This window comes from Lampetra planeri, chromosome 31 (assembly GCF_965212315.1).
Source record: "Lampetra planeri chromosome 31, kcLamPlan1.2.h2, whole genome shotgun sequence".
In the NCBI taxonomy this organism is placed as follows: domain Eukaryota; kingdom Metazoa; phylum Chordata; class Hyperoartia; order Petromyzontiformes; family Petromyzontidae; genus Lampetra; species Lampetra planeri.
In genome coordinates this window covers 9,501,231-9,562,178 of record NC_136137.1, presented here as the reverse complement: position 1 = coordinate 9,562,178, position 60,948 = coordinate 9,501,231, and the positions used below count along the sequence as shown (strand labels likewise).

General features: G+C 44.7%; 3 protein-coding genes across 12 annotated transcripts in view; all 3 read left to right on the top strand.

The window, feature by feature from the left end:
• Nucleotides 1-4,615: 4,615 nt before the first annotated feature.
• On the top strand, nt 4,616-23,094 carry LOC144729197 (uncharacterized). 2 transcript variants are annotated; one of them, XM_078609249.1, is made up of 9 exons: nt 4,616-4,744; nt 7,731-7,872; nt 9,726-9,858; nt 15,537-15,701; nt 16,587-17,063; nt 17,672-17,758; nt 18,996-19,173; nt 21,132-21,233; nt 21,581-23,094. In XM_078609249.1, the coding sequence occupies exons 2-7, from the start codon at nt 7,819-7,821 to the stop codon at nt 19,154-19,156; spliced, it is 1,077 nt and encodes a 358-aa protein (XP_078465375.1). In that variant the 5' UTR covers nt 4,616-4,744; nt 7,731-7,818; the 3' UTR covers nt 19,157-19,173; nt 21,132-21,233; nt 21,581-23,094. The 2 variants fall into 2 exon arrangements, with proteins under 2 accessions (XP_078465375.1, XP_078465374.1); XM_078609248.1 differs by having other exon boundaries at nt 4,647-4,763.
• A 1,403-nt stretch (nt 23,095-24,497) lies between these two features.
• Nucleotides 24,498-48,495, top strand: DHX8 (DEAH-box helicase 8). The gene is made up of 23 exons (XM_078609247.1): nt 24,498-24,798; nt 26,742-26,827; nt 27,855-27,930; nt 28,031-28,122; nt 28,559-28,659; nt 28,805-29,164; nt 29,805-29,949; nt 30,453-30,659; nt 31,548-31,635; nt 35,025-35,122; nt 35,417-35,564; nt 36,628-36,809; nt 37,388-37,582; nt 38,272-38,457; nt 39,588-39,798; nt 40,596-40,777; nt 41,255-41,395; nt 41,800-41,955; nt 42,948-43,085; nt 43,771-43,899; nt 44,947-45,143; nt 46,396-46,575; nt 47,248-48,495. The coding sequence occupies exons 1-23, from the start codon at nt 24,696-24,698 to the stop codon at nt 47,465-47,467; spliced, it is 3,621 nt and encodes a 1,206-aa protein (XP_078465373.1). The 5' UTR covers nt 24,498-24,695; the 3' UTR covers nt 47,468-48,495.
• Nucleotides 48,496-53,993: 5,498 nt separating this feature from the next.
• Nucleotides 53,994-60,948, top strand: part of LOC144729195 (histone acetyltransferase KAT7-like) — a 14,576-nt gene continuing 7,621 nt past the window's right edge. For 2 of the 9 annotated variants that reach the window (XM_078609239.1, XM_078609237.1), the window contains exons 1-8: nt 54,076-54,219; nt 56,641-56,779; nt 57,593-57,718; nt 58,398-58,628; nt 59,185-59,267; nt 59,724-59,807; nt 60,597-60,692; nt 60,884-60,948. The exon at nt 60,884-60,948 is cut by the window's right edge and continues 46 nt beyond it. In XM_078609239.1, the coding sequence (XP_078465365.1) occupies nt 54,205-54,219; nt 56,641-56,779; nt 57,593-57,718; nt 58,398-58,628; nt 59,185-59,267; nt 59,724-59,807; nt 60,597-60,692; nt 60,884-60,948 (839 nt within the window). In that variant the 5' untranslated portion in view covers nt 54,076-54,204. Of the gene's footprint in view, nt 54,220-56,640; nt 56,780-57,592; nt 57,719-58,397; nt 58,629-59,184; nt 59,268-59,723; nt 59,808-60,596; nt 60,693-60,883 lie in introns of all 9 variants that reach the window. The other 7 variants (XM_078609244.1, XM_078609242.1, XM_078609238.1 and 4 more) reach the window with 6 other exon arrangements.

Here is a 60,948-nt window from a genome sequence, read left to right as displayed (position 1 = left end):
GGCGTGACGCTCAAATTATAACATACGGCCGGCCATAGGCTCGTCTTCATGTTGCATGGATATAAATAGAAAATTAAAGACAAGCCATGCAACAGAAACTAATGGACAATATAGTAGACGACCGATTTCTGCGCTCTTTCAACGTAGAAACGGCGAAAGAGCGCGAAGCCCTCTTGGTGTGGCGAGGGGGCCTCGAAATTGGCACTTAGCTCCTGAACCATAGTGCTGCCGTCATACGTAAGAAAATAATAGTGATCTTAAAACCACACACAGAACTACAGGACTGCACTTGGTGCTGCACAATAAAGGGGCCGTTCATAAATGACGTCACGCACCTAGGGGTGGGGGGTCAGATATTTGTGACGATGTGTGACGAGGGCGGGGGGGGGCAACTTTAAATAAATATAGACAACACGTTCTACTTAATTGAATACTTTTTAATAAATGTTTTCTCCTACAACATCAGAGTGCAGCGCCACATTAAATACGCACTACAATGACAATAGTTTAAAGCGATTTGAAGCATGTTTTTTTTGGGGGGGGGGGGGCAGAGCTTTGTGACGTCATATTTGAGGGGGGGCCTGACTTTTTGTGACGCTGTGTGACGACAGGGGGGGGGTCAATAATCGTCCAAATTCGCATGACGTAATTTATGGACGGCCCCAAAGGTTTCGATACATTAATAAGTCTCCCTCGCAGCATACCTACAATAATCACCCAGGAATGTCCTTAACGCTCGTGACGTCACTCCACATCGACCATCCCCCCCAGCAATAATCATGAGCAGGTGACGTCCTCCAAATGGACCCCCCCCCCCACCACTCAATATGGAGTACTTCCCCCCCTCCCCACCTATAATCATGAGCAAGTGACGTCACTCCACATCGAACAGCCCTTTCATTAATAATCATGAGCAACTGACGTCACTCCACATCGAACAGCCCCCCTCATTAATAATCATGAACAAGTGACGTCCTCGAAATGGACACCCCCCCCCTATTAACAATAATTAGCGGGTGACGTCACTCACAACCTCACTACAAAGGCAGAACCCTCACGTCACGCGATCTCCGTAACGCTGTTGAGATATAGAAGTAGAGGCCGACCGATTTTCGGTTTCGGTGCCGAAAGTTGGCAAATTGACTCTTTCGGCATACTTTCGGTTTTCGCCGAAAGTCAATTTTAAATTTTCGGTTTACTTTCAGTTTCGGCCAAAAGTAAATTTTTTACTTTCGGTCTGGTTTAGTTTTCTCGCCTGAAACTGATATTGACTTTCGGTCGTCATTCGTCAACCGAAGATCTATTTTTAGAATGTAACGCTAGTGCTACGTCTATCACTCTGCCTATCGGCCGGTCAGTCGGCGCTAGGCAATCCTATGCGATAGGCTGCAAACACACACACACGCGAGCAGCAGCAGCAGCTTGGGGGCGAGGTTACAGCCGCAACCATGGTCTGCTAATGTAGATACGACCGGTCAACAGACGGCAGCCTGTCTGGCTGAATGCGGAAAAACTGTTGTTTCTTAACTACAACATTCGTTTGTTTGGATATAATTACTAAGTAAGTACCACCTACAGATTTTATATTTAGCGACTCCACTGCAGGCTCTGAATGATTAGTTCTAGATTTATTTTTAATTAAAGTAGCATTGCATCATGACATTTAATCAATCTTGTGTTCGGTAACTTCGGTTATCTACCTTTCTGTTTTGGTCTCGGTCGAAAGTGTAGTTAAACTTTCGGTTTCGGCTTTGGTTACGGCCGAAAGTAGTTAAAATTTCGGTTTTGGCTTCGGTTTCGGCCGAAAGTCAATTTTTAACTTTCGGTCTGGTTTCGGTTTTGGCCGAAACGAGAAATTCAGTTTCGGTCGGCCTCTATATACAAGTAAAAAGGACGTCACGATGAACAAGGGATTATAACCTTAAAATTAAATAGGTCTGTGTCACCGCGCCCTTACAAATTGCACACGCATCAATGCAATGAATATCACGTCGCAGTCTGCTTTTCGCTTGCAAGTTTCAGATTGACTGCAATACACCCGTCCTTGGACGGGCAAAAGGCTAGTTGGTACAGATTTGTGGTCAGTCACAAGTCCAGCCACAGAAAATGGTCCAATTTGGTATAGACTCTTTTCCTCATTATTTATTTGAAAAATGGAGTCCATAAGCCAGACCACAATTTGGTACAACTTAAGGTAGGATTTTTTTTGGTTTAAGGTGTCTCACCAACACCACTTTGCTGGCAGAAGGGTCTCCACTACAGAGAGCTCTAGAGAGCACCTGTACAGGCTACTTTTGGTCTACTCTTCCATGCTGGCCAGACGTGTTTGGAAAAAGTGGGAATACCTACACATTACCCCACTACACGTGACCTGCTGATCTACTGTACTGGGTGAACAGAGGCGCCCTGAGACAGTGGAAGGTATAGTAATACGTTTTTACCCTTTTATCTGGCACCAAAACTGACACCTTTATACAAGGGATCATGTTTGCAATAACCACAACACAAGCAGTCAAAATGCAAACAAAAAAAGACAACTCTGATAATGCTATGCACTGTCCTTGAAATTGATTGGTCCACACCCAAGACGGCTTTTCTTAGAGCATGTTGGACGAGATGACGCCAAAAGGCGTACAACTCAAAAACAGCGCACTATCAGAGTAGTGAGAGCTCGGGGTAAGCATTTACACCATGAGACCTCCTTTGCCAGTAGCAAGATATTTCAAGGACAGTGGATATCATCAGAGTTGTCTCTTTTTGTTTGTATTTTGACTGCTTGTTATGGTTATTGCAAACATGATCCCTTGTATAAAGGTGTCAGTTTTGGTGCCATATAAAAGGGTAAAAACCTATTACTATATCTTGCTACTGGCAAAGGAGGTCTCATGGTGTAAATTAGTGAAAGGTGCCTTACAAATAAATGCTAATTATTATACATAAACTTGCTCCATTGTTTCAATTGCCCCCCCCCCCTCCATGTTTTGCAAGTCCAGTGTGCTAACGATTACATCGTGGCACAAATAATAATGCAGTTTTAATCAGAAATTTACATGGCCAACAACACGGAATATGTGAAAACATTTATAAGTTCCATTAAATAATAACTACGCTTGTTTACCCAGATAAGCTTCACACTCGAGGCTCTTTTTCAGGAGGACTACTAAAATGGGTTTGGGTCCAAGTAGCCAGCCACCCGTAATAAAACCGAGTACTCAAGGCCAGAGAGTTGGTGGTAACTGGTGACCACACACAACCGCCATCACATCACATTGTCTTTTACGTGGTGGGATCAAGCAAATTTAAACGAGCCCTTGCTTCAATATTGCCAATAACAATTCACAAATAGCACGAGGCCTTTCTGTAATGCGACATTGGGAGGGGGAAATGCGGCTAATCGCGGATAACAGGACGAGTAGGGGCACCTTGGTCAAGTGATCCAGGACGTGGGCGCAGTAGAGGCACGTGCCACAGAAGGCGGACTCGTGGACTTGTGTGTCTGTAATGTGCCCGATGATGCTGGATGCAATTACCAGCGAAACGTCGTACTCAAAAATTGTAAATGTTGTGGTTTCACGCTTCAACACACCGGTGGGCTAAAACAGTGAACTATTTGTCTTTTGTCAACGTGACACTTTTTTACTGATTGGCCGTGCCGAGTGGTGGAGGGTTACGACACATTTATAAATAACGCGATCTAAACCTAAAAACGTTATGAATAATATTGAACGCGAAAGCCTACGTGTTAAACTGTGTGGTAGTGTTCGTATATGTGTGCAGCTGTGTTCGTGTATGTGTACATGTGTGTTGGAGGCAGTCGCCCTCCAAAAACAACGGACAGAGAAGCGACCGCTCACAACAACGAGCGGACCGCCGGGCGTATAAAACACAGCAAGTTGGCACTGCTGGTTGCATCTGCCGAGTCATCTCAGTCAACCCATAAGCACCTGGGCCTGTTCCGTGACCTGCCAGCGGGCGTTCGACACTTCACGTGGCATCGGAGTGCACCTGGCCTAGCACAGGCACAAATAAGTGGTTAATATTGGTGGCTGTTCGTATTATTATTGTTGGTGCCCTAAAGGGGGCACGTGTCCAAGACGGCGGGTGGGGGGCGGGGCTAGGAAGAGTCACGTGTTCATGGAAGCGTTACCCTGGGTGGGAGTCACGTGCCCCAGAAGGCGGGGCCCGCACGGAGTCACGTGCTCCAGAAGGCGGGGTGGGGCTTGGAAAGAGTCACGTGCTCCAGTAGGCGGGAACCTAGGGGGGGGGGGCTTGGAGAGAGTCACGTGCTCCAGTAGGCGGGAACCTAGGGGGGGGGGGGCTTGGAGAGAGTCACGTGCTCCAGTAGCCTGGAACCGGGGGGGGCTTGGAAAGCATCACGTGCTCCAGTAGGCGGGAACCGGGGGGGGGGGCTTGAAAAGAGTCACGTGCTCTAGAAGGCGGGAACCCGGGGGGAGGGAGTCACGTGGTCCAGTAGGCGGAAACGGAGGGGGGGTGTTGGAAAGCGTCACGTGTTCTAGAAGGCGGGAACCTGGGGGGGGGAGTCACGTGCTCCAGAAGGCAAGGCCCGTAAGGAAGTCACGTGTTTCCGCTCCGCATTGGGTACCCCCTCCCCCCCCCTGGCGCTTTCGCTGCGGCGGCAGAAGTCTGGGAGAGCGAGGCGTTGTCGCACCTGAGGCGAAGTCTCGGGGTACTGAGAGCGGAGCCGAGTCGCGAACGTGCCCCGCGAAACCCGCGTCCAAGCCCGGTCGGTGCCTCGCCGCGCCGTGAGTTGTGATTTGTTTGGTTTGTGAGCGGGTGCGGATTGCGTTTGTATTTGGTAGAGCGGATAAGCGGACATAGCTATTTGCTCGTTGTCGATTGGTCGGTTTGTGCGGCGCGTGGTTGCGTCAGCCAATGGGGAGCGCGGATTCGCGCCGCTCCACGCGTGCGGACTGACAAATGTAATCGCGTCCGAGGCTTCATTCCCATGTCATGTGTCGCGTGGGGTTAAGTACACCTAGCTTGGCACGTTGACGCTTGTCAGGTGTGGCCTTTGTCACTTCGCCAGGAGCTCACCTATTGTGTGTGCGTTGGCTCAGGTTGTGGGCTCAGGTGTTTGTCACCCGGGGCCGGTGAGAAAACATTCCTCTTACCGAGGGCAGAATAAGACCTTCAAATAATTTTATAAGGCAACCCGCAAATTGACCACGCACGCCTCGCTCACTGCAACAGAGGCCTCCTTTAAGTGGCAAGTGCCAGATCGACAATCCTCCCCTCCAATGTGCCATCTGTGCGGCTAAAGCTGCTTGCAGCACGTCGTTTCAAGTCATTTGTAGTCGCTGAACGAATGTTTTCACGGCTGGTGTCCACTGGAGTCGTCGCTTGTGTGGACTATTCGAGTTCGATGTAGGCCGTCTATAGACTTGCAGGGTCTGTTAAGTTTGTCGAGACTAGAATCACAGCTTGACTATACTTGGGAGGTGCATGCCACGTGTAAACTGATATGGACATCTGTGTGTGGTATTGAATGACAACCGAATGTGGGCGCAACTTTTGAGTTAAATCACTGGGTCTGTGAGGTGTAGAGACCCTTTATTGCGGAACTTTGTTGTAACTGCAACGATCAGACAATCTCTAGAATACATTCTGGTCCATCTTAATCTTGCAAACCTGTTCTCAAAATATAACAGGGTCTTGCTGGCTATCGTACGGTGTTTACTCGGTGTAATTTTGACTTTTATATAATTCGGCAACGCCTAAAAGGTTATGTAACGGTGCATCTCGTATTAGACACACCCCAGTTGCATTATACCTTGCAATAACGTTCAGCTGAACTGGAGATGATTTGTATTGGAGAACAGGATTACCGTAATTCATTTACTTTGCTAACTGAATTTGTTACGTTTTTAGCTTCCGCATTTAGCCTAAATATATACAGTATAGGGAAGTCAAAGGTTACACATACCTAGCGTATCTGCATGCCTTTAAAGTTATTTCCTGATTCATATTATGCATGTGTCGATTTTAAGTCTATTGTCACAGATCCAGATACTATATATGTCATGAATATAAAGTGGAATGTTTCACATTTTGGATATGGCAACTGGATTACCATGTGCCACTTACGACTGGATTTTAGCAAAGATTAAACAAAACGATGTTTCATGGAAAAGTGAAATTTACATAAACTACACACGTGGGCTTAATTTAACACGTGACAGAAATACAGGCGTATTCAAGTTGAAGTATATTTGTTTTAACCAAGCGAGAATTTGATAGAGCAGTACCTGGGTCACCAACATGGTAAAGCAATACATACAATCAAGTACAGCAAGCGAATATAAAATCAAAGCAAAGACATTTCTGGAGAAATCGGAAAAGTTGCATTGGCGACACGTTTTCATAGAATGCTGGCTGTAGGTAAATAAAGATAGCAGATTGAAAATACTGTACAGTTTTTGAACATGATGTACAGTATGGTCATTTGTCATAGCTTCATGCTTGCCAGGAAGACTGTACTGCTGCTTTAAATAAAGAGCCTAAGACAGCTTCAACAGTTCCAGTTCGGCCTGCTGAACCACGCAGCCAGATTTTGCCTTGGGATAGGCGGAAAACGATCACGTTGTCTATATAGCAGTGTCTTAGTAAGTTTTAGAGGGGCTTAGTTTGGCCCGATTTTTTATTTAGTATAGATTTATACTTAACATTTTGATCTGTATTGTATTATGATTGTTATTGGGATCAAACATCGAAATGGAATTTTTTGCACTTTTTGTTCGCAGCAAGGACGGGTTGTGTTTTTTCTGTAGGATTTTATTGTTTACGTAGTGTGATGTTTAGATTTGTGTACAATGAATTTTAGGTGTATCTTGTAATTTTATTGTTTGTTGCGGTTGAACCCAAATCAAGAGCCGAATGGCTCACAGGGTAAATCCTAATAAATGAAACTGAACTGAACTCAAGATTAACTGACTCTTGACTGAAAGCTGGTTATTTCTCACAAGTTGTTATCAGATGGAGTACTATGTTTTAAATACAGATCTTTAGGCATCCCTGTGTATCATGCAATTAAAACCTGCACAAGCTATTGTACTGTACAATTTTTGTATTGCAGTTCTGTAATTTAATTGGGCTCCAAAATGACCAATAGCATTTGTGTACCATAGCTTTAACAATAACTCTGTTGGTCACAAAAATAAAGGAAAATTGGAAAACATTTTGGTGCAATGTGCTCAGAATCCAGACTCTAAATGTTTGATTGGAAGTGTGAATTCACAGGGAACAGTAATCAGAAGTCAAATTGGTTTCATAGGAAATGCAATTTCCCTAAAAGCGTCATCTGCGCTGTGCAAAATGATGAAGCAATGAGCTTGGAGATCCTTATTTTAAATAATGAGCTATTAGATATTGTGTGCCGTATATTATTCCATATATGACACATTTCACGAGTGATTAGATAAATGAACAGTGATCCAATTATCTTAATAGTATATATTTTACCATAGTAGTTGCCATTTAAGTGTTTATCCAGTATTCCTTTTTTAAATTAGAATGCAACATTTAAAGGGGCAGCTGAACGATGAATTTTAACACAAATATTTAGATAATTCCTGTAAAAAAGAAAAGCTGCTTTATGCAAAGTGGTGCACATCAATAACCTGTTCTCCCAGATTATGGGCTGGATTCTGCTTGTGGGTTCCGCTTCAGCACTTCTGTTCTGCCCTATGCTGCATTTGCTGCCGATTTCCCAGCTGTGCTGCATGAGACGAGGGACATCACTCGGTGGAGATTGCTCGTCGGTTCATGGTGTGAGAGAGTTTCGTGTGCCAAGCTGCCAGCATGCCGGTGCCGCCGCCACCACCACCACCCCCTCCTCCCCCAAGTTTGTCAAAGGTGCGTGAATTCCTGTTTCTGTACTCTCGTTCGTCCGCATTGTCTCGGTAGGCAGTGGCATGTTCTACGTTATCGTCTATCAACAATTCGTAACGAAGGTTACGTTCGTTGCGTAAACGTAACCTTGGCAGAAACACAACGGGCGAACCTTCTGTTTGAGAATTATTGGGGACGGAGCTACCCAATATCTATTTGTCGTTAGCTTGTTATAGCAAGCTTCCAAAAATAAGCTTAATTTTAACCCCACTTACTCGCAAATACTTGTTATCAGTGCATCTTGTGCAGTTCCTTGTTTCACAGTAAACTCTGGGACATTAGCGAAGCAGCTCAATTCATGTGATTGTTAATTATTTCCATTCGTTTTTTTATAGTATTATGAACATGCCTAATATCTAACAACATCCTTAAATATGGCAAAAGGAATGTGATTTATTTACATTTAACCTTTATAGTCATTGAGGGTACAACGTGTTTTATCAGAAGAGCTAATGACTGAACTTGCAATTGTTCATAGGTTACATATTGATAATATATACATTTTAAAAGATCCATGTTTCCGCACTCACAATACAACTCAACGAACACGTCCCATCCTTTGACAGTCCATAGAGAATGTTTAAATGTAGAACTCAGCTAAATGCTGGTGTACGAGGTATTTTTACTGTGGATATCACATTCTGAACTGTGGACTCTGTGAGATGTTCAAAGTGCACAGAATACAGCTCTGCAGTTTCTAAACAGAATGTAGTTGTATCTGCCGAAAATAACTCCTCTCAATTGTCAATTTAGTTATATGCACTAGTTTCAAAACCCACTTCAAGGGTACAAAGTGAAGTTCATCGCGTGAATCTTTCCCATGTGTTGAATCCAGGTGAATTGATTATTGGATGCGATTCAACAGAAGCACCATGTGCAGAGTGTACCGCTTACCTCCTCTGTTACCTGCCGGGCTATGGAACTGGCAGTTAATGTTACATACGTAAACTTTAATACCAGTTATTACTTCATCTGCAAATATTCTTTGGGTCTTTCGGTAAAGTCACGTAGATAGGTTCAAATTAATACAAATTATATAAACAAAAAACTACGACGTTTCGATCTCAACACAAGCAGTCGCCTGATGGCGACCGCTTGTATTGCGATCGAAACGTTGTAGTTTTTTTATTACATTTTTGTTAATTTGAACCTATCTACGTGACTTTACCGAAAGACCCAAAGAATATTAATTCCTGCAGTCATGAAAGCTTTAAGTCAAGATTTCATCTGCAAACAAAGAAAAGTTATCTGAAGAAAAATGAAACTCTGTCATAAATTTAAGATGAGACAATTAAGATCGAAGTTTTTCTGAAATTTAGATAGTTAAAACGTGCAATAAAAATATATATTGCTGCTGTATATTTCACACTATCCATTGCTCTGATAAAACACCAGTCCTTGAGCCAGCCAGCCACCTCATCAACAATTCAACTATTTTTACAATTGCAATGGTTTCCTGCCTTGTAAATTTGGGAAATATTCTCTGATTTTGCCAGAGATTCATTTTATGTAATGAAAATTGACAGACATGGTAATGATCGCAAATGCAACGTAAACGCAGTTTGAAAATTATATGTTAATGTAAATTTCTGGCTCATGGCACAGACAAAAAAATGTGCAATCCTAAATAACATAAATGAGAATAAAAACAAGAAAGCAACTACAGAACAAAGAATAATGATTAAATGGAACTATCAACCATGACAATTTGGTGTGCATTGTCACATACCCAGTGTATACAACCAGACGGTTGTTTTGTGGGACTTGGCGTGCTACTACCTACCAACAACGTCATTGCACCCTATGTTGTCCTGCAGGCGAACTCTGACCCACCAAAGCTGTCTCGCGATGAGAACAAAGGACGTGGGGCCTTGCTGTCGGACATCCACAAGGGTGCCCGCTTAAAGAAGGTCGTCACCAACGACCGCAGCACGCCCATAGTGGACAGCAGTACGTGCAGTGCAGCCACACAGGCCAGGGAGCTGTGCGTGTCTGGGAGGCATGGGCAACCACGTAACACTTGTGGGAACAGACACTGCATTTACGTATGGAAGTGTGCTGCGCGAGACATCTCTGTAAATAACAATATCTTGACCTGTTCTATTCTTGCGTGCAGTGGTAATGTGTTCAGGAGCTAAATGTGCATGTCGAGGTCTGCTCGCCACCAGAGGGCTTCAGAAGAGAGTTTGCGTAGTTTTGATATTCCTTCATTAAAAGAGTGCAGACGACGGTGGCTTACTATATAGTCCTTATACTGGTAGGAACGAAGTGGACCAGACCACCAATAGATTAATGTGTCCGTCCGTCCGTCCGCGTTTGTCCGTCCGTCCGTCCGCGTTTGTCCGTCCGTCCGTCCGTCCGCGTTTGTCCGTCCGTCCGTCCGCGTTTGTCCGTCCGTCCGTGTATCAACATCGCCCCCTACTGCAAACACTTGGAATGACCCTGTCTGACAAGATGGCCGCCCGCTCCCCCTGCGATATGTGAATTAAACAAGATGGCCGTCGCTTCCGGCGCATCACGGCAAAACTTTAAACTTCGCTTCAAAATTACTTTACTGAAATGCAGCACGTTTATTTAAAAAATTACGTTACTGAAACGCTGCACGCTTTTTAACACAGAGACAAGAAACATTTATTAACACAGAGACGAGATACATTTAATCGCCTTATTTGTGCACGAAAAGCACGGCACGAGGCCTAGTGCGGCAGGCTTCGTGAGGCCTAGTGCGGCAGGCTTATTAACACAGAGATGAAACGCAGCACGTTTATTTAAAAACAATTACTTTACTGAAACGCAGCACGTTTTTTTAACACAGAGACAAGAAACATTTATTAACACAGAGACGAGATACATTTAATCGCCTTATTTGTGCACGAAAAGCACGGCACGAGGCCTAGTGCGGCAGGCTTCGTGAGGCCTAGTGCGGCAGGCTTATTAACACAGAGATGAAACGCAGCACGTTTATTTAAAAACAATTATTTTACTGAAACGCAGCACGTTTTTATAACACAGAGACAAGAAACATTTATTAACAAAGAGACGAGATACATTTAATCGCCTTATTTGTGCACGAAAAGCACGGCACGAGGCCTAGTGCGGCAGGCTTCGTGAGGCCTAGTGCGGCAGGCTTATTAACACAGAGATGAAACGCAGCACGTTTATTTAAAAACAATTATTTTACTGAAACGCAGCACGTTTTTATAACACAGAGACAAGAAACATTTATTAACACAGAGACAAGATACATTTAATCGCCTTATTTAGCAACGAAAAGCACGGCACGAGGCCTAGTGCGGCAGGCTTCGTGAGGCCTAGTGCGGCAGGCTTATTAACACAGAGATGAAACGCAGCACGTTTATTTAAAAACAATTATTTTACTGAAACGCAGCACGTTTTTATAACAGAGACAAGAAACATTTATTAACACAGAGACGAGATACATTTAATCGCCTTATTTGTGCACGAAAAGCACGGCACGAGGCCTAGTGCGGCAGGCTTCGTGAGGCCTAGTGCGGCAGGCTTATTAACACAGAGATGAAACGCAGCACGTTTATTTAAAAACAATTATTTTACTGAAACGCAGCACGTTTTTATAACACAGAGACAAGAAACATTTATTAACACAGACGAGATACATTTAATCGCCTTATTTGTGCACGAAAAGCACGGCACGAGGCCTAGTGCGGCAGGCTTCGTGAGGCCTAGTGCGGCAGGCTTATTAACACAGAGATGAAACGCAGCACGTTTATTGTTGTTGTTGTGCATATTGGCAGTGGTACCTGACTCGGCTGAATCTGCAGCCCGGCAGCGGCAGAGCAGAGGCAGCGAGAGTCCTCGTCGCTGCTGCTATTCACTCGCTTATAGTTCTACCGTGTTCACTACATCTCTGTCGTGTTCACTACATCTGCTGTGTTCACTACATCTCTGCCGTGTTCACTATCATCTCTACATCTCTGTCGTGTTCACTATCATCTCTACATCTCTGCCGTGTTCACCACATCTCTGCCGTGTTCACCACATCTCTGCCGTGTTCACTACATCTGCTGTGTTCACTACATCTCTGCCGTGTTCACTATCATCTCTACATCTCTGTCGTGTTCACTATATCTCTGTCGTGTTCACTATCATCTCTACATCTCTGTCGTGTTCACTACATCTCTGCCGTGTTCACCACATCTCTGCCGTGTTCACCACATCTCTGCCGTGTTCACCACATCTCTGTCGTGTTCACTACATCGTTCACTGGTATGCTTTCCAGTTGCTCTATCTGCTCCAATATACTAGTAAATGCATTCGAGTTTCCCCATCTAAGGTCAATTAATCTCAGATGTGATCGTTTGGAAATGAAAGACTACGAGTCTTTAAATCTCACAGCGTTTCTTGTCAAAACAAACACCTTTAATTAACGTTACACTAGAATACAGTAATTTTTTCTTTAACTCCTCTATACCCGGTCGATATCCCTGTACCGGTACCAAGTATTATTCCTACCAGCCCACCCCGCAGGGTCCTGTTCTATGGGACCCTTTTTGCTTGGGATAAAAATTATGAAAAAGAATAAGCTTGACTCTTTCTGCCAATGATTGTTTGAGTTGCATGGCCACAATCGCACTGTGCCTTGATCTTAACTTGTTGGTCATCCACAATGTAGCACAATTTATCAAGGTATGAGTTTTTAGCACTTTTTTTGTCAGAGGTGGGTATTGTTGTTTGTCCATGCCTGGGCAGACTATGTTTAAGAGGTTACCTTCAAATTGAAGGTTATCTTAAGTCACTGTTGCAACCTATTTAATATCAACCCCCTCGGCAAGTCCATCTGATGAACTATAGAAAAGGCGAACTTTTCTTCTCTTGTCGCAAATCCAGTGGTCTGGAATTCTCTCCCTCCTCCCTTGCTTGTGCACATTTGGTGTCGGTGTGTCTCCCTTTTGTCAGAATCTCGAGACTTCTGTCTGAAATGTATTCTCCCACGCTGCTTATTGTATCTTTTAAGTCCAATTTGTGCACGTTACAAATTGAATGAGTGAATATTTTTACAAATAGGAAATCTCTCCTGGAAATGGACACCTCGGCCTTTATTGCATTTTTGTTTCAAGAATCCAATACACAAGATGCAAACATCAAAGAGATAAACACAGGTCACGAGCACGCAGCAAACCCGGAGCAGTACGCCCTCAAATAAGGGAGTGATTGGAGGCACTTGGGCTTTCTGCCCTTCCACCGTTGGGGCAACAATCGGGAGTGGTGGATTTCCAGGAAAGGAAAGAAGAGGGAAGAAGGGGAGGGTGGGGGGGATAATGTAGGAGAAACCTCAGCATTCTTAAAGTCCATTCATCATTGCCCGTATGACCGATACGCAGGGAACATTAATGTAATTGTCTTTGAGCTCTTTTGGCATCTCATTTAATCACTGAAGCCCTTGTTCTGTTTCAGCCATGTTACCATTGTACAGTGAAAAAACACAATTAAGCATTTTCATCTGGACTATTTTCTACAGTGGGTTTTATATTTATGTTCTTTACACCCAATGATGGACATTTATCATTGCCCGAGGCTCTAAAAAACAATAACATTTCAACAACAAGAAGGTAACACATTTTTTCCATACCTTTTGGCATTCAAAGCAGTAACTGGATATTAAGTCAACATTTATTGTTCATTTCATCTGATGTATATAATCATTTAATGACCTTTGTCAATCCACTGCTGAATGAAGGCTTCCCCATGATGTGCGGGTCATTGGCATTGTTTTATTATAAGTCACACTAGGCAGTTGAGGTTGGTGAAGGTGAGTGCCCAGAATCGGTAAAAATTTCACTCGCCTCTAATTCTAGACATTGCCAGGAATCACACTCAAGTGGTCGGGTTGATGGTGCAGTGCATTCACCACTCTGCCACCGCTCCTGCAATATATACTATATAATACCCAATGTGTTAACAGCCAAACTGTTTAAAATGCCGCACGTTTCAACCCACAACTGCACCACTTCAGCTGATTTTTTTCGAGCTCAAAACGGAACTTGGTGCTTTTCTGATAAGGCAGCAAAATGGAAAACTCTGGCATGTGTGTTAGAGATAACTGCTTTCTCCCTGCCCTGTGCTGTAACATGGGACAGTTATTACAATTTTGTGAAGACTCCAGCCAGTTTTACATCCAATGTAAAATATCTGCCTCGAATTACATAACACAACTTACGTGCATGAGCAAGGTATTATTTAAGTAGCATTTCCAAATTATAATAAAGTCCTTTGTTTATCCAGGAAATCCTGAATTTCAAGATACGTTTTTATCAGGGTCAGTACAATTTTGTGAAGACCCCAGCCAGTTTTACATCCAATGTAAAATATCTGCCTCGAATTACATAACACAACATATGTAGCAAGAGCAAGGTATTATTTAAGTAGCATTTCCAAATTATAATAAAGTCCTTTGTTTATCCAGGAAATCCTGAATTTCAATATACGTTTTTATCAGGGTCAGTACAATTTTGTGAAGACTCCAGCCTGTTTTACATCCAATGTAAAATATCTGCCTCGAATTACATAACACAACATATGTAGCAAGAGCAAGGTATTATTTAAGTAGCATTTCCAAATTATAATAAAGTCCTTTGTTTATCCAGGAAATCCTGAATTTCAATATACGTTTTTATCAGGGTCAGTACAATTTTGTGAAGACTCCAGCCTGTTTTACATCCAATGTAAAATATCTGCCTCGAATTACATAACACAACATATGTAGCAAGAGCAAGGTATTATTTAAGTAGCATTTCCAAATTATAATAAAGTCCTTTGTTTATCCAGGAAATCCTGAATTTCAATATACGTTTTTATCAGGGTCGGTACAATTTTGTAAAGACTCCAGCCTGTTTTACATCCAATGTAAAATATCTGCCTCGAATTACATAACACAACATATGTAGCAAGAGCAAGGTATTATTTAAGTAGCCTTTCCAAATTATAATAAAGTCTTTTGTTTATCCAGGAAATCCTGAATTTCAAGATACGTTTTTTATCAGGGTCATGCACTGGACTGTTTGTCCAATCCCGTGGTATGTGGGAGCATACAGAGAATACCTCAAGAAAAAACACATCCAAAGGACTAACACTGTAGTTTTATTCCACTTGCTGTATTGCCATCTACTGACTAATTCGAAGCCCAACAAGTTTAAAAGTTTCCCAAATGTGAATACCTTTGATCCAACCCTGGATCAAAGGTATTCACAATCATGCCCTTCTGACAACATTGAATTATCTCATGATGTTAAACGTGAAGGTTCTTCTCTATGTCCCAGTAACCCACTTCTCACAGTTAAAGGGAGCATAGAGGCAGTTTCATTTTTCCATGTTTCACATTGTGATAACCGAGACTCAGTGTGGGAAGACATCCATGTATTATAAAATATATGCTCTTTTCTATTTATCTGCATCCATCACCTGACCAGGCCACCAAAATCAATGTTGATTACTTTAAAATATCCGTTGATTCAGCACATGTGCTAACTTGAGCACTGTAAAACCAATTGTGATGCGTCAATGCAACGAGAATTTGCTTCACTTCTGATGTTGCATGACGTCAATCTACTTGGCTAAAGTATTTGATGTCGCCCTTTATTGTTGCATGCCAGAGCCAAAAAGTGGGGGTGGTGGTGGAGGAGGTGGCGGCGGTGGCGGCGGAGGAGGAATGGGAGGGGGAGGAGGCATGGGAGGGGGAGGAGGCCCTCCAGGGCTGGGTGGACTCTTTGCGGGAGGGATGCCTCAACTCAAGTCTGCCGGTGGTCGCGGTGTAGCAGGTGAGTTGGACCAAACTCCGCACAGTCCAAGCAAAACGTTTGAAATACACGGTACCTGTTTTGTTATTCTTAAAAACACTTAAAATTATTCTGAGATAATTCGATGTTTAATGTTGCGACTTGAAAATACGATTTTGTTTATTCCTGGCCATGTTTGTTTGGCAATCATTAAGGATATTGTAGTTTTGATGACCTGTCCTTTTAAACGATTTTGATCCCTTAAATGAGAGCTTGCTAGGTGTAATAGAAGTAATAAATTATCGCATGTCATGTTTTGTTAAGTGTCGCAGTTTTTTGGGGGAGGATATACTTTATAAAATTTCCACCATCAGGTCTGACGAGATGTTTTAAGGATGACAGTTATACATGGCTCTAAGCAATGTCTATAACATGAGTTTCATATCAAGCGAGGCATGTTTTGTTTGATACATTTATACGTGCGTTTGTTTTAAACATTGTACCCAACATACAGAGCCTTGCACAGTGAGCATTAGACTACCTGTATACTGAAGGGATTGCAGTGACTCATGTTGTGTTGCCACACCCATGCGATTGCCAACATTCACTCAGCTTACAGAGAAGGTACAAAATAAACCTTGTCAAACGAGAAAATCCATTTTAAAAGTCACCTATTACCCTTAAAAAGCTTTGATAATGTTTAATTTAAACTAACTGCGTATTTGTTTTATTTGATCAATATTTTTTTACAAATCCCCTGAGTAGGTTACATTCAGAAAATAAATGCACATAATCTTTATTCTAAACACATATATCTTATTTCCTTAATTACTTGGCATGTATCTTTAAGTTACTCGTCTTAATAGATGTGATAAAAGACTGGAAATTAAAAGTTAACCTGGTCATTTGCATGCTCTTTTGACGCAGACTCTGGTGCGGGCCGTGCCCCTGTGATGCCCCCTGGTATGAGGACTCGCCCCAGCGACCAGCCAGACACTTCTGGCCTCTCTTCAGATACCTCGAAACCTGCTGGCATGCGGTTGCCAATGCCACCCATGGCCAATCCGCCTCGTGGCAACCCACCTAGCAGCCCATCGCCACGGCCGGGGATGGGGCCGCCGCGTCTCCCGCTCGGCAAACCTGGAGGAGGCGGCGGAGGATTTCCCCCTCCGCCACCTCCCGTCATGTCCCAGCCTCCTCCCCCACCTCCACCTCACTCCAACAGGCAGAACCCCCCGCCCCCACCACCACCTGCCAGTGGCCGACCGCTGCCTAACCCACCGGATGGCCGACCGCCACCCCCACCAGGCCCCAGCCGACACCAAGGTGCAAGGCCGAGTCCAGCATTGCCACCGCCGCCACCACCCAGCAGAGGAGCGTCGCCATCTGTACCCACCAATGGCGGTGAGCTTTTGCCGTTTTTAGAATTTGTCACCTCTCGTTATATGGAAGTGCAGCAGTGAACACTGGAATCCCAGATAATATCCTGACCATGGAGTGTCTTCAAGAAGCAATTTTCTGTAAGTGTTAGTGCCCAATGTAATCATAGTTTGAGAGCTGTCAATGTGTAGACTATACACTTAAGGGAAATAGGAACTCGCCTGTATATTTGCACATGTTATTGGCCGCAGTTCAAGAACCTCATTTGCTAAAACGGCGTTTCTGTTGTGTTTGAGCACTGTCTTTGTCTCCGTATTGCCTTATGTCAACATACTCAATTTTTAATAGCACTATGGCCATAGTGTATATCATTTCTGACAATTCAAGAAAGACTAAAAGAGAAGCACCACTGGTAATTGATGTCAAGACAATAGGGTGGTTTGTGTGTGTCTCGTTTGTCCATTGTATTGCAGCAAAAAAATGAATAATGTACATCACTTCACAAACACGTGGTACTGACACTGAGATGCAGTAAAAATAATCCATGTTCCTCTGTAAACTGTTATTTTTGATGAATGCTCTGCTCAGCCATGCTTCTGCCCTCAGTTGACAACTGCTTACATCTGTTACAGGACAAAGGGGGGGTCCACCGCCTCCCCATTCGAGGGCACCGCCCCCTCCAGCAAGAGAACAGCCAAGAGACAACTCGAGCAAGTCAGGTGGGATCCCAAGTTGATTATCTTGGTGTCAAACATTAAATAATATACCTCGCTGGCACAAACAGCACGGTTGGTTTTTTAAAGTTGGTTGGGATTGGAGCTTCTTACACTGGGAACAATGGTCTCACACAGCGCAATAGTTGGCAGGATACCCAGTTCCCTCTTTGAGGCAGAACTGAAAATAAGCAAATTAGTGACCACTTTTTAACAGAAGCGAAGCACAAGTATCCACAGCATGCAACTTTGAACCCTGGGTCAAGGAAACAATTGTGTTATTCTACTGTGAGCTTTGTGATAACATGTGGTTAGAGCAGGGGTCGGCAACCAAAATAACAAGAAGAGCCATTTCTTTCCAATTCGGTACAAAATTCAGTATTTCAAGAGCCGCAATGCATCTGAGTACATACTGTACATACGTACATATCGTCAAGAAGCAGCCCGTAAAGAGCCGCATGAGGCTCCGGAGCCGTAGGTTGCCGACCCCTGGGTTAGAGGATTGTGGTGTAAGTTTATGTAATACTTTGTGTTAATTCGTATAGTGGCGTCTCTCGCGTAACACGCCCCCTATAGCACGAATTAGCAGTTACGCGTTTCCACTTTTAGGGACATACTTCACACACTATGCATTTTACAGTTATGGCTCTCAAGAAAGAAACAAACGTAAAATAAAAAATTTGCAGATGAAATTATTATTTTCGTTGATAAAAATTCTAAGTAAAAAGAATATTCCTGATGGCGTTACCGTGTCATCGCAGCGCCCAGTGTCACGGACTGGGCGTAGCCATCGTAGGTCTGCTGCCTCTCTTTGCATCGTCGCGCGTTAAGTGAGGTATACCTGTTTTCATAAAAAAGTACAATTGCATATCATGGTAATATTAAGTTATGCATATGATAAGTAGACTTTGGTATTGAATACATTGTTTATGACTACGTCAGATTGGACATTGTAAAAATTTGCATTCTGAGTTGGCTTTGCGTGTCCAAAGCTGTGTCAGTCACATCGTCATCATCACCACCATCCATGGGTAGATAGCCCAGAGCTGTCCACTGCACATTTCGTCATTTGTTTCCACTTTCCTCTGTCCTGTGCCAGTTCATTCAAGTATTGCCACATCTTTCTGGCACCAATCTCTTATGTCGCCGTCAAGCCATACTCTGTTAGGTATTCTTCCTCTCTCTTTACGGTTGCAGCATCAGTCACCACAGCCCCTGTAAAATGTGCGTGTTGGTGTGTCAGGTGCCTTGCCCCCTCCGCCCCCTCCACTGAGGCCCGACATTCGTGGGCCTCCTCCCTTGCCGCCCTCCCGGACTGGACCGCCGCCGCCCCCCCCCTCCACCTGCTCACATCAGCCATTCGTCAGGGCCTCCTCCCCCTCCACCACCGGCACACAGGAATGAGAGTGTGAACAAGAGAGGTAGGGAAGCAAGCATCTTTGATGAGCAGCTGATGTATGCTCCCACGATGTCATTTTTCACAAAGCGATACAAATATAATTTCGTGATAATTGATATATTGATAATCATGACTCCTATACCTTAATTGTATTTCACATTTTTATCATTTTATTTTGTGTTTTCATTTACTTTAAATAATGACTAAGGATTGTTTAAAAGTAATTCAACTGCATTTCACTTTAAGCTTGTAACGTTAAAATCTGTAATGCTTTCATGCACATGGTATCAGAAAATTATGTTATAAAATTACCATACCATCAATGTCTGCCGGAAACGATTTACAAAGCTATCATTTAATGGATGCTAGTTATTTTAGAACGTTAATAAAATTTGTATTATTGTGATTTCATAAATATTTTGTTAGAAACTCAAATATTAAGACCGCTTTAGCCATGATAATCTCGATATGCCGATTTTTTTTTTAAAACAGGATACAATTATTGTGGGTCTTGTATCAGTGTCTCAATATATTGGCTTGATCTTACCTAAAATCATTAGGTGGTTTGGTGATTCACTCAACGAATACATCCTCAGTTGGGTATTGGGAAACCACACATTGAGTTAGGCTGGTGAACAGTGGATTCAACACGAACAAGAGTCACCCTGAATACAACCGCATCTGTTGGATCTCGGAAGCTATACAGGGTTGACGGCTGGTTACCGCTTGACAACCTCGTTGGGTACTTTTAGGTTTTTTTGGTAAAGTCACGTAGGTAAAAAAATAATAATAAAGTAAAATAATAATAAATGAAAATAGCTCAATTAAATCACGACGTTTCGGAGGCAACACAAGTCTCCGTCTTCAGGTGGGACCGTCGCAGCTAAATTTACTGTATCAAGTGAAGAGAAATCCAAGATCTTAAATACTCCCCTTAACCAGCATTCAAGATCTTGTCTCTTGGATTTCTCTTCACTTGATACAGTAAATTTAGCTGTGATAGTCCCACCTGAAGACGGAGACTTGTGTTGCCTCCGAAACGTCGTGATTTAATTGAGTTATTTTCATTTATTATTATGTTATTTTATTATTCTTTTTTTACCTACGTGACTTTACCGAAAAAACCTAAGAGTATGATTCCTTGCAGTCACGAAAGCTTCAAATCTAGAACCTCGTTGGGCTTCAGAGTACGGCTCGAAGATGATAGTGTCTCGTGTCATCCCCTTGGATGTGTGGATTTTCTCGGGGTATTCAGGATTCCTTTGGCACGATCCTGCATAATCATGAATGGCCCAAACATCCCAATGTCCAGACTCCCCCCTCCTGGTGAAGAACATGTCGCACTTTTGTATACTGCTCCTTTAAGATACGATTGTATTGATAGATAAATCGACATTGTATCTACTTTCAATTGCTGTTTTGTTGAGTCATTGAGAAGTTCTCAGGGAAATAATTGGGTTGATCAGTGTTAATGTGTTCACGCAAAATAACGATGAGTTCAAAGTAACATATTAATGCATTATTGACACCTAAGAAAATTAGCCTACTGGGTATTTCCAAACATCCCAGTAAGGCGAGGTACATTCGTGACTAATCATTTGCATATGTAACTACCTATGGAAGTAGCTCGTTGGCATGAAATACCTGAAAAATAATCCCACTTGCGTGAACATAGTTTTCTAGAATGGTAACAATGACACTATAATAGAACATCGTCATTGTCATGATCATCGTATCATCGGCTACATTATTTTCAACATTTACCAGATTAGGGGATCTAACTTGTCGTGAATTTGTCCTGGTGGTTATATTTTCCTAATAGATGTTCACAAAGCTTTGACATCAATGCACACAGGTATATAATTTTAAGAATTGAAACGTCTGCAGGACAATGCATGTCCGTGTACTTGTGTGTGCGTGAATATGCTTGTGGCAAAACATGGACATTCTTAATGTGCATTTTCCCTGTCTTTGTTGTAGATGACTTTGAGTTGAGGTTTTCTTTCCGTCCTCTCAATGAACTTCCACCTCCAGAGCCTTACCATAACTTTCCGAAGAATTACCCCAGCAAAGCGGTCAAAGGTAGCATGCACACACACATTTCCCATTCATGACACATTCATATAATTTTCTTTTTTTCAACATAGCGTTGTCAACACAGCTGTGTCGACACATGCATGGGCTTTGTTGAGCACAATCAAAATCTGACCTGACCACTATTAAATCCTGGTATTTGTCAGTTTGTTACAGTTATGGTAAGCCATTGGAGAGCTAATGCCATGACCTATGTCAGTCGCTATTACTGTATGATGAAATAGAGTGAATGTTCTTATCACAATAAAATAGTGAATACAGGAATATGAAAACATGCATTATAATGCATGTTTGTTGCTCAGCGTGGTTGACGTTTGTGTTTATTCTCTTTACAGGTGATCGATAAGTGTTGTCTCCTCCACCGACCCCAAAGATGATTTGTTTGCAATGCCTTTTGTATCCTGACCTGCCTGGAATCTGGGAAATAGGGTGTATTTTTAAGGGCTTTTTTTTGGTATTTTCTTGATTGTGTTGTTTGGTTTCCATGCAACACTTTGTAATTTCAGACTGTTTTTATTAAAATGCAGAATGCCTCAGTGCCTTTTGTTTTATTTTACCATGGAGATTAATGCTTGATGTAAATGTAAAAAAGTACCTCGACTGCCTTGTTTTCTTGAATAGCCATGGACAGAAATATAGCAATTGTTTAATACACTTCTGACAGTTGTGCTAATTGACTGTTTCCTTTATGCTATTGTATTAACAAAGTTGTGCTTGTTAATATTAATGGTGAAGCAATACTAACGTTCACTTCTAAAATGCTGTACTTTTGTGCCTACCGCTTTGTGCGTTATGCCGAGTAAGGCAAAATGCACATAATGATGCGACTGTAAAACATTCTCCTGTTACTGCGTTCCTTCGAGGGTACAGGAAAACGTGAATGTGGCTGACAATTTTTCAGTGAATATTTTATCGTTCCATCTTGTGTTTTTTTTTCCTGAGAAAATGAAGCTTGAAAACTCTTACCTACAATTTTAATGTGGCCAGCTGATATGTTTTTTATATGTGTTAGAGTTTACAGATTCTTAGAGTCTGTAATCTGGTATATATGTCAAATTCAGTCAATGTAAAATCATGAATGGTTTTCGAGGCATGCCTAGGGGGAGGTGCTGCCCGACACAGCGAGTCTGCATAACTCCCAAAAAAATGTACGCCTTGATTAAAATTTCTAGACATGCTACCATAAAGCCTCAAGTATACACAGGGCAAATAACTAGTACAATGCTGAATCAGAATATTTGTTTATACTGGAGGAATCTGATGAGCTGTGAAGCTCTTGTACACATGTCACGGTGACATGCTACCAATAGAAAAGAGGACTGCTTAATTATATGCACGATTGACTGCAATGTGAGTGGCGCATGCAGCGCATTCATGAGCATGCGTCTCCTACCCACTGCTGTGTTGTATTGTGGAGCACCGAGCATTCGGGGAAAGATGCTTTTAGTGTTGAGAAGGATGGGTAGGACACCCAGTACTGTTGGCTATGATGGAATACTCGTTGGCCCGTCCACCTAGAGGAGTTGGAAATTGTGGTTCCTACTAGCCTATGTGAATGGAAATATACCATCACGTCCATTGCACACATATCATGTATAATTTTATATTTTAATTTTATGATCGTTTCAGTAGCAACCATGCCTTAATATCTTTCTAGCTTACCTTCCCAACAAGAGCTGTGTGAAATGAAGGGTGAAAAAAACAACTGTTAAACATTTTCTATCTATATTTTATCAACATTTGCATCTAGACTTTGCAACTGTGGGCTTATTAACGTGTACTGTATATTGAATGTTGGGGTGGCATGTATTTGTGCTTGTAAAATAAAATCAAATTTGAACACTGAAAATGTCTCATGTAGTTGTTTGAGTATTTATTTTTTATTACACGCTTTTATTTAACTCACTCCATTGTCGTATCCTCAAATATTGTAACTCAATTTTAACCCACTTGCTAATGTGGTATCGACTGCAAACTTGGTATACTTATGTCATAATGATGACAATACTATATTCTATTATAAAAAAAAAATTAAACCATCTTTTTACACGCTTTCTATTAACTCACTGTTGTATCCTCAAATCTTGTAACTCAGTTTTAACCCACTTCCCAACGTGGTATCGACTGCAAACTTGGTATACTTATGTCATACTGATGACAATACTATATTCTAAAAAAACATTATTTTTTATATGTTGTTTAGGCTTGGGTCTAATTTTCCACGCTCAAATGACGTTGGCTGTAAATCACCATGGCCCCTTACGATATGGCAAGCTTCGGGGGCACTTCCTGGAGTCGTGGAGTTCTCCCACTAACTAGTACGGTACATTTCATTAAAGCGTGTTTAAAAAAAAAAGTTTTTTTTGTCATTATTTATTCATCTTGACGCCAGCTCGTCGAGTTGAGGGGGTCTGCAACCTGCGGCTCTTCAAATATTGAGGGTTTATTTTGTAGTATTTAACACATTCCTGCGGAGGGAGCTGGTAGGAACGTTGGGTTGCTCGGTCAATGGCCAGGGTCAACGGCGGTGTGGTGTATTCCGCAAATATGCCCGACTGAGGGCGGGCACAAGCCGGCGTGAGTAGGTTAAACGTTGAGTTTTATAAGGGCACCACGGGGTGACCAGCCCCTCCCCACCCAGCCCCACCCTCCCTCTCCACCCAGCCCTACCCCTCCGATTTTTGGATGCGCGACAGACGAACGGACACAATAATCCCCTGTGGGCTGGTGGAACCAGGTGGTTCCTAGCAGTATTACCGAATTCTAAATTAATGTCTCTTTCTTGATTTGAAGCTTGGCTCTTTCTTGCTATGTTTTGGTTGCCGTACCCCATTGGTCGAGTTGAACGCGGTAGTGAGAGGGTAGGAGGAGGGCTAGGAGGGGGGTAGGGGGGGGGTAGGAGGGGTAGGAGGAGGGGGGTAGGGTAGGAGGGGGGTAGGGTAGGGGGGGTAGGAGGAGGGGGGTAGGGTAGGAGGGGGGTAGGAGAGGTAGAAGGGGTGGGATAGGAGGGGGGTAGGAGAGGGGGGGGTAGTCGGTGTGGGGATAGCAGGGGGTGGGTAGGAAGGGGGGTAGGGGAGGGGTAGGAGGGGGAGTAGGAGGGATAGGAGAGGGTGGTAGGAGAGGGTATAGCAGGGAGTAGGGGGGGGGGTAGTAGGTGGGGGGGTAGGAGGGGAGGTAAAAGGGGGTTGGATAGGAGAGGGGGAGTAGGGGGGTAAGGGGAATCGCTCCATTCACAATCGCGTTTGCAGCGGCGGTGGCGACATCACAGGGGCCGCCGTAGTTGTTGTGTTTGGGTGACGTCACACGTGGGGGGGGGGGTCACCAAAGCCTTGGCCTACATCGCCGCTGACTCGGGGCCTGCGGAGGCTGCTTCAGCCTGACCCGTCGCCGCTCTTCGCCTCTCTGATTCCCGTCCGCCTTTGTCTCTCCCCTGCAACACGGGCGGGAGAGATGGCGGACCCGGCCGAGATCCGGCGCCTGGAGCAGCTGTCTCTGGTGTCCAAGGTCTGCACGGAGCTGGACAATCACCTGGGAATTAACGACAAGGACCTGGGTAACGTGCGCGGCCTGGGAGGCCCAACACCAACTCCTGTTAACCAACTATCCTACACCAACTACTCTATACTAACCACTCTACACCAACCACTCTACACTAGCACCTCTACACCAACTACCCCGCACCGACTACCCCGCACTAACACTTCTACACTAACACATCTACACCAACTACTCTACACCAACACCTCTACACCAACACCTCTACACCAACACCTCTACACCAACACCTCTACACCAACACCTCCACACCAACACCCCCGCACCGACTACCCCGCACTAACACTTCTACACTAACACATCTACACCAACTACTCTACACCAACACCTCTACACCAACACCTCTACACCAACACCTCTACACCAACACCTCTACACCAACACCTCTACACCAACACCTCTACACCAACACCTCTACACCAACACTTCTACACCAACACCCCCGCACCGACTACCCCGCACTAACACATCTACACTAACACATCTACACTAACACATCTACACTAACACATCTACACTAACACATCTACACTAACACATCTACACTAACACATCTACACTAACACATCTATACTAACCACTCTACACCAACTACTCTACACCAACTACTCTATACTAACACCTTTACACCAACTACTCTACACCGACTACTCTACACCGACCACTCTACACCGACTACCCTATACTATTGCCTCTACATTGGCCCTTATACACCAACTCCAGAATCAGAATGTTTATTTATACTGAAGGCGGAATACGATGAGCTATAAAGCGCTTTTTCACAGACGTCCAGTAGGGTGCGAGTCGGAACGTTACAACAAACAATACACAAACACGATAGGGGTCCTATGTATGGGAAAGGTAAACATCACTTTTAAAATATACAAATAAAAGTAAACTTAATTTTTAATCTTACCAGGTAAAGCCCACTGAGCTATTAGTAAGTCCACCAACTCCCCTATAGAGTACATACTCTACTAAACTAAACTTATTTTTATTTAACCAGGCAAGGCCCACTGAGAGATAGAAATCTTTTTTCCAGAAGTGACGTAGCTATCACAAATGATAGCCTAATGAAGTGGCTTATCAAGTGCAAATGTATTTCAGCCAAATGCTCTAAAGTTGCTGTAACGACACCAACTTATCTCCGATAACTCCTCTACATTCACAACGTTATACTGGTAGGAACCTCCTGGTTACACCAGCCCACAGGGGATTATTGTGTCCGTCGTGCAGGGAGGGGCTGAATGGGGAGGGATGGGCTGAGTGGGGAGGGAGGGGCTGGGTGGGGAGGGAGGGGCTGGGTGGGGAGGGAGGGGCTGGGTGGGGAGGGTGGGGCTGGGTGGGGAGGGGCTGGGTGGGGGGTGGCAGGGGTGGGGCTGGGTGGGGAGGGGCTGGTCACCTCGTGGTGCCCTTATAAAACTCAACGTTTAACCTACTCACGCCGGCTTGTGCCCGCCCTCACAGTCGGGCATATTTGCGGAATACACCACGCCGCCGTTGACCCTGGCCATTGACCGAGCAACCCAACGTTCCTACCAGCTCCCTCCGCAGGAATGTGTTACTCTATGCTAACCACGGGGGTGACGTTTAGGCTGTACTTTGTTTGATGCTGCTGACATGGTCATCTCCGCGTCGAGAAGCAGTGCTTTGAGAGTGCTGGATCCCTTGGAAGGTGTAAATGAGTCGAATGTGACAACGATGTTTTTACCACGTATGTTTTTGTGTGTGTATATATGTATTTTGTGTATTTTGTGTGTGTGATAATGTAACGCAACACGCACAACGGCACGTTCATATGTTGCCGCGTGCATTTAACCATCAGTCAGACGGACGCCTAGATGGCGAATCATTAACGTTCGAGCGACTGTTGGTGGCGAGCGTGCTGCTGGCGATTCGGAGTCGTTTTACTTACATACAACTCTCTGTGTCTGTTCGCAGCTGAATTTGTCATCAGTTTGTCAGAGAAGAACAACACTTTTGAAAAGTTCAAAAAAGTCCTGGAGCAAAATGGAGCGGAGTTTTCGGTGAGTACTCCAAGAACCGAGCTTGAAGCTAATTTTGCAGTATGGTGCGGTAAAGTCACGTAGATAGAAAAATAATATATCACGACGTTTCAATCGCGACACAGGCAATCGTCTTCAGGTGAGAGAGAGAGAAAGCTACTGAAACAAGGTCTTATATAGAGTCCCCTCAGGGTAAGAGGGTGGGGCAAGAGATGGTCTCCCTGAGGCTGTGGAAGTGGCCTATGTATTGTGAGAGATTAGCATGTCAATGATGCATCGGTGGCAGAGCGAGAAGGACATCCAGCCTGTCAATACAAAGACATCCAACCTAGTAATGCAACTCAGAGAGTCAGCTAACATCGGCAGGAAGGATGGAAACATCACAGCAGGTTAAGACGATACCTGGTTAATCACGGCCTTCCAATGATTGCCCAATTTGTACCCATATTCTCGGTTGAAGTTGTGTCTGTGTTTATATATCTGGATGGCTTCATGGACAAATCTTTGATGATAGCCAGTGGGTATGCATAGTACCTTCGTCTTGGAAAAATCTATTTCATGTGAGCCCACAGTAGCTTTCTCTCTCTCACCTGAAGACGATCGCCTGTGTTGCGATCGAAACGTCGTGATCTATTATTTTTCTATCTACGTGACTTTACCGAAAGACCCAAAGAGTATTAATTCCTGCAGTCACGAAAGCTTTAAACCACAAACTCATCTTCTTGGTTCTTTTGGTAAAGTCACGTAGAAGGGAAATAATAAAATAACAAAAATAAAACAATAAAATACAATTCTCACGACGTTTCGGCCACAACGCAAGCAGCCGTCCTCAGGTGAAGAACAGGTCTGTCACCTGAGGACGGCTGCTTGCGTTGTGGCCGAAACGTCGTGAGAATTGTATTTTATTATATTTAATTTTTATTATTTTATTATTTCCCTTCTACGTGACTTTACCGAAAGAACCAAGAAGATGAATCCCTGCAGTCACGAAAGCTTTAAACCACAAACTCATGTTTGACATTAAATTTGCTGCGTTTGTTTTCCACAGGACCCGCTTATTAACAACTTGCTGCGTCTCATCCAGACCATGAAACCTGCTCCCAAGACATCCAGCGATAACTCGGGTATATTTAGGTTTTAACTCGTTTTTCTGTTACAGTATTTCCTCGTTATTACTCTATTGGAAGTAATTTGCTAATGAGCCTTGCATCTCTTGTTCTTTAGCTGAGGCTTCATCGTCGTCAACCAGGACGAAACAGGAGAAGATGAAAGAGCTTTTCCCTGCCCTCTGTAGGGCGGATGATGATGCTGCACGGGTAAGCAGCAGCAGTAGCTGCTTTGTGATGTGTGTACAATAGTTTGTGGATGTACTTATGTCTGTTGAACTTCTTTCGCACCGTACATAGCCAACCGTGATAATCGGAGGTGCGGGGGAAGGAAAATAAACTAAACGTGTGTCTAGATGCGATTGCATCTCAAGATGCTGCATAGATAAAGAGTACATGTTTATTTTTCTAGAGATAAAGACACAGTAATGAATGATGGTTTTGTTAAGTCCAACATATATTATTTTTTGTATCAATAATTGGAATATGCCAGTATTTTTATTTTCTTAATCTTTTAGTACTTGTAATGGCTCCAATAGAATTGCTGATAACTGAAATAAGAATGCTTGACAGGCAGTTTTGTATGCTTTCAATGGGAAAATTTGACTCCCGTCACCAGCTACAGTGTGTGTGTATGTGTCCACAGCAAACCATGCTCAAGGCTGAAGACATCAAAGTGGCCGTGGATGCCATGGCAGAGTTGGAGGCCCTGATCCCGAAACTCTCGGGGCAGGAAACCAAGCACGGGTGTGTTAGCGACCCAGCCGTGCACACACACACACACACCGACACGCTAACATCTTTGCTTGTAACTCACATCCATCTTGGCCCAGAGCAATCGGCCATGACGAAACAACCTCTTGTTTTTGTGAATCCGTGCCGATGGCTCTAGGTCAGAGGCAAGCGGCAGCAAGAGAAGCGACAGCCGCGAGCGGGATTTCCGGCACGAGGACCGACACCGAAGGCGGCGCCATCGCTCCCGCTCTCGCTCCCGCTCGCGTTCCCGTATGCGGCGCCATTCGCGCTCACGCTCGCCCTCCCACGACCGCTCCCGTTCGTCACGCCACGAGCGCCGGAGGCACCGTGAACGCACGCGGTCAAATAGCCCCGAGCAAGAGAAGCAGTCGGAGCGCTGGCCCGACCGCCACGTGGACAAACCTCCGCCCGAGGAGCCTAACGTGGGCGACATCTACAGCGGAAAGGTGTCGAGCATCATGCAGTTTGGCTGCTTCGTGCAGCTCGAGGGACTCCGGTACGCAGCGCACGCTCACAACACTGAACACGACCAAGATAAATAATTGGGTCCATCGATAATAGTGGAATTTATTTAACCAATAAAGCCTCATGCGGAGTCTCAAGATTCTCTTTTATGGTGTTGCTGCATTGGGTTACTTGGCCAATTATAATTTTTTAAGGCGTATTTTGCATGTGGGAGATAACCAAAATACACACATGCTCAGTCCTTTTTGTCAATTCACTGCTGGATGAGAGCCTCCCCACGCTTTTGTGTTGAGGGTTATTTAACCACTAAAAGCTACTCTTGAAGCTCACATTCCATTTGCTCGACTGCTATCTACTGGCCATGTTTCAGCTTTGTGACGCTGTCAATTTCACACACGCATGCATGGACCACTACATCTTGCCTCTAAAGTTCTGGATTACAGATGTGCAACACGAATTGAATCGTCCTGAGCAGCCAGAGCTATTTAAGTCAGTTCGAGATAATATGATAAACTAATGCCGCATTGCTATCATGCATCATCTATTTTTTGTCATAGATAAATGAAAACACTGATCCAGAGTTTTGTATTCCTGCTGGAGTGGTAATTGAGCTCTGTTGACTCGTTGGTAGTAAATGTATATATTACTGATGGTGATCCCTGCATCTGTAGGAAACGCTGGGAGGGGTTGGTTCACATCTCCGAGATCCGACGAGAGGGCCGCGTAGCCAGCGTGGCTGATGTTGTCACCAAAGGTCAGAAGGTCAAGGTCAAGGTGCTATCCTTCACCGGAACCAAGACAAGCTTGAGCATGAAGGTTTGTGGACCTGTGCTCCCAGAGCTTTGGCTCCAACACAAGATTCAGACATTGACATAGCTTAAAGATTCTGTTAACATAAGTAGGCATGTAAGGTTCACTCTCCTCTCCCCCACCTCTGAGCTGAATATTTGTTTTTGTTTCAGTTCTTTTTTTATCTCATGTTCTCTCTCATTGCTTCCATTAGCCTAGATATGAGACTTAATTTCTTACTTGATTTTTTTCAAGGTTTCTAGTAGACTGGAGGACGCAAGTGACTAGTATCCACAGCCATAGTACGACATGTACGGGATGTGGTATGCTAGGTGTGTAAATATTTTTCCGGACAGATCCAGCTGAATTGAAACCCTGCCTAATCCTATCATTCGCGTAAATCGCAAAATGACATTTTAACATGCGCACGACTCCATCAATGCATCTTGGCTACAAGAATCGATATGAATCGATGCCCAGTGTGCCGGGCCACCGAAGTTTGAAGGCTGCTTTTGTTTCGGCAAGCGCAGGACGTGGAGCAGGAGACTGGTGAGGACCTGAACCCAACACGGCGGCGCCTGCTGGTGGCTGACGCCGGCGAGGAGGCGGCGGCCGCGAGAAACCCCGACCGCCCGTCGCACATGCCGCTCGTGAGCGCGCCCGAGGTGGAGGACGACCTGCTGGAGCGCAAGCGTCTCACGAAGATCTCTGACCCCGAGAAGTGGGAGATCAAGCAGGTGGGAAGCGGGCCCAGGAGCTGGGATAGCAACACGACACATGGCAGAGAGCCACGAAATCTGAACTGAACTGTAAACATAGCTCATCTTCTTGGGTTCTTTCGGTAAAGTCACGTAGATGGGAAATAATAAAATAATAAAAATAAATCATAAAATACAATTCTCACGACGTTTCGGCCACAACGCAAGCAGCTGTCCTCAGGTGAAGAACATTCAGACGCTGTCTTTCCGACAGACCTGTTCTTCACCTGAGGACGGCTGCTTGCGTTGTGGCCGAAACGTCGTGAGAATTATTTTATGATGTAATTTTTTTATTATTTTTTTTATTTCCCTTCTACGTGACTTTACCGAAAGAACCAAGAAGATGAATCCCTGCAGTCACGAAAGCTTTAAATCGAAATATACACTAAGCTGTTTTTTATTTACCAGGTAAGGCCCACTGAGCTATGTAGCTCTTTTTCTGAATCCACTTGGCCACAAATGATTGCTAAACGAAGTGGATTATCGCGTGAAAACTTATAGCAACCAAATACTCCAAGCGCATGTTTCTAAATGTGGAGGGAAAAACCAGAGGACCTGGTGAATAAGCCACATGACCATGGGGAGATAGAGACGTGTAAACTCCAAATATACAGGCATCAGGGTTAGTATCGAACCCACGACCTCCTTTATGTCAGGTGAGGTAGGTAACATCCCTCCACCACTGTCCCAGGGTCCGGATCTAACGTTCAGGTTATGTTAATGGTTTTGTTGCAGTGTACTACGTGTGATGATGCTATTAGGTTTTTTAGAACAGTTACAGGTTTTGGGTTGATTTTTTTCTGTTTAGAGTCAAAACACTAAAGTTTGTCTTGATTCTGATTTATTTTATTTACGTCCTCTTCGCAGATGATTGCAGCAAATGTCCTTCCAAAAGAAGAGTACCCAGATTTCGATGAGGAGACTGGCGTCTTACCCAAGATAGACGACGACGAAGGTGTGAAGGCCATTCGCAATCGACATCCTTTTTGGAACTGTGCGAAAGACGTTGTTGTATATGTTGGTTATCAAAATTTGTTATGTTGTATGCGTGCGTGGGTGAAATTATTATGTTGTATATGTGGGTTATGAATATTCAGTGAAAATAATAATAATCAAATGAAATTTGGCCAAATGTGTAATTATCCGGAAATATGTTAATTTATGTAATTATGCACATTTAATTATGCCAATTCGAGAGGTAATCGTAGTAATTATGCGAGTGGGTGTAATTATGATAATGCAAGTCGTTATGATAACCAGACCCCGCCTCGGTGACGAGGGTGGGTTATCGATCGGAATAAGGCAATTAATCGTATGCAGTTATGCAGGTGTGGTGTAAGTATGCAAGATTAACTTAGATTAACTCGGCATCGTTGTCTAGGTTCGTCTCATTCTCGCTTTAACATTCCCAGAGTGGGTATTCGTGGTTATATTTTAGGTCCCCGGTTCACCCCGTTATCGCTTTAACATTTACTGAGTATGTATTAGTGTGTTTATTAAGGTCACCAAGTTCAGATCTCAACGCAGAAGCAGATCTTATGCATAGATTTCAGGAAAGAATCACACAACCACTTCTGTATTAATCAATTTATTACTAATTCAACCTCAACTATGATATAGTATGCGAACTCTCAATCCCGGAACGTCAACACGGCATCAATACAGTATCATCAACGATTGTCTGATTTCACTTTGACAACGGCACATGGAAGAGCCGGCTCCGGTGAGCCGATCGAACTCGGCTGAGTCCCAGACGAGCTGAAGATGAGTCGAGCCGACCCGCTGGTCGCAGCTCGCTCCTGAGTCGACCCTCCCGGTCGAGCTGGTTTCCAATGCTCAGGGTCCTCTCTTTTATGCCGAAATATCCCTTTGGATCCTGCCCACAAGGCGGGGTTTCTTTCGATTTTTGCTGTGTCAGGATCTGTCCGTAGGTAGGTGTGTCCATGTGTGTGTCCGTACGTCCGTATGTCCTTGTGTGCATCACCCACGGTATATTCCGTTGTCATACTCCCTCCATAAAATCCACGAGCAAACAATCAGATGTTACAAATTGCCTCGAAGTCGTCTCTTTGTCTGGGTGCGATATTATCTCTTGTCTGGCCTTCTTCATGAACCAAAACACAGACGTTACAAATCGTCTCATAGGCGTCTTTGTCCGTGTTGCACGACCTGGAGGGAGGGGCAACACTCCCTCCGACCCTCACCGACGCACAAAGAAATGGTTAAAAAGTTTTAAGTTAACATTTGTCCCTTACCATTTCACAGTTATGATTCTGTATGTAACCTAAGGTCTGTCGTTTCCCATCGTGGTGCTTGACTCAAGTGGAGGTGTTTCCCCGAGCGTATACACACTCCTATCCCGTGCTGCGGGGATACAAAGACGGCCGGGATCTCCCTTTCTCTTTGACCCTGGGTTTAACATCGCTCTTTTATTATGTATTTTATATTCGACCTGGTGGTGATTCATCCCGTTATCCTGGCTTTTCCATAAGTTTTACTTTTGTCTTTTCATGCATATGCTTATTATTATTAATTTATTTCCGATATCTTAGGTTAAGGGGTAAGTTTCTTGATCCTAGGAATTCGTATTCCTTGGTGTCTGCATGGTTATATAAGCGGAATATAGTTTACGGTGAATAGCGTTAACATTGATGTTATGTACGATATTATGTATTGTGATGTCTTTAACTTAACTTGTTTGTCAGGGCTTTACTGACATGAAGTTGCATTCCATAGCCCCGCAGTCTTTGCCCCACCCTATCTCTGCTCGCCGTTGTTGTTGCTGTCCAGTTGACGCCGTTAACTCAAGGCCTCATTAATTTCCGTCACTCCTTGTAGGTGAGGGCGGTTGAACCTTGGAGTCAGTTCTGGTTTTTGTCTGCCTGCTTCTTCTTGTGTCCCCTGACCCCGGGAGTTATTATTTCTACTTTTATGGCCTGTCGAAGCCCGACTCGCTGTTGCTGGGCTGGTGGGTCGCTGGGTTGGTGTCGTTCCCGGCTTTTTGCTTACGTTTGCAGTTCGCCGTGCTCTTAATTTCCTTCCCTCTTCAACCTTATATCGACTATTCGCTCCTGTCTGGGTGCGATTCAATTTTGACTTAGGAAGGTTCTGATTGTCATATGCTTCGGGTCGAGTTGTATAGAAAGTATTAAAGTATGGAAATAACATTTCATATTGACTTAATGATGGTGATGGTTCAGTAGGCGTAACTTGTGGCCTGGTTTAATTGGAGTGGGTGTGAATATCAATAACTTTAGCCTACCCTGTTGTTAAATTCCGACTTTAACGTTACTTTAATAGCAATACAGAATAATTGAGCTTTTTGTCTTAACTAGGCGAACGCGAACTTCTGGTGACCCCCGCAGCCTTGTTGTTCAGCTGAGTCTGCATCCTTGAGAGATATACAACACTCTTATTCTCGTCTCACTGTGGCCATCCAACCTTCTGCTCTGGGAGTGTTATTCTTAATCAGCTCCCTCCCCTGTGCACACAGCCTTGAGCTGACCCACTTCCTTGGCCTTTTTGGGTTTATCTTTGCTCCCTCAGCTGCAGGAGGACAAGGCGTATTTCTACCTCCTCCCTGTGTGCACGTGTTCCAACTAGCTCGGAATCCCTAAACACACAATCAGTGATGATTCCTGGCTTTCTGTGGTTGTGATTTAGACAAAGGCGCCTCTGTTTCCTTCCATTGCCTTTGAGTTGACACTGCCCTATTATTCGCCCATGTGCTGAGGTCATAGAATTCGTTTTGACTTCAGTAATATTAACATTCAGTATTGGATTAGCAAATGGGCAATGGTTCATTGATGTAGCTCGCAGCCTGGTCTCCAATTTGAGCGAGCGCGAGGATCGATAATTTAGCCTACTCTGTTGTTGAATTTCGAATTTTGACGTTACTTTAAAACCATGCAGGATGGTTGGGCTTTTTGCCTTAACTATGTCTGGCTGACTCTCCCACTGTCTCTGCCGCCTGCACGGGTGACATGTGCCCGTTTATCAGGCCTTATCTTTCCTTGAAGCAAGGTTGCAAATTCTGCCATCCTAGCCCTCCTCCAGTTCATTACTTAACAACACCTGGTGTTTTGCAGTTTGCTGCGCTTCGGTGTGTTTTCATTCATTATAAAAAACAAGTAAAAAGATAATATATAAAAATATCATCAAATATTATTAATATCAATTTTGGAAGAAGGGGTTAGTATACAACAACGTTGCACTTGAGTAACAAGCAGGTTGCTGATAGTGGTTCCGTGTGTTGTGCGGTTGGCGTCGCGGTGGGAGGTGGTGCTTTTAGGGTGTGGTTTTGTGGTGGGAGATGGTAAGAAATGGGTGGCGCTGTGTTCTCAGATGAGGACGTGGAGATTGAACTGGTGGAGGAGGAGCCTCCGTTCCTGCGAGGCCACACTAAGCACAGCACCGACCTCAGCCCCGTCAAGATCGTCAAGGTCAGCTCCAGCTTGTGCTGCTAACAATTTCTGCGCCCCTACGAGTCTTTTAATTTTCACTATTTTAAGTCTTAATTTTATCAGTTTTTTTTACTGCTAATACCTTCACTCAATTCACTGAAAAAGTCTCCTTTTTTCTATGCGGCACCCTGGAAGCGATATTTTGAGATCGGAAGCAGTCTCAACTCAATACTTTGATCCAGAAACTCAGTCTCAGCTCAAGACTCTGGTCTCAACGCCGAGATGGCGAAACCTCGCCTTCCTTGACCCACGTTCTTCCCCGTTGTTTCCCAGAACCCGGACGGCTCGCTGTCGCAGGCCGCCATGATGCAGAGCGCTCTGGCCAAGGAGCGGCGCGAGATGAAGCAGGCGGCGCGCGAGGCTGAAATGGACTCCATCCCAACGGGCCTCAACATGCACTGGATCGATCCTCTTCCCGATGGCAAAGCCCCTTTCCCCTGCCACACGCACACACACACACACACGAGCACCTACTCCACACTCGGGGTCAATTATAATTATAGTGAACTATTATGATACGTGATAGACAGCAGAGGGTGGTGCAGAAAATGCCATTTTTATGCTGTGCAATGCTGTGACGTCTATGCACCAAAACCTTTGTCAATCTCTCCTGACCAGCGCTGTGAAATAGTAAAGTAACCACTATGACCAGCAGAGGGTGCACATTCTCTCATCCAGCAGTGGATTGACTAAATGGCTGTACGTGTGCAGTCTTCCCTGGTTATTCACGGACTTGTTTTCCGTGATTTTGGCTGTCCGTGAATCGCTTTCGGAACTCTACACGACTGTATTGAGATAGAGAAAGAAAGTGATGAGATAAAGTGATGTGATAAAGTGATGAAATAGAGATATGTTGTAATAATTTTCATGTATTTAATAGCTTATTTATGTATTTAATATTGTTGAATTGAATGTATCCCTCCGCAAATAATGAGGGAATACTGTACAAAGGAAATTCACGTCTTCAGAGCTCGCCAATCGTCGCTGATACAAGTAATATCACATCAAGGCAAAAGTCAAACTCTAAAGTCAGCATGTGTCATTATGGTGGTGCTAATCTCCATTGGTGGCCTTGCGCTGGCGGTGTTGAGGCTCATCCAGCGGTGGGGTTTACAAAAGGACTGCACACATACTGTGGCCTCTTCTTGGTTCTTTCGGTAAAGTCACGTAGAAGGGAAGTAATAAAATAATAAAAATAAATCATGATAAAATAATTCTCACGACGTTTCGGCCACAACGCAAGCAGCCGTCCTCAGCTGCTTGCGTTGTGGCCGAAACGTCGTAAAAATTATTTTATTATGTTTTATTTTTATTATTTTATTACTTCCCTTCTATGTGACTTTACCGAAAAAACCAAGAAGATGAATCCCTGCAGTCACGAAAGCTTTAAATCGAAATTTATACTGTGGCCTAACGCATCGTGGCATCGCGTGTTGTGCTGAACCGCTGTACTGAATGGAGTGCCGATGTGTTGCCGTGTGCAGCCGAGGGTCGCCAGATCGCCGCAAACATGCGAGGCCTGGGCCTGATGCCGCCCGACATGCCGGAGTGGAAGAAGCACGCATTTGGCGGCAACAAGGCCTCGTATGGTAAGAAGACGGCCATGTCCATCATCGAGCAGCGAGAGAGCCTGCCCATCTACAAGCTGAAGGAGCAGTTGGTGCAGGTGAGGTGTTGCTGTTGAGAATACAGACGAAGCTGTATTGCCTTTGTTACTTTAGATGTACGTATTTAACATAGCCAACTCATTGATGCAAGGTGCAACAGTTTGTTGCATGCGGTGTTAGTGGTGTAACCTTTATGTCCAAGTTGGTTTTGACGGCTTGGCATCTGGAATGTGCCTGGTTGCATCATATCTTGGAAGCTAAGCATCGTTGAGCATGCAATTAACAGATTGTCATAGGACTGCAGAGCTATGTGGTATTGAATAGATGGCCATGCACTCATGCAGCAAGATCCATTTTTGTTCTGTACTTCTATGCTTCCACGTCCACGCTGCAAACATTCGCCACCTCAGCGTTTGAAAGCATGGTCTAACAACTCCAACGATCTGCACTGCATGGGGCGGGTTGACAAAAGGGCTGTACATGTCCACATGGTGACGGTGGTTTTGAGGAGGGATTTATCAATGGGAGCGTCTCCCACGTGTGGGAACGTGCGTCTCGTATTTCACCGTTCCGCCAAGACACACGGCCGTCCGCCACGCTCGCGCACTCTCTTCGTTCCGTTTTTCCCCCACGCTAGGCCGTGAACGACAACCAGATCCTGATCGTGATCGGTGAGACTGGCTCGGGCAAGACGACGCAGATCACGCAGTACCTAGCGGAGGCGGGCTACACGACCCGCGGGAAGATCGGCTGCACGCAGCCCCGTCGTGTGGCCGCCATGTCCGTGGCCAAGCGCGTCTCCGAGGAGTTCGGCTGCTGCCTCGGGCAAGAGGTGCGCGTCTCTCATCCGTCACGGCCTTTTCCGGCTGTGGACAACTGCCCGCAAGGGCGACTAGCAGCATCGTTTTGACTCCATAGATTCTCATCCCTCTTTACGGTGAACCAAAATTTGTCCATGTCATCATCTTGATTAGAGTGTTGGGCTGCTATAAATGTCCACATGATAAGCCAATTCGTTGAGCTATTATTTGTGATAGCCAGATCGGTTCTGAAAAAGAGCTATATAGATCAGTGGGCCTTACATGGTAAAATTAAACGAATAAAATAGTTGTCGGATCTCAGAATCCATGCTCATCCAGGCTCAAGTGATCCCATCCGAGCTGAAATGAAATTGACCTCCGAATGAAGACAATTAGGAAGGTTTGTCATGTAAATAAAACATGCCAATTTGTTACGAGTACAGCACACCGGTGTGTTGGAGTATTAACCACAACATTTACAACTCGACTACGACGTTTGGCCAATAATTACATCACATTTATATTCACGCGATCTAACCCAAAAAAACTTTTATGGATAATATTGGTCGCGAGAGCGTACGTGTTAAACTGGGCAGGAGATGGCAATAACAGCAATGGCTTGGATCTCAAGCATATGCACCTGGGCTCATTGCCACGGTGGTATGGATCTGTGCGAGTCTTCACAAATGTGAACTGCGCTTTGTGCGTGTTACGCTGGCAGGTTGGGTACACGATCCGTTTTGAGGACTGCACCAGTCCCGAGACGAAGATCAAGTACATGACGGACGGCATGCTGCTGCGGGAGTGTCTCATCGACTCGGAGCTCATGCAGTACTCCGTCGTGATGTTGGACGAGGCCCACGAGCGCACCATCCACACCGACGTGCTCTTCGGTCTCCTCAAGAAGGTAAGCTGCTCAAGGCGGTCGTAGCCTGCACGTACGCTGTCTTTCCGACAGCCCTGTTCTTCACCTGAGGACGGCTGCTTGTGTTGTGGCCGAAACGTCGTGAGGATTTTATTTTATTATGTTTTATGTTTATTACTTTATTATTTCCCTTCTACGTGACTTTACCGAAAGAACCAAGAAGAAGGTAGCTTTGCCAGTTAAGTATCGCCCGAGTAGTTATTGGTGGTATACGTATGTATGTTAAACTTCTTTCGCACCGTACGTAGTCAACCGTGCTAATCGGAGGTGCGGGGAAATGCAACAAACTAAACACAAAAAAGCAGTTCTAAAGAAATGAGTTTTCAACCTCGATGATTTAAAAGTGGATATCTCCAGCATCTTCCTAATATCGGAAGGAAGAGCGTTCCAGACGGCCGCAGAAGTGCATCTGCATCCTTGTTGATATATTATGTTGATATATTTCAATATGGTAACACTAGCAAGAAGGTCTTGGGTTCGATGTACAACTCGGGTGCCTTTCTGGAGTTTGTATGTTCTCCCCTTGTTCTGCATATGGGTTTTTTCTGGGTTCTCTTGTTTAACTTACATCGCTTAAAACAACATAGAATGTAACTGCTATTGGCCAAACATCTCATTGCTGAAAATGTTAATGCAACTTTGGATTACACATAGTAACATTGCTTCCTTCTACCAAATGTATCAACAACCTCCTAAACAGCAGTTTTAGGACTTGATGAGGCTTTTCTGGGTAAACAATTGTATGTAATCATAAAAATAAACAAATATTTTTGTACAATTTGTCTTTATCACTCGCTGCCTACCGGTGAATAATATTGCAAGTAATCGTCGATGTTACATAGAGCAATTGAGGAAAGTACAACAGTTGTAAATAAAGATCAGAAAGTATCTATTAATTATACTCTTTGGTTATTTCGGTAAAGCCACCTGATGACAGACGCTTGTGTTGCGCTCGAAACGTCGTGATTTATGTTATTTTCTACCTACGTGACTTTACCGAAAGAACCAAAGAGTATGGATCCCTGCAGTCACGAAAGCTTCAAATCAAGATTACACATCATTTGTTGCCTCTGGGCGAACGCTAACTTCTTGTCTCCCACTCCACCCGTCAGACCATAAAGCGGCGTCTGGACATGAAGCTGATTGTGACGTCGGCCACGCTGGACGCTGTCAAGTTCTCGCAGTACTTCTACGAGGCACCCATCTTCACCATCCCCGGGCGAACCTACCCCGTGGAGATCCTCTACACCAAGGAGCCCGAGACGGACTACCTGGACGCGTCGCTTATCACCGTCATGCAGATTCACCTCACAGAGCCGCCAGGTGCCTCACTCGTGCGCTCACGCCCGGCCGCACTGCACGTGTGCACGTTGGCATAGGTAGAGTAATCATCGACGCCACAAGTGACTTTCATACAGAACTTATGAAAACATAAGCTCTGTCCTCCCAGCATGCCTTGCAAGTCGCATGATATCACCATTCTGCATGTATAATGCGCAACGGCCTCTTTTTTTTAGACTGCTAAGATTCCAAATTGTATCCATATTATTTTCCGCAGCAGAGATAACTGAATTACCGGTTTCATCCTGGTTAGGAATCGTCATTATAGCATAGCCATCATTCCTTACTGCTGCTGCCTTGTGCCTCAAATACTATGGCAAGGCATGCTGGGAAAATTGAAGTTATAGTCAAACTAGTACCTTTGTTTAGAAGTTTTTCGTCTCATGAGGTTATCCTCATTTTACAGAAATTGTTACAATAATACGTTAAGCCACTCCACTGCATGTTGATGTTTCTCTGAATTAGATAAAAAATAACCTATATTTATCTTCTCTAAAGGCCTTTGTTTACTTACAAACCATGTAACCATCTGTCGTTAGAAACAAAATGTTGCTGATGTCTTAAATACAACATTTTCTGGAAGGCAAATAACGTTATTATAAACAGGGTTCTTCAAGTTGAGTGTCCTTGGCTCGTCACGTTATGGAAATGCCTTGCCTTTTGCTTAATGACCCGGATGGAGTTGCTCGTCTGTCGGTTTTTGCTGATGTTCGCTTAATGCTTGCGAGTCGCTCGAACGGAGCTTGTCAAACCGCTGTGCGTGACGTGGCACCGTGCAGGCGACATCCTGCTGTTCCTTACGGGTCAGGAGGAGATCGACACGGCTTGCGAGATCCTCTATGAGCGCATGAAGTCGCTGGGCCCCGAGGTGCCGGAGCTCATCATCCTGCCCGTCTACTCTGCACTGCCCAGTGAGATGCAGACACGAATCTTCGACCCTGCGCCCCCGGGCAGCCGAAAGGTGTGTGCCCTGCTCCTGCCCAGGCTACAGCTCTGGCTCATAACCCCACAATCTTCTGCTTAGGTTTTTCACTGTTGCGCCCCCTTCTGTATTTTCAGCAAGTGCCACGTGTTCTTTAGCAATTAAGTTTCACTCCATCTTGCTGGGTGCTTCTTGGGTCCCTGAAGAGTCTTTTCAGTTCTTTAAGAAGCTCGATACACACGGAGGAAACCAAATGTCAAACACTGATTAAGATTAAAAAAACAGTGCTGATTTTTTTTTTTCAAAAGAATGATTGAAGGCGGTGTGGCAGCATCTCTTTTAAGAATGACATTGGCTCCCTGGCCACTGATGGGAGAATTCGACTCCGAATAGCATGATTGGCTACGTACGGTGCGAAAGAAGTTCCACATACATACAGACCTCACCGCGACGCATGCCAGTTTTTGCTGAATGTCACTCAACGCTGCCACATGCCACTCGCTGTGTGTGATGCAGGTAGTCATTGCCACCAACATCGCGGAGACATCGCTGACCATTGATGGCATCTACTACGTGGTGGACCCTGGCTTCGTCAAGCAAAAGGTTTACAACTCCAAGACGGGCATTGACCAGCTGGTGGTCACCCCCATCTCGCAGGTGAGCATCACCAGCAGTAGCAGCAGCCTCCCCTCATTTCTCTCTCACTTTGTCATTTGCTGTTGAGAGAAAATCTATGTTGTCAGCAGAGAGCAGTGCAGTAAATTGCATGATACTGCACAATGCTCCAACGGCTCTACACCCCACCTTCACCAACCCACACTAACCAGTTTGGTGAAGTATGGCCAGATAACTTGTTCGACGCACACAGTGTGAAGAGGTCCTCATCCAGCAGTGATTTGACAAAGGAGCCGTATATACACATGTTGAGCACATGTGTAAATAAACCCAACAGCTCTGTCCACCATTGTTGGCACTTTGTTGCGGTTACGCAAAAGCTGTGTCATGCTCGCCACTATCCTCCTGCTGTCGTGATAACAACCTCTTTCTTTCCACCTGCCCAGGCCCAGGCGAAGCAGCGTGCGGGCAGAGCCGGCCGCACGGGCCCCGGCAAGACTTACCGCCTGTACACGGAACGTGCCTACCGTGACGAGATGCTCACCACCAACGTGCCCGAGATCCAGAGAACCAACCTTGCCAGCACCGTGCTGTCCCTCAAGGTGGGGCCTTCGTGTGCGCCACATTTGGGTATCCCTGAATGGCATGGGCCCATAGAAATGGCGACAATGTGTTCTGCTGGCCAAGGGAATCTTTTAACCTGACACTGCTCCATGTTAAAGCATTGCTCTCAAATTATGGAGATTTACCACGGTACATCCCGATGGTTGGGCATTTTTTAATGATTTTATAATTAACTTATGAAAAATATTTTTTTCATTAGCTGATTATTATGAGCAGTGCTGTTAAGATACCAGCTGCGACAATGAAAGACAATGTTGAGTTTTATAACTGGCGCTGACCTTTGTGTTTTTTACTCATAAGCCTAAACAAATATAAAACTGTCACGAGCCCATAAAAATGGCACAAGTTTTGCTGCGGCATTAGTGATTACTTTGCGTTTAAAACCGTGACAGTAATGGTTTGCAGGTGCTTTGCCTTGATGAGTTGTTAACTACCTCACCTGGTATACAGGAGGTCGTGGGTTCGATCCAAACCCTGATGCCTATATAAAAAGTTCTACATACATACATATATTTGGAGTTTGCATGTTCTCCCTGTGGTCACGTGGATTTTTCTCCGGGTCCTCCGGTTTTTCCCTCCACATTTAGAAACGCGTTTAGAGTATATTGTTGCTATACATTTCCACGTGATGATAAGCCCCTTCGTTGAGCTATCAATTGTGGCCAGGTCACTTCTGAAAAACAGCTACATAGCTCAGTGGGCCTTACCTGGTAAAATAAAAAATAATGTAGTTTTATTCATAATAAAGGTTTTTGGGTTACGTGACAATCCTAACTGGCTGTGGTGGAGGGTTAGGACACATTTATACTTACGGGATCTAACCCAAAAACCTTTATTATGAATAATATTGGTCGCGAAAGCCTACGTGTTAATGTAGTTTTAGTCTATAGCTTCCTTGCCGACTCCCCCTGGGTGTGCGCGAGGCCGTGACTGACCCCTGCCTGTGTTGCACGCACTCTCCCGTGTGCAGGCCATGGGCATCAACGACCTGCTGTCCTTTGACTTCATGGATGCCCCTCCCATGGAGACGCTCATCACCGCCATGGAACAGCTCTACCAGCTGGGGGCACTGGACGACGAGGGGCTGCTCACGCGTTTGGGTCGCCGGGTACGCCGCGCACACGAGTTCACCGCAACCCCGCCCCCGCCAACCCTGACTCGGCTCACCGGCTGGTTGCTGGGCTGTGGTTGTGGTGTCTGGCATTGGAGGGAGAGCTTCGGAGAAATTGAGGGCTCTTATGGTACTGTAGATAGTGGGCATGTAGCAATGCTGTGGCCTCCCCTTGGTCGACTCAGCCTAAATGTGCGTGTGAAAATACATAATTTGTCATTAAAACAAATCATTTTATTTGGAAATCATACAAAGCAGGAAAAGTAATGGTAAACATTATAAATTAAATTATGAGACAATTCATCAAATCACTGGGAAGTGGATTATCACATACTTAGCAGATAGTGGCTTGGACTTGGTAGATTACAAACACTGCCACCGCTTAGGACCATTTGTATTTTCATTGAATGATAGCAAAACTTTTAATTTTCCAGCATTAATGGCATCTTAATATTAATTCGTGATTAAGTTTCATGTTCAGTGGAAAATCATTGAAAATGTTTTCAGCCACGAGGGAGTGAATTATTCCTGCGTCAGGGGTGGCGTTGCTATAATGAGTGGCGGCCGCCTCTGGCCCTGGACCACGGGAGCTGCGTGGGCCCTGTCCAGGTGGTGCCGTTGGCCCCTAGAGGCCACGCTTCCGCCCCGTGCGTGTGTGACGCGCGTTTTGTGTACCGCGCAGATGGCAGAGTTCCCCCTGGAGCCCATGCTGTGCAAGATGCTCATCATGTCCGTACACCTGGGCTGCAGCGAGGAGATGCTCACCATTGTGTCCATGCTGTCCGTACAGAACGTCTTCTACCGCCCCAAGGTAACATGACCCGACCCTCGTGAGCGTCCGTCTCAGTTCACTTAAAGGAGGACGCACCCTAAGAAAAATCTTATATCCCTAGGCCTAGCCTGTGTGTCCCGGGCTGCCCGACATGGTTAGTGGAGAAATGTAAATAGGAATTAAAAAGGCTAATGTTCAAGTGTGCTACTGTGGCGTGCTCTAATAATGCCACTGATTCACTTCACCGTAATTGTGAAGGTTTTACTCATTAACGAATCACGAACACACAGCCTGGTTATATATTCGTGAAGATAATAATGAACATGATTTATAACATGTACATATTTCTTGAATCGGATGCAATGTTTAATCCGAGAACTTGGAGGCACGGAGCCATAGCTTGAGTTGTTTCTGCCTTTATATAAATGTGGATATCAGTAAAAAAGAATTCCATCCATATTAATGTATCCGCTCATTTTTTTTTATTTTGTGAAGGTGCACTTATTTGTATGGCAGTGTATATGGTGAGTATATAGGTGTATTACTATTTTTTTTGACATGCCCAATTTATAGCAAGAATTTCCAAAAACTGATTTGGTCATACATGACGATACAGATTTATATAGCATTTTAATACAATCACATCTCAATAAATTGTGCAGAGCAACAGCACGTGCACATCCAGGGAAAAGGAGGCATATGGTATGTATGTAATTGAAGACATTCTTCGGCTGATGAAAAGAGAAAGGTCTTCAACCTTTACTTGAACAGGGGTTAAGAAGTCATCAGCACGGCTGTCTCGAGAAAGAGAGTTCCAGACCATAATGGCGGCAGAGGAGAATGAGCAACCTCCCACTTGAGCAAAGTTTAACTGGGGGAATTCAACGTACGCCTGATTGCTGGTATGGCGAGAGCGTGCAAGGGTTTCGAGAGAGATGGGAGGTGAGAAATATTCATGGGTGAGGCCACGGAGGACCTTAAAATGAATGGAGGGTAAATTAATTACTTTTTCACTTGTAAGCTAATTGCAGCCAATCTGATGTTGTCTGACGTGTGCCCGCTGCTACCTGGCGCTCGCGTTTCCAGGACAAGCAAGCGCTTGCCGACCAGAAAAAGGCCAAGTTCAACCAAGCGGAGGGAGACCACCTCACTCTGCTGGCCGTCTACAACTCGTGGAAGAACAACAAGTTCTCCAACGCATGGTGCTACGAGAACTTTGTGCAGGCGCGCACGCTCCGTCGAGCACAGGATGTGCGCAAGCAGATGCTGGGAATTATGGACAGGTGCGTGGGTGTGTGGAAGAGGAGTCGTGCAATGGTGTGTGGGGGGAGCGGTAGTTTAGTGGTTAGCACGCTGCGCTATGAACCCGGAGACCCGAGTTCCATTGCTGCTTACGGCTAACACCGGTGATGATTATCTAAACTGGTCCTGGGCCTCCCCTAGGTCGACTCGGCCTCAAATTTATACCTGGTGAGGTGTGTAAACATCACCACGAGGAAGACAATGTCGGCTGGGCGTGGTGTTGGCCACCTACCCCCTCATGTGCTATGCCGGCCTTCATAGGTGCTCGCTTACAGCACTTGCCCCAGCGGCATGTTTAGACTATATGGGGGATCTTTACCTTTGCAATAGTGTGTGTTCTGCGTTATCGTTCTAGCCACCTGAGTTTGATTCACATATAGCAGCTGTGGAAAGTGATATCCTGAACCTGTCCTGGCAGCACCCACCGTCATTATTAATGGGTGTATTTTGTGGGTAAACACAAGGCCATGCTGATAGTTGTTTGAATGCTCTGTGTGTGCGCGTGCTCATGTTGTTTTCAGATCCTTGTGTGACGGAACTATTTCATTTTAACCATTTATGTGCAATTGGCCTTTATGCATGTGTGATGTTGTTTAGCGTGGCAAGTTGTGAAGATGCAATTCACATCGCTTGGTAACTGCAATTAGGCCCTTAAAAACAACAATACAAAATTAACTGTTGAAAAACGGAAACATTTTACTTGATCTGTTAAATTTGCTACAATCATCGGCTGTTAAATTGTAATTGCTCTCTTCCTATTTTTGTGTCAAAACATGAAATCTACCATAATATGCTAATGAAATTTGCATATGCACAGAGGCTCCGCATTGTTTCCAAATGTGTCTTGTTAAAAATGAATTTTACGGCCTGCACTATTATTCTGTCATGATGGGGTTTCCTCGTCATTAAGAGGTTTTATTATTGTTGGAATTAACCAAGCTAATGGGCCCTATAGTGCGGATGTGGGGTCTCCACATATATTGTTCCCAGAGGCATACTTGGCAACAGAGTGAGCATTGGTTACAATACTGTGCTGATGAGTCCTCATTAGGACAAAACCCGTGCACTACATTTCTGCTGCTGTCAGCCAGTCACATTTGCTAAAATATATTGTAATGGTGACCCAATGTGAGGGCCACAATGTGCTTCACAAGTAAACGCCGATCGTTTCCGTAATATGCACAAAAGCTGCTACACCCTTTTCTTCCGTGTCGTTTGAAACTCGTGGTGAAGGCACAAGCTGGACGTGGTGTCGTGTGCCAAGGCCACAGTACGCGTGCAAAAGGCCGTGCTGAGTGGCTTCTTCAGGAACGCAGCAAAGAAGGACCCTCAGGAAGGCTACCGCACGCTGGTGGACCAGCAGGTGGTCTACATCCACCCGTCCAGCGCGCTCTTCAACCGCCAACCAGAGTGGTACGTGCCCTTGTATACACTCACGAGCATAAAAGCCTTCGAAGGTCACGCAACCACTAGGATGAATGAACGTATTTATAATGCAAGTGATAATGCTTTATTTTTTTAACGCCTTAATGAGGTTACAATGAGATAAACCGCCTTCCTCTGACGTAGTTGACATAGATCACAAAGCGGTAATTGCAGGTGTAGCAGGCAGTGGCGGCCAATAGAAAACTACTATGTATCACGTGAGTTTGCCTTCCGATGGCATGTGTGCTGGAGAGGTAGTGTTGTGCTGCAGACAGCATGGCTTCTTAGTTTAAAGGCTGGCTGATAATTAATGAAAGACTGTCATTAAATCATTAAATGCTGTGAATTCGAGGAAATTATTGCCCTGATCCCAAATTCGTAGTAGGGAAACCTGCTTAGGCTCAAGTATACGCTTGACTGCTTCTGCGGTGATGAGGCTAAATATTTGCTTTCATTGCTTGATTGCCATGGCACATTGAAGCAACTTTTACCATTGCACAGCAAATACAAAAAAACCACTGGAGCTAAAATAGGGGAAGAGTGAGGGAAATCAAAAGACCTACAGCATAGGGCCTTGTTCCATGGTCGCATGTCATTTGTATTTAAAACCTGCCGCGCTCACTCATTACCGCATGCGCGTGACAACCCCCCACCCCGCAGGGTGGTGTACCACGAGCTGGTGCTCACCACCAAGGAGTACATGCGCGAGGTCACCACCATCGACCCCAAGTGGCTTGTGGAGTTTGCGCCGGCCTTCTTCAAGGTGTCGGACCCCACGCGCCTCAGCAAGCAGAAGAAGCAGCAGCGCCTGGAGCCGCTCTACAACCGCTACGAGGAGCCAAATGCGTGGAGAATCTCCCGCGCCTTCCGCCGTCGATAAGCCTGCGTCTCCTCATTTGGTCCCCTCATTGTTCCAAATCCACCTTGTGCCCTATGCACGTACAGCCCGTTTGGTCAATCCACCGCTGGATGAGGGCCTCCTCCCCACACCGTGTGGGGCATCGTTGGGGTTATATGAATCATGCTTCACCACGCTAGTCAGTGCAGGTTGGTGAAGGCGGTGAGTGTAGACGCGAATGCATAGAACTACATTGCACCAATGAATCTTGTCGTACTGTAATTTGCTGCCCAGCATGTCGGCCCACAGCATGTAACACCTATTATGCACGGTGGTTGACCATAAAAGTACTATCCATGCTCGAACCTGCTTAGCTTCTGAGGTCTTATGGGATAGGCTGGCATCCTTGTGATTTGTTTTATAAACATTGTTTATTTTTGTTTAGTGTCGACTACAAACCTGAATGCGAACACAGCAAGATACTTAAGTCGTGGGCTTATTTCTGATCTTGCTGTGAGACAATTGTTTTTATATATATCAGCCTCCATCGATACAGTGTAAAGTGACTGAATTATTCATTGGAGTGGTGTTTATATTTGGGTAAACGTCAGTCATTGGCGTGTCACTGAATGCGAAGTCTATTACAGTATTCAGTCTTTAATGTCACTTGTAAGTAACCACAAAGGTGGCTGCTCCCATGCGTTGGAAAATTTAAAGTTTGAATTCTCCCTTGCTGCTTTCACACATCTTTGACATTTTGATAACTGTCCAAGAAAGGAATTAATCCCACTCTGTTATAATGTTCTGGCCTGAGTCCATTCTTGGTTGCTGCATCACGTGTTTAGTTAGGTACTCCATCCCTGCCTAGTGTGGTAAATACTTGAGTGTGTGCACGTCAACAAGAGACAATGATAACATGAGCATGGAAGCATAACCCTCCTAACTTGCTTGGATCTGCGTTTGTGTGGATATCAGAATGACATGCTTTTTCATGAAGAACGTCAATCAGCATTGCTGTGTTTCTGTCCGGAGGCTAAGTGTACAATAAAAACCAACCATTCCCTTTTAAATAATTTGTCTTTTCTCTTAAAAGATGTACAGTCCGTTTACAGGTCCAAACTGAGTTATACATGACATAGATTTTAAGCGTTTGGCACCAATGGTTGTTATGTTCAACTTCATAACCTTAAAGTGATTAAGGCTGCTGTAAGTGCAGAACTGTGTCATATATGCAATGTATCAAAAGCATAACTTCCAGACATGCATCATTGTTTTATTTACAATTGTGTTGTCATGGATTGTTATATTAATCCCAGATTATTAGGCAATGTTCAATCTGCTTTGGCATTTGTCTTATACAAGCGACACATGCCAACGCAATCTCATCTACCTACCACCATTAACACAGGGTTGGTGTTCCATAATTGGGAAGAGTGTGCAGTGTATAAGGTGTGACTGGACAGGGATGTGAGTGGTATTAAGTGTTGTGAAGTATTTTATTTTAAAAGCCTTCTGGCCCTGAAACTCAGATCTGCACAGCTGCATGTGCAGAGTTTCCAAGCGAAGCTGCTGCATTTGTTGTAGACGTTCAATAATAAATGAAGGCAGAAGGAATGTATACCACTGTTTCAGACTCGGACAGAAAGTCATGTTTGATTCTGGAGTCGTTAAAAAGGATGGGTGAAAAAATATTCTGTCGTTGCAATTTTGGGAATTTGCTTTCTCTAAAGGACTTCTGGATTTATCATCACTGCAATACACAATAATACACTGCATGTATTATAGTGACATTCGGGAATGTGCACATTCCACAAATAGCCTTTTTGTGTTGCCTCTGATATGTGCTGGCTGCAGCACTTTCTTTGAACCGTTTCCATGATGTGAGGAAGGAATTTAAACTTCAGTGAATGCTGCTGCCAGCTTTAGGTGTGACGTGTTGCCTGTGGCTTAGCTTTGCTTGGCTGTGCTGATGCTTAAACTGCATACCTTGTAATCCCGGCATTGTGCAAGGATATATATTAAGCTCGTAGTCGATACAATTGGTTGTGTTTGGAATCCATGTTGCTCTTTGTGCAATTTTAGCTCTTGTACTGCAGAGTTGCAGCATCACCCCAACCTATCCAACTAATTGTGATATGGAAAAGCGAAGACATGTTAACATTTCATTTTATGTTAGTGATCTGAAATTGGTTAAGCATTTTTGATCATTCGATTGAATTAAATTTAGTCTGTATTTGTGCACGCGCTATGGCTTGGCCACTGGCCACTCAGCTGACTAATGAGTGGCAGGCTGTGGCGATGATGGTGAGCATTGTCATGAACTCTTGGGAGCCGCACTCCGCATCTGCATTAAGGTCCAGGTCCCTCATGAGCATTTCCAGCATCTGAGGGTCCTTCACCCCCTGCGGTTCACAAATTATAAGAATCATAGTCTTAGCATAACCTTTGTTGAATAACATAATTTGAGGGTTTCATGGCACGTGCTTGGTGATTGTCTATGATGTCGGACACCAGCCACGTTACAAAATAACACATTCCTGCGGAGGGAGCAGGTAGGAACGTTGGGTTGCTCGGTCAATGGCCAGGGTCAACGGCGGCGTGGTGTATTCCGCAAATATGTCTGACTGTGAGGGCGGGCACAAGCCGGCGTAAGTAGGTTAAACGTTGAGTTTTATAAGGGCACCACGGGGTGACCAGCCCCTCCCCACCTAGCCCCACTCAGCCCCTCCCTGCACGACGGACACAATCCCCTCTGTAAGCCTGTGTTTTAGAATGGCTGCTTGCCACTCTCAATTGGAGCTACGTAATCGAATCTTGAGCCTGTAAACTCGCTTCCAAATAAGCCTCCCTCTATCCACCCCACTCTCACTGCTGCTCAAACTATACAGTATTTTGAAACGCTTCTGAGGGCACTTAGTGCAGTAAAATAGAATACTAGATCGTCGTCATAACCAGTCATGTCAATTCCACTGCTGGGTTAAACAACTGCAGTCATTTAAATTCAAAACTTTAAAATCGCCTCGCTACACGGAGTTTTGCGCATGAGGCCAAATAGTGTGGGGCTGGGTGGGGAGGGGCTGGTCACCCCGTGGTGCCCTTATAAAACTCAACGTTTAACCTACTCACGCCGGCTTGTGCCCGCCCTCACAGTCGGGCATATTTGCGGAATACACCACGCCGCCGTTGACCCTGGCCATTGACCGAGCAACCCAACGTTCCTACCAGCTCCCTCCGCAGGACTGTTTTAGTGCCTCGTTGCAGAAGTGCCTCCCCTTGCGATGCTGTGATGGGCTGACTTTTATATTCGCCAGGTCATCTTCGTGTCGACCCCGGTGTGACAATCACTCTGCTGCAGGGCTCACAAAGGGGGACTTGCCGGCATGCCACGTGCACTCAGCTGAGCAGGGTCCAGCTGCACAAGTGCCAATGCTGTGGGTCCTGGTCAGCTTGGTGCAAAACCTACCACAGATTTCGCGAGCGCTTGAGCGACAGCTCTGGTCATCTCTGCCAAAGGGGCTTTAGTGGCGCGTGTGTGTGATTGTGTATTTGTATGTATCTAGATTTGAAGTTTTCGTGACTGCAGGGATCCATTCTCTTTGGTTCTTTCGGTAAAGTCACGTAGGTATAAAATAAATTAAATCACGACGTTTCGATTGCAACACAAGCAATCGAAACGTGGTGATTTAATTTATTTTTTGCTTGTGTTGCAATCGAAACGTGATTTAATTTATTTTATTATATACCTACGTGACTTTACCGAAAGAACCAAAAAGTATTTGTATGTTTGTTGATGAGAGAGTGTGTGTGTGTTAATGGGGAGAGTAGAGAATTTTCCATACCTGGGCAGTGTGCTTTTGACCGGCTCCGGTTTAACAGCAGAGGTCTCACTCCGAATCAGTTGAGCGTCAATATATTTTCATCGATTGGGTAACACTGTGTGGAAGCTACCTGTTCTGTCGCTCCGCACGAAGCTTCAGGACTTCTCGGCCACAGTCATTCCCTTCCTTATCTACGCTTGCGAAACGTGGACCCCCCTAATGGAGCATCTTCGCCGGTTGGAAACATTTAGGCTGTCCTGCCTACGATCCATCCTGGGTTTAACCAGGCTGGATTGTGTGAGGAGCTCATAAATCCTTGAAAGACCTGGACAAAGTCCCATCGGTGAGCTCCTCCGGCAGGCAGGGGCATTTGACTCACATGCCCAGCCACCTCATGCCCTAAGCAGCTTCTGTTTGGCCGCATTGAGGAGGCTAAACGGGCTCTGCACGGGCTCGAGAAGAGATGGAATGAATGTGGTACAGGAGGACGTGGATCTTGCTGATGACTGGTACCAGCGGTGTCAAGATCGGCCTCTGTGGAGGAGGCTCGTGAAGGACGCTGCCGGGCAGTTGGAGGCAGTCGCACTCCAACGGAACGCTCACAACAACGAGCGGTGCGCCGGGTGGCTAAAGCACAGCAAGTTAGCACAGTAGGGGGCACATGTGGTGCATCAGCCAGTCATCTCGGTCATCTCAGTCAGTCGACCCGTGGCACCTGCTGGGTCTGCTCCGTGACCTCCTGCCAGCGGGCGTTCGACACTCCACGTGGCCTTAAAGTGCACTTAGCCTGGCACAAGCACCGTGCTGACGTCACCGCCAATTAGTGGCGAATGGCGCTTGTTGTTGTTGCGCTACGAACCCGGCGATTCGAGTTCGATTACCACTCACGGCCACCACCAGTGACGATTATTTGAACCGGTCTTGGGCCTCCCTTAGGTCGACTCAGTCTCAAATGAGTACCTGGTGTGCGGTGTGTAAACATCGCCACTGGGAAGACAAAGGTGGCCACCCATCCCTTCGTGTGCTGTTTCGGTCTTCATAGGTGATACTCGCTAATAGCACTTGCCCCTACAGTCTGTTAAGGCTATACGGGGTATCTTTGTCTTTGTGTCTATGTATATCTTCGTGTGCATGCGGGAGGGTTTGTGTGTGTGTTTAGGGTTTGTGTATGTTTAGTGTTTGTGTGTGTGTGTTTATGAGTTTGTGTGTGTGTTTGAGTTTGTGTATGTTTAGGAGTTTGTGTGTGTTTAGGAGTTTGTGTGTGTGTTTGAGTTTGTGTGTGTTTAGGAGTTTGTGTTTAGGAGTTTGTGTGTGTTTATGAATTTGTGTGTGTTTAGGGATGTGTGTGTGTGTGTCTATGAGTTTGTGTGTTTAGGAGTTTGTGTATGTTTAGGAGTTTGTGTGTGTTTAGGAGTTTGTGTGTGTTTAGGAGTTTGTGTATGTTTAGGAGTTTGTGTGTGTTTAGGAGTTTGTGTGTGTTTAGGAGTTTGTGTATGTTTAGGAGTTTGTGTGTGTTTAGGAGTTTGTGTATGTTTAGGAGTTTGTGTGTGTTTAGGAGTTTGTGTGTGTTTAGGAGTTTGTGTGTGTCTGTTTAAGAGTTTGTGTGTGTGTGTGTTTAGGAGTTTGTGTGTGTTTAGGAATGTGTGTGTGTTTAGGAGTTTGTGTGTGCTTATGAGTCTATGTGTTTCGGAGTTCGTGTGTGTGTTTAGGAATTTGTGTGTGTTTAGGAGTTTGTGTGTGTTTAGGAGTTTGTGTGTGTTTAGGAGTTTGTGTGTGTTTAGGAGTTTGTGTGTGCTTATGAGTCTATGTGTTTCGGAGTTCGTGTGTGTGTTTAGGAATTTGTGTGTTTAGGAGTTTGTGTGCAGGAGAGTTTGTGTGTATGGTTTGAATTGTAATGACAATGAGTGTGTATGAGTTTGTGCGTGTAGAAAAGGTCCATATGATGCACGTTTTTCTATTGTTCTTATTTACTTGTATGTTTATAGCTTTTGTTATTTGTTATAAGTGACTTGAATTGTCCTGATTTCTTTGACTGTTTTTATAGAAATTATTATCGCCATGTTAATTGTTTTATTGTAATGTCTTAATTCTAATTGCTATCTATATTTAAGGTGAAGGATGTGTGCAACAATTCAGATAGCTTCCAATTAATTATGTTACTCTATCAAGGGTTAGATCGTTTGATTCGTTCAGTGTAGTGTTGGAAAAAAAACCTAGAAATTGACAATTGTGGATTTAGATAAATCTTGGACGGAAAAATAATTTTAAAAAATGCGTGAATGTTTAACTAAGATCCGCTAGATCGGCGTATGTTACGCCGGGTACAGCTAGTTGATTATATTTCCTTATTGTTATTAATGTTTTGTTAATTGGTTTTGTAATTTATTATGAAAGTCAATCGTACCTGTAATGTAATTTGTTTTGTTATAATAATTATTGTTATATCATGACTATCACTGAAACGTGTTGTAATGGTTAGTATTGTTTATTATTGGTGTTGTTGATTTTTTTTTTATTATTGTTGATAATGTTGTTATTGGAGTTGTTGATATTATTATTGGTGTTGTTGATATTGTTTTTAATGATGTTGATAAAAAAAATATTGTTTATATTGTTATTATCGATGTTGTTGATATTGTTCTTGTTGGTATTGTTGATACTTTTGTTGTTGTTATTAATATTGATGTTAATATTATTGCTGTTTATATTATTGCTGTTGTTTATATTATTTTTGTGGCTCCCACTCTGGGTCCGGTGGCGGGGTCACGTGACGCCCCATTCGTTGGTACCGGGGCCGCGCGGTTTCGCGCTCCGCTCTCTTCACGGAGACCGCAACACACAAACCCCCCCACACACACAAATAAACACAACAAACAAACACATACAACAACAACACACACAAACCTCACCAGGTACACAACGCACAAATCCCTGGCTCTCACGCGCGACGGAGCAGCGAACATGACGCGCAGGAAGGTAAGGCGATTTGTTGGGCCTGGCCTCCTGCTTCGGTAGCAGCAACAACAATAACAACAATTAAACGGCAAAGGCAGCATTGCTCTTGTACACCCTGTGAGTGATGTAGGAGAGTAGCACTGCTCCTCGGACCCTCGTTGGGCTCTTGGGGCCGTCGCTGTGGCTGTTCTACATAAAAAAGGCGAAGTAGGCCGCAGGAAAGCCTCGATCTCACCTGGCTTTCCGGCCGCCCGAGCCGCGCCTCACCCGGCAGGGTGGCTATGCGAATACGGCGCCTGGCTCCGTCTTGTTATAATGTAATTGTATAAAATTGCATTGTTATTTATGACTTGTGGTACGAGCGGTGGCTTTTTTTTACACGAGCTTGCTGCTGCAAATGTTGTTTCGTTGATACTGTGTTTTTTTACGAGACGGGAGAGAGCGACTTGAGTTAATGTGTGCGAGGGAAAAAAAGCACGAACCCGCAGGGACAGGAGGGCACCTCGAGAGGGCAAGGCAGCAGGGAGATTCACTGCCAGGGACACACAGGGCATTGGGGGGCATTAGGAGGGCATTGGGGGGCATTAGGGGGGCATTAGGGGGGCATTGGGACAGCAGAAAGTGTGGGCCATGCATCACGGACTTAATATGCGCCAGCCTTCCGTAATGGGCAAGAAGGGCAGTGTAGCTAAAACATTGCCATGCACTTCTACGTGCCCACGTCTTTGATCTCCGCCTTCATCAACTCACACATTGACCTTCGTGATGAAGTATGGTCATATGAACAGCCACACGGCGTGAGTGGGGGGGAGCCCTCATCGAGCAGCGTTTACATTTGCATGTGCGCAAGGTGGCGGTGGTGGTGGCTGGACAAGCAGCAGAAGCAGCAGTGGTTAGAAAAGCGATGTGGTTATGTGCGGCTGCGTGCCTTCAATGTCCGTGGAGAAACCAATGAGGCTTTCTTATTATATTCGCTTACTGAACGCGGGCGGTGAGAGACAATGGCACCCGGTGCCGCCTTCCGTGCCGCGTGCCACCTTTGTGAGACGCCACCTGTCGCATGTTCTTCACGGATCAGCGCCGAAGTGCAAACACGTGTGGCTGGTGCTCGACACGTGTGGCTGGCGCTCGACACGTGTGTTTGGCGCTTGACACGTGTGATTGACACTCAGGCACGCGTGACTACTTGTACTTCGTATTTACCACCACTGTACCCGAGCGCCTCCTGTACAGTAATTCTAGATTTGAAGCTTTCGTGACTGCAAGGAATCATATTCTTAGGTTTTTTCGGTAAAGTCACGTAGGTAAAACATCAAAATTAATGAAAATCCTGTACAGTACTTTGCATTTAAACCACATGTAACCGTGTCCGTCTCCCAATTGGTTTGTTTCGTTGGTGTGTAACCCCAATGTAAATCACCGCAAGCATTAATCATTCGCAGAGCCTGGGTGTTAAGGATTCTTAACCGTCCCAGTAAAACGCATGCATGCGACGGGTTTTTGTGTGTGTGTGGGCGCCCAACCTTGCGGTTGCCTCGTGTTGTTGTTTTTGTAGGTCGTTTGAAGTGTTTCTTTTTACTGGTTCCCGCACGCCCAGGCTTTGAGGTCACAAAGGCGTTGTCTTGCGCCGCCTGGTGGTAAAATTGGCACACTTAAGCGGTGTCCGTTCGCTAAGTTGTCCCCACCTGAAGGATGCTTGTGTTGCGCCCGAAACGTCGTGATTTAATTTATTTTTATTTTTTACCTACGTGACTTTACCGAAAAAACCAAAGAGTATGAATCCTTGCAGTCACGAAAAACTACAAATCTAGAATTTAGGTAAAATTGGCGATTTGAGGCTGCACGCGATGAAAACCTTGTCACGTTGTTGGGCGCCTCTTAATTAGACAACACACTCAAGTTAAATACAAAATATTGATTGCGAATAAAATAGGCTTGGGCAGGATGATGATTGTTCGTCGGGAACAACAACAGTGTAGTAGCCATGGGGAAGCCGTCCGAGAGCTCATCCATCACAGAGATGGATGGAGCTTGATATCATCAGGTCATGTGCAGGTGCTCGATGGATTGTTGTTCCTGCAACACTTTGAGAGATGGTTCAAACTTGTGGAAACTTAATCAGGTATTGCCTAGATCATGGCTGATGATGACGAATCGTTGCATGGTAATCAACATGGCTGCTACACTCTTGCCCGCTTCAGAAATTGTTTATTGCTGTGGTTGTTCCACCTGATGACGGGCACTTGTGTTGCGCCCGAAACGTCGTGATTTAATTTATTTTATACCTACGTGACTTTACTGAAAGAACCAAAGAGTATGGTAATCAACACTTGCCAGCCGCTGAGCACTGACGGAATAGGTTTGCAAAGTAAGAGTGACTTCACTCCTGCTGTCCCGTCTCATTTTTGTGTAAACGACCCTTGGCTTCTTTGTGAACCGCAGCGCTCTGGGGAGCACACGGTGGAGGAGCTGGAGTCGGCGGTGGAGCAAGGCACCTGGGAGAGTGACATGCAGCCCCGGCGCACCTCCGCCCGTCTCACCCGCGCCGCCTCCATGCATGCAGACATCATCTTCCACTGCGGTACGGGAGGAGGGAGCAACTTCCGCGAACACAAGCAGTGAAACTGCTGGCACAGTCATTAAGTTAACCTCGTGTGACCATATGGTCAGATGTAGCACTCTTACTACAGCCGTTAAATCAATCCAATGAAATGAGAGCGGCAAATACAATTCAGAGAATATTATTGTGTTAAATTTCGATTTAAAGCTTTCGTGACTGCAGGGATTCATATTCTTGGTTCTTTCAGTAAAGTCACGTAGAATGTAAATAATAAAATAATAAAAAGAAAACAATCAAATTCTCACGACGTTTCGATTGCAACGCAAACAATCATCAGGTGTGAAAACCGCGGCAAGAAAATTATAAAAAAGTGGCGGTTTTAAAAAAAAATATTGCTGTGGTTTTCACACCTGATGATGATTGCTTGTGTTGCAATCGAAAGTCGTGAGCATTTTATTGTTTTATATTTATTATTTCCCTCCTACGTGACTACCGAAAGAACCAAGAATATTAAAAATTATTGTGGTTAATTTTTTTAATGAGTTGCATTTGCATTATCAGAAGTGTCTGTAGTCAAGTATGGATGACCCTATTGAAGAAAGACAACGAATAAACCACATAGTCCTTATATTATAAAATACATACCTGTCATTGTAACGCCGTGATATTCATTTGCACGTATTTCCATTGTGAACAAATGTATCTGCTTTTACATTTACATACCCATTTTGTAGATTCAAGCAATACAACTTTCACTTATTTGCTATTGGATTAAGGTCATGTTGGTGCAAGTGATTGAATAAGTGTTAAGAGTAAATGTTATTGTGTTTAAAGCAGAAGACTCTGCATACACGACACGGCGCTCAGTCCGCACCCAGCAGAATGGCACTCCTAAAAAATACCCTTTGAGAGGGACGCGCTCACTCTCTGAGTCAGATCTGCCTGCAGAGCCCCCTCCAGGTAAGAATTGTTTGTATGGCACTATACCGCATCTATTAGGTATATAAGGATTCACCTGACTATTCCCAATTTCATGAGTTGTCACAATGTGGTTATCGTTGGATTCGATAATTGATCATTTGTTTGAGTGTTTTAATTGTCGTTCTCATTTGCTGTGTCTTGTTTATTCCATCAGTCCAAAGAAAGCATTTGTCTATAATTTTCATGAATTTTAAATCTAATAGTGAAATTTCTCTTAGCTGCAGCAATATGAGGGGGCACTGTTTGTGGATTTGCAGCTTGTGTAGTACAAATGCTGCGTTAAGGCACAGCCAGAAACTGAGGCTGCGCATAGAGGGAGATTGCGCGAGATTGTGCAATCATCAGTGGAAACAATTTCATTATCCTCAACACCATCATCAAAATCATCAATCCATCATTAAACCACTTCAGCAGGTCATAGAGATAATAGATCCCGCAGATCATAGATTATGGCCGTGGATAACATTAGTCGCACATTATAAGATCGAGGATAAGAGGCGCTCCAATCTAATAAATTCACACAATTCAATCCACGTACCATGAGCGCAAGAATCCATTGTAGTTGATAAATTGATACGTGACTTCCACATTTTTGTTACACTATGCATTTCATTTCTAAATGCTAGACAAGCAGCTGTAATGCGTTGCACGTGCACAGAATTGAAAACTCCCGTGGAGAGGGAGCGAACGCCTCCGCGCACACCGGAGGAGATCGCTGGACTCTCCGAGTCGGAGGTGGAGGCAGCGAGTCCTGGCCAGGACTTTGCAGACCGAGGCACGCCGTACCACGAGCTCTCCGGCCATCTCACCAACCGGCCCAAGCGCAGGCGATACCACGAGAGCTACAACTTCAACTCCAAGTGTCCCACCCCGGGATGCGACTCCCTCGGTATCGATGCTCAGCTGTACTTGCCATTGAGTAGCACTACGAGTGTAACAATTTGCACCCCACGCAATTCGATGAATTGTCATAATTCAGTCACTATTCGATTCAAGAATCTATTTTCTTTTAAATGGAAGCAATTTCAGCAGCTTCTAGTGTTTGGAGCGGTTGCTTAAATTCATGAGCAACTTTCGATTTAAAGCTTTCGTGACTGCAGGGATTCATCTTCTTGGTTCTTTCGGTAAAGTCACGTAGAAGGGAAGTAATAAAATAATAAAAAATAAAACATAATAAAACAATTCTCACGACGTTTCGGCCACAACGCAAGCAGCCGTCCTCAGGCAACATTTGAATATAAAAGCATTGATTATAATTAAATAATTATTTCAAATGCATGTATCATGAGCTTAATATAAGTCGATGAGTAGATCATTATCTTGCTCGAAAGGTTTTATTGTGATTCTAAAAGCATTAACAGCATGCGAGAGCAGTGTTTGTGGAGATAAATATAAATATGATAAGTTATAATTAAAGACTACGTGGCATTGTGTGTTTGCTTTAGGTCACCTCACTGGGAAACACGAACGACACTTCTCCATTTCAGGGTGTCCCCTGTACCACAACCTCTCTGCCGAAGAGTGCAAGGTGAGAACACGGGTCACATGTACCGGCTTTTCCCATTTTGCCACTTTACTCTTTAAACATTGTCTTCCATAAGCAGAGTCTCAGTAGCATAAACGTTAAAAATATAAGATTTGAATGACATCAATTTGAAAAAAATAAGCAAACCTTAATTACAGCAACAGGAACGTAACATTTATTCTGAGTAACTTAATTATATTGTAAAGGTCAATAATAGGGTTACACCCAGAAGGCTAGGTTTTGATTCTTGAAATGCCTTGATTCATGTAATGAATCCTGAACATGAAAGCAGATTTGAGCACATGCCATGAACTCAGTATGACGATGTGAATCTCTCGCCTGCATGTTAACATGGGCTTAAGTACAACATTGCTCCGCTTCTTCGCACTTTTACCCCAACCCCGTCCTAATATCTCAGCATTTAAGAGTACCTCTGATTGATTTTTACCTTGTGTGTAGTTGAGGGCTCAGCAGCGTGAAAAGCAGGAGAGAACTCTAGCACACAAGCAACTGGAAAACAACCGCCACTTCACGAGGCAGCAGGTTCGCGGCCTTTTTAATCCAAACAATGAACACAGGCAACTACCAGCGGCTTTGGGTCTAAGGACCGGCGCAGTCTATACTGTTTGTGGTTGCTGTTGTAATTTATGACACGCTCACAAAGTAGTTCAATAATTAAGATAATATTTATTGACCTATTTTCCAAACCAACCTATTCTCATGTTTACCTAATATTCTACCTCTGATTTGCTTTTACGTTCTTCAACACTGTTGGTAAAAGTTAATGCCCTTAATAACACATTCCTGCGGAGGGAGCGGATAGGAACGTTGGGTTGCTCGGTCAATGGCCAGGGTCAGCGGCGGCATGGTGTATTCCGCAAATATGCCCGACTGTGAGGGCGGGCACAAGCCGGCGTGAGTAGGTTAAACGTTGAGTTTTATAAGGGCACCACGGGGTGACCAGCCCCTCCCCGCCCAGCCCCACCCCTCCCACCCCCCACCCAGAACCACCCTCCCCACCCAGCCCCTCCCCACCCACCCAGCCCCTCCCCACCTAGCCCCACCCTCCCCACCCAGCCCCTCAATGCACGACAGACGCAATAATCCCTTGTGGGCTGGTGTAACCAGGAGGTTCCTACCAGTATAAGGCAATTGCTGGTTATAATTCTAAAGTCGAAATGTTTGCTAATAAGGTGGTGCAATGCATGTATTTAGGCCTGTGTTTCCCGCACGTGTTAATGTGCTGAAGGTGTCAGGCCCCAGTGAGAGCGTGATGTGCGTAAGGTCGTTGGTAGCGTCAGGTGTTGATGGATTTGGTGTTGTGCTGTGTAGGCATCGCCAAGCAAGCAACAGCGCTTCAAGGAGAAAGTAGTTGAGCTGCGCAAGCGTCGCTCAACTCCTCCGGCTGAGCAGAAAGAGAAAATAGTGGTAAGTGTAGAATAGTGTTTGGTGTTGCTCCAAGTTGGGTTTATACTTATTTTGTTGTGCTTGTGTATAATAATTTGATCCCCGTGAGCACAATTTATCGTGGGTTATTGGGTAAAAAATGCATGTAAGTAGTGTTTCAGTAACACGATTGAGTTGGATAATAGTATCGTAACAAACTGGGGTCTTTTCAGGAAAATCCACGAAGTCAAGAAAATAGCCGAGAACCCCTTTTGCAGGGCCTCACCTCGGACTACGA

Bases quoted from the DNA above. Each gene is read 5' to 3' on its own strand.
- LOC144729197 (XM_078609249.1), top strand. From the start codon at position 7,819: ATGCCGGTGCCGCCGCCACCACCACCACCCCCTCCTCCCCCAAGTTTG. The intron at 7,873-9,725 runs GTGCGTGAATTC...GTTGTCCTGCAG, and splicing joins CTCCCCCAAGTTTGTCAAAG to GCGAACTCTGACCCACCAAA. The intron at 17,759-18,995 runs GTGGGATCCCAA...TTGGTGTGTCAG, and splicing joins AGACAACTCGAGCAAGTCAG to GTGCCTTGCCCCCTCCGCCC.
- DHX8 (XM_078609247.1), top strand. From the start codon at position 24,696: ATGGCGGACCCGGCCGAGATCCGGCGCCTGGAGCAGCTGTCTCTGGTG. The intron at 31,636-35,024 runs GTGTGAAGGCCA...CTGTGTTCTCAG, and splicing joins CAAGATAGACGACGACGAAG to ATGAGGACGTGGAGATTGAA. The intron at 43,900-44,946 runs GTAACATGACCC...TCGCGTTTCCAG, and splicing joins ACGTCTTCTACCGCCCCAAG to GACAAGCAAGCGCTTGCCGA.